Below are 71,079 nucleotides of genomic sequence, written 5' to 3'. Positions count from 1 at the left end.
ACCGATTCGGATATGTCGGCTGATGCAGATACCAGCTGGTCCACATCAGGGTATGTGATGACGTATGCAGGGGGAGCTGTTTCGTGGCAGTCGAGGCTGCAGAAGACGGTTGCGTTGTCAACCACGGAGGCGGAGTACATGGCGGCTGTTGAAGCCGGCAAGGAAATAATATGGATGAAGGACTTCATTAGAGAGCTCGGCATCCGGCAGGAGGAGTACCGACTCTACTGCGACAGTCAGAGTGCCATCCACCTTGCGAAGAATGCGGCCTATCACTCCCGGACGAAGCACATCCAGCGAAGATATCACTGGATCCGGGATAGAAGACCAGGAGTTCGTGCTGACGAAGATCCACACGGACGAGAACGGGTCAGATATGCTGACCAAAGTGCTCACACCCGACAAGCTGGAAGCGTGCCGGAAGAGGGTCGGACTGGAAAGACATCCCATGCCGAAGTGAAGGGGGAGTTTGTTGGGATTACGGTCCCTCCGGATGGGATGGTCAGATGTCCGGGAATCGGGAATGAAGACCCGAATGAGGAGTACCCGGTATCGGAACCGGATGATGAAGACCCGGTTTCGGATCCGGATGATGAAGACCCCGGCTACGGAGCCGGATGACGAATGTACCCGGAGAGAGATCCGGATGCGGGGACATATTTGTGAATATGTTTGCCAAGGGCCCTCTAGGCTATATTTGTAAATAGCCCGAAAGTCATATGTGTATAAATATGACTTAGGGCAAACAGTTTTGTTGTTGTTGCTCATTTTTCTGTTTTCCACTTAGAGGGAGCGAAGTGAGAGCAGCCGAGAGAGAGAGTGAGAGAGAGAGAAAGGAAGAGGTCGACGCCTCTGTGTAATACCGCCGCCTGTGGCGAGGACAACGAGCTCAAGGTCGTCGCCTTGCAGCTCGCCATTGTACATTCCCTGCGTATAGTGATAGTTGGAGTCTTGCACTCCCGTGGTTTTTCCCGTCTAGGGTTTTCCACGCTAAACCCTGTGCATTCGAGTCTCTCTCTGTGTTTTCGATTTACTGCTGCATTGACTCGTGTTTCCTCGGTTGTGGCCGAGAGGTGAAGGTTTTGAAAGCGTCAATTTCTAACACGTATGGGTCAAAGTATAAATTATAACTCATTTTATTAGTATGGATACAAGTACACCTGATATTTTTGTAAAACTTACCTAATTAATATAAGTCTTTAAGTTAGTGTTTCCCTTGTCGCACAGTAGTGACATATTGAGCCATTGTTGAACTTTATTATGCCTACATTAACTTATCAACGCGTCTAAACTTGCATGATTTCTAATGATCTCCACTCGTAGACCTATCATGTATTTTTATATTTGCAAATTCTCATCAAGTTGAGGAACAAGTGATACTAGTGCATCCAATTTTTGTAGAGAGGGTGTATTTGCTTCGTTTTAAGAAGATTCTACAAGTGGAATGCACAATCCTTCCACTTGTGAACGCGAACGTGTTAAAATATCTTTTGGAAAGTTTGCTCTCCAAGCTCTCAAACCGGCATGGATTACAGCAAGACAAATAGAAGCGGGAAGAAGGGCAATAATGAGTGTGTAATAAACTTCACTAAAGCAAGGCATTATTGCTTGTCGCGAGCTTACTTATCTTAGGAACCACCTAATCATAAGATAAAGAACATTGGTTATTTTCATAGTCTCTTTATGGAGGGTTTGAACCTTTGACCTTATGGTCAACAATGCAAGATGTAATAAGGAAACACCTTGTTAATAATTAGGTAATTAAGCAAGGGTTAATTAGTACCTAATTATATGATTAAGTTAAGTAGAAGATTAAGTGATATGTGTGTATGTGTGAGAGGAAGAGAGAGAAGAAGTTAACAATTATGAACAACGAGACAAGATGGTGGATGATTAACTATATTAAAAAGCATCATCAAATACAAAAATACCCACAATGAGGTATACATACATCTCATGTGCAAAGGTGCACATGTGTGAGTAGAATATAGGTACAAAGGTGTAAGTCCTATATTAAATGATCATGGGAGTGGAGGATCTACAATGTATCCCACTCAAGTACAAAATCCTATTTAAGGCTTTAAGGTCAACACACAAACTAGAGTCTATCTAGGTAACTACTAAGTTACATGGTTGACTAACTACCTAAATCTAGTTGAGCTTGATATCTCAACACGCCCCCTCAAGCTCAAGTGTGAGGCGTTCGACGTTCGCTTTGGCTTTCATCGGCATCGTCGGCTTCTGTCCGGCCTTTGGCTTTCTTCGGCCTTTTCGAGGCGTTTCGGTTCCTCCCCCTCAAGCCGATGACGAAGGCTTGTAGTGTGAAGTGGGCGAAGGCCGATTGCTTCCACCCATCGTGAGTCACGAGCCGAAGTTTTTCGCTTGCCGATGAGCGTCAAAGTTTTTCGCTCGCCGATGTGAGTGCCTTCTTTACTCCGGGTGACTATGTTCATAATTAGGTAATTAACTAGGGTTAATTAGTGACTAATTATGTGAGTAGTTAAGCAGTGGAAGATTATGTGATATGTGTGTGTATGTGTGTGAGAGGAAGAGAGAGAGAGAGGCAGTTACACTTATGAACAATAATGTAAATGGGGGATGATTAACAAGAGTGTAGCTAAAGACCTTTCCTCTATATTAATTAGCATCATCAAATACAAAAATACCCACAATGAGGTATATATACATCTCATATGCAAAGGTGCACATGTGTGAGTAGAATATAGGTACAAAGGTGTAAGTCCTATATTAAATATACTTGGTAGTAGAGGATCTACAATGTATCCCACTCAAGTACAAAATCCTATTTAAGGCTTTAAGGTCAACACACTAACTAGATTATATCTAGGTAACTATTAAGTTACGTGAGTTGACTAACTAACTAAATTAAGTTGAGCTTGATATCTCCCATTTACATTATTGTTAATCATCCCCCATTTACATTATTGTTCGTAAGTGTAACTTCCTCTCTCTCTCTCTCTCTCTCTCTTCCTCTCACACACATACACACACATATCACATAATCTTCCGCTGCTTAACTACTCACATAATTAGTCATTAATTAACCCTAGTTAATACCTAATTATTAACATGGTATCAGAGCGCGTGGTTTAACACATCCACTAAGCCCACCAACTTTGTGATTGTGTGTTCGAGATGCCGACGACAAATCTGGCTATCGACTACCATAGTGCCACTATGTAGCACGTGTACGTGATCGAAGAAAGAAAAACCAAAGAAGAAAAAGAAGAGAAGACACTAATCAACATGAACACACAAATGGGTAGCTCGCTCCCTATTGAAAAGCTAGATCGGAGCAATTATTCATCTTGGGGGTACAAGATGAATCAATACCTTGTTGGCCAAGGGTATTGGAGCTACATCAACGACACACTAAAAAACAAACCTGACATAACAAACGCCAACTACCCAACGTGGGAGCAAGGAGCGAGTCGGGTAATGTATTGCTTCACAACATGTGTCCACAACCACATGCTTAGCCACATTCGAGACATTAAGATGGATAAAGAGGCTTGGGAAAATCTCAAGAAGATTTTCGCCGCCAATACGACGACACACAAGCTTCAACTCCTGAAAGAGTTGAACAACATATGACAAAAAGATATGTCTGTGTCGAACTACACTGCCAAGATTGAGAGCATTTGCGACTCCCTTGGCTCCATCAACATAAACGTCGACAAAGACGACGTGGTTCAAGTATGCTTGGACGGCCTCGCACAACGATTCGGCTCGTTAAGGATGGCAATCTTGGCGAGGGAAAACCCTCCTTCATTCTTCGACCTTCAATCAATGCTAATGGTTGAAGAGAACCACGTCCGAACCAAGACCAAGACATTGGAAGGACAAATGTTCTTCTCGAATTCGGATGGTGGCGAAGGACGAGGTCGAGGCGGTAGAAGAGGTTGATTCATCCCATCACATGAAGGGAATTCAAACCTTCGACAACAAGACAGAAGCCATCGAGGAAGCTTTGGAAGAAGGGGGAGCTTCCATGCCAAAAAAGGTCTGGAAATGAGGCCCGCAACATGCAACTATTGCGGAAAAATCGACCACCATGAAGAGGAGTGTCGGAAGGAGAGAAATGAGTCAACTTCGACAAGCCGAAAATTTAGAAATTACGCCACCAACTCTAAATATGACAATTATGGTGGGTTATTCGTAATGAGACATAGAGCGAACTATATAACGGCCTCCAACTCCACAAGCACCTCCTAATTAGAAGACGTGTGGTTCGTCGACTCCAGTGTCTCACATCATATGACATCACACCCAGAGTGGTTTCGTGACCTTAGAACACGGGAGATGATACCACACATCCCATTCGGCACATCGGCAATGTCCCATTTGGGAAAGAAGGTGAACAAACTTGCATCAAGAATGTCTTGTACGTGCCCACAATAACAAGGATTTGGTCTTGGTTGGCCAAATCGTGGAGCAAGGCATGCAAGTTCGTTTCAACAAGGAAGGTTGTTTCATCGAGGAAGATGGCCGACTCATAGCTAAGGGACAAAGAGACGGTCGAATGTTCATCCTCGATTCGAACGAGGTGAAATCAGCCATACATGCCAAAGACCTCAAATTCGACACCGACAACGAGTTGTGGCGTGACAAGAGAATCAACCACATCAACCTCGAACGGCTCCGAACTATGCAATCGAAGGGAGCCGTCATCGGACTTTCGGCATTCGAGTCGAAACGAGTCGATTGAGTGTGCGAAGCATGCCAACTCAACAAACAACATCAACTCCCATTCCCGAAGGAGAGCTATGCACGCAAAGGCTTCCTTGACATCATACATTCGGATGTATGGGGACCGGCTCAAAAACCGATGATTGGCGAATGCCGATACTACGTCACCTTCATCGGTGACTACTCCCGCTATCGCGTTGTTACCCACGTGCATGGAGAACGAGGCAGGACCACGGGGGCCTCGGACCGAGGAATAACCGAATGAGGAGAGGGGAAGGAACTACTTATGTAATTCACACGCACATAGACACACACAGACAGACAGAACGCGAGATGGAGACAGAACGAATGTTTATGTATATATAAATCAAGGTGTTACAACCGGCAAGCCGGTGAGTGGTAGGCTCTGGCTCTTGCACGCACACACACAAACACACACACACACACACACACACACACACACACAAAAAACGAAAGATGGAGACTCTGTCGGAAGCACTCGGGCGTTCCGCGGAGTAGAGTCAGCCTCCCGAAACCTGCACAGAACAACTATGGAGAAGACAGAGGAGAAGAGCTCAGTTCCTGTCCGGCAACACTCGTCCTCCCAAAAACGCAATCCCTTTTTACATTACCTCTCCCTCTCTTTTATAGTCCAAGGAGGGAGGCCGTTATCACCCATTACATCATGTTTATTCCATGTCCTTTCGGACAGGGATACACCTCGATCTTCTCCCTAACAAATGCGCGCTACCTAGGATTCCCCCTCCGCCGATTTGTACCTACCTATGCAATATACAACAAAACTTGTGCCCACGTGTAAGGGCCGATTTACGCACGTTATACCCAATTTCCGCTTAGGGACGGTTTTCTCCACGACACCGCAACACGTGGATCTTTCCGATGAAGAAGTAGCTCGAAGTGCTCTCCCACTTTCAAAAGCTCAACGACCAAGTCGAAAAAAAAACGGTCGGCACATTTGATACCTACGATCGGATGGAGGCAAGGAGTACTTCTCCGACGAATTCATCTCTTACCTCCAAGGTGAAGGCATTCGGAGAGAATTCTCATGCTGACACACACCCCAACAAAATGGAGTCGCCGAAAGGAAGAATCGGCACATACTCGAGGTAGCACGCGCCATGATGCATGAGAAGCACATGCCAAACTTGTCTTGGGCTGAAGCGGCATCCACGACCGTCTATCTCATGAATCGATGTACCACTAATGGAGTGCATGAGCCAACTCCATACGAGCTCCTTGTCAGAAGGAAGCCGATCCTGTCGCACCTCAAGGTGTTTGGAAGCTCCAACGCGAAGTCGGAGAAATGTATCCTTGTAGGATACTCGTCCGAGAAAAAGGCATACAAGTGCTTCAACCCGAGTGGTTCGGGTAAGTTGGGACGTAGTCTTCAACGAATCATCATCTTGGTATAAGCCCGATTCGGCTCCACCCGACCCGATTGAGGAAGAGTTGAACGATAACTCGAAGAACGATATTCGTCCAAGTCCTTCACCCAAGGACCGTCCAAGCTCTACCGAGCTAAGTGAACCACCCGAGCCTTCAAGCCTTCCAAGCACGTCGCGGCCAAGTCCGAACTTGGACAAAGGCAAAGGTAAGATGCCCGAATACGAAGTCGACCACCCCCACGACAATGATTCGGATGTGTCGGCTCGCTCACTAGATAGAGAGTTTGGTATACCCATCATGTGGACACTTGGAGTAAAAAAGGCGCCTACTTCGGCAAGTGAAAAACTTCGATGCTCATCTTGAGAGAATAACCTTGTCACTCGGCTCGACTATAATGAGTACATGGCCCATCATTATGCCTTCATGATGAAGGTAGTGGCTGAACAAGAGCCTGAGAGCTCGTGACCCACAATGGGTGGTAGCAATCGGCCTTCACCCATTTCACATTACAAGCCTTCGTCACCGGGTTGAGGGGGAAGAGCCGAAACTGCCTCGGAAAGGCCGAACAACGCCAAAACCGAAACTGGATGTCGGAAAGCCGAACATATGCCGACGTCGAAAGTCGAACATATGTCGACATCGAATGTCGAAAGCAAAACCGGAGTTCGGATGCCTCACACTTGAGCTTGAGGGGGTGTGTTGAGATATCAAGCTCATCTTAATTTATAATTTAGTTAGTTAGTCAACACACGTAACTTAATAGTTACCTAGATATAATCTAATTAGTGTGTTGACCTTAAAGCCTTAAATAGGATTTTGTACTTGAGTGGGATACATTGTAGATCCTCCACTACCAAGTATATTTAATATAGGACTTACACCTTTGTACCTATATTCTACTCACACATGTGTACCTTTGCACATGAGATGTATATATACCTCATTGTGGGTATTTTTGTATTTAATGATGCTAATTAATATAGAGGAAAGGTCTTTAGCCACACTCTTGTTAATCATCCCCCATTTACATTATTGTTCATAAGTGTAACTTCCTCTCTCATATTAATAAATGTGTGTAAAAAACACTACTTGCAATGAGTGTGACAATGGAATATGGTCACCCACTAACTACACTACATGGGTAGTGTAACATGTTGAATTGCCAATAGGCAAGACAAACACTCCACCGAGGAAGGAATTTCCACTTGCTCCAATAAAGAAAATTGCCACGTTAGTACTCCCTTCAACTTTCGTAGATATGCTTTCACTCCATGTCTACCATCGAATACAAAAGCGTTGCGCATATTCCAATTATGACACAATCCCCAATATCTCAAAAATAGAAAAGCAATCTCCATCTCTTATTTTGGGTCAAACTGTGTAAATTGTGCAAACACCCACTGTTTAGGTGTCAAATAACACCATGATAAGACTTGCCAAATTTGAGAAATGTAACTCCAAATCTGGCAAGCAATCAGACATTGTATAAATTGATGAGTACTATCTTCCATTTGAATAGTGCAAAAAAAACAATTACCCGTTGCTAGTCCACGACGTTTTAGAGCTAATCCCAAAGGCAATCCTCCAATCAAAACTCTCCAAATGAAGAACTTTGCTACAAGTGGCAATTTAGAATGCCAACTACATTGTAAGATCTGTCACCACCCATGATAAGATTTGTGTATTCTCCATTCTTCTTCAGCCTTAGATGATAATCATCCAAGAGACTCAATACAGTAATGATACAAAAGATTAGTAGTCACTTGTAACAACAACGTTTGACCCTTTAAACACCAATCAATCCACGCTTGTTCTTCTACTCAACCTTGCATCAATGGAATATTTTGTAGTTGTTGCCAAATAAACCCATAATTAGGCAGAATGCATAATAATTGTCGTGCTTCAACAAACTCCAAAATTCTTTGAGATGGAGCCTCAACTATATCTACCACCTCTTTGACCCCCAAACGAAACAAATGATTAAATTGAGATCACAATCTCTCCTTTCCTGGCCAACATAATAACCGAGAAGACACAAGCAACTCTTTTTGCAAAGAATTACAATGCTCTCTACTAGATGATGGTTTCCATACACATAACAAGAGTGCTTCTTACCATGAGATAACCAAGTGTTGAACATATGTGGAGCCTAGAACCCTAAGTGAAATACATCCATTTAGTAATTGGCACCATGAAGCCTTAATCGTTGTCCTCCCATGTGTTGAACCCTTGTTCTCTATGAAATATTGAACAATAGATATCCATGGTTGTGAGTTTGAACACGTCTCTTGTAATAATGAAAATCTATGAGCCATCATATGCTTAGATACCTTTAATCTCTCTATCTCTATCTCTCTCTCCTCTCACACACATACACACACATATCACATAATCTTCCGCTGCTTAACTACTCATATAATTAGTCACTAATTAACCCTAGTTAATTACCTAATTATTAACTTCAATACATCTCATGTGTAAAGGTGCACATGTGTGAGTAGAATATAGGTACAAAGGTGTAAGTCCTATATTAAATAATCTTCTACTACTTAACTACTCACATAATTAGTCACTAATTAACCCTAGTTAATTACCTAATTATTAACTTCAATACATCTCATGTGTAAAGGTGCACATGTGTGAGTAGAATATAGGTACAAAGGTGTAAGTCCTATATTAAATAATCTTCTACTACTTAACTACTCACATAATTAGTCACTAATTAACCCTAGTTAATTACCTAATTATTAACTTCAATACATCTCATGTGCAAAGGTGCACATGTGTGAGTAGAATATAGGTACAAAGGTGTAAGTCCTATATTAAATGATCATGGGAGTGGAGGATCTACAATGTAAAACCCCCTTAGGAAGGAGTTAGAGTCATTCTAAGCCCCACCCCCCACCCCACATTCCCTATCAATCATGCGATGAACCCCGCAATGATCAACATCTCTATCGCTATCAATCCCACTCATCATCTTCACAATCACCATTTTCATCTTCATTATCATCATCATTGCAACCCTATTCCTATCTTTGTCACTATTATCACTAACCCTAACCTTAAACCTATAACAAGAATCACTCCAATGAGGGCTTGAACCTCTGACTTTATGGTTTACAACCATACGCTCTAATCGACTGAGCTATTGAAGCCATGACTAACATAATAAAATTGGGTTTTTAGAGGAGGGGTTGAACCTTTGATCTCATGGTTAACAACAAACAATGCGACAATCAATATTGTTTTTCATGAGTTTGTTGATCCAGAGAAATACCTAAACTTAAGATGAGCAAAATTGGTATTTTTCAAAGTCGCACCAAGGAGAGCTCCAACCTCCAACCTAATGGTTAACAACCATATGCTCTAAACATATGAAGCCATTGTCCATTATTTTGATATTCAAATATAAGTTACCTACACACTAAGCTTGGTTGAAACAATGCTCCATCCGAATCATTGAGTTTAAAGATCCAAGCACTTAGACATAAAATGAACGACATTGGTAGTTTTCATAGTCATTCTAAGGAGAGGATATGGTTACCTACAATATGCTCTAACCATGTGAGCTATTGAAGTCATTTCTTTACCACAAGGTAGCTAAGTAGTACATTGTTAAAGCAAGATTAATGCTCTATCCAAAACAATGTGGCAAGAAATAGTGGTCATCATAAGTTTACATATATAAGGAAACACCTAAACATAAGATGAACAAAACCTCTGACCTAATGGTTAATAACGATATGCTCTAACAAGATAAGATATTGAAGGCATTATTTTTACTTCACACTACTAGATATGTAAAGACCATAGGGAACTTGAACTAAGGAGTGTGAGATGTTATGCAAGAAAACTTTTAAACCCCTTCATGTGTTGCCCAAGTAAATTTCCCTTTTTGCGAAATAAGGCTGCCAAGATCGATGATTTGATTCAAGTAGAGGTAAGACTAAATTTGAGAAAAGCCTAAACTTGAATTGAGGAAAGCTTAAGACTAAACTGAGGAAGGGAAGAAACTTAGGCTCAAGTAGAGGAAAGCTTTAATAGGCTCGAGTTGAGGAAAGCTTAGATTTGAGTCGAGGGAATCTGTCTCCTTTCAGTGACACTATAATTCAGCCTCTCTCTTTCTCTCTCACCACAAAAGTCCTCAAGTAGTCAACCTAACATTAGGGATAAGTACACTTGTATGTGATAATAAGACCAAGATTAAGGCCCAAAACTCTAGTTTTACTAGAAAAATCCCTTTTACAAGATAAGGTTACATCACACGTACAAATTAATTATAATAGTGGTTATGAAAGCGTTTATAATAATGATTACAATAGAACAAGGATTATAATAGGAGGAAGGACTCCCATTATTATAGTGGTTTCATGGCCCAAGCTCACGAACAATGGTGTCGTGATGTGGTGTGTCCGAATGTAGAGAACAAGGAAAATGGCAAAAGGAGGACAACCACAAAACATAAATATATATAAGTAAATGGCGTTGACTTATGTATATAAGTAAATGGCGTTGACTTATGTATAAGAGGTGTAGAGTTCAAATCTTTACCAATGCGTATTTCCCTTTTTTGCATTTTCGAAGCCAAAAGGGATGAACTACATTTAATTCCCAAAATAGGTGCCTCCTCTATACAAAGAGGAGAAAAGGAATTTTATAGGATTTCTTCTTCTTCTACACTTAATTAGGATTTTAGGGGTTTTTTCCCCTCATCTTCATGAGAGTTTAGGTTTTTGCTTCTGCTTCTTACTTTCCTACTTTACCATTGTTGTGCGTAATCACTTGATTATTTTGCAAACCCTAATTTATAAAGGGATTTCTTGTATAGACTAGCATCTACTTCTGAATATGAGGTCATTTTGGTATTAATATTGTGTAGAAAGCTTTTTTGGGAAAATTTATTATAAGAGGCTTGTTGCTAGGTGGGGAGCCATGGAAAAAAAATCTTAAGGTAGAGAATGGTTAAGGTTATGCCTTCTATAGATGGCAATTGGAAAGATAATATTAGATGGTGGTTTTTAAGAGATTTTAATCATTCCATTGATATTTTCATGAGGACAAGTTTTTTAGGGGTATCATGAAGGCATTGTAGGATTTGAAACATAACTTGGTCTAATCTCAACCATCATGTACAGAGGAATGGTTGCGCCAAAACTTTAATGAACCCACTATTTCTATAAGAGGAGGGGGTAATGTTAGGGAAGAGAATTAGGTTGAAGTGGGCTGATTTTGATAGAGGAGAAGTTGGGTCAGTAAAGAATTGGATGCCTTTTTATTCTTCAATGATGGAAAACAAAACTCGTGTTTGTAGACCAGTTTGGGGGACGGAACATTATGTATGCAAAAATGGGTAGAGTGTTTATTTTGGTATGGTATATTTTCATCTTTACATGTCTTGTTGGGGGTCATGGTTATAAAAACTCTCATGAATGTCTTTATTTTGATGTTTTGCCTTTTGGACGTCTTCATTCTCTCTTTATGGAACACGAAGTTGTAACTCAAGGGAGTATGTTGCCTATGTGTATATTGTGGAAGAACGATAAAAAATGGATGTTGAATCCACATCCAAATGATATAAACAATTTATCTAAATTGTGGGTCTATGAGAATAAGCCCATTGATCACCTTTTGTGGGATCCCAGTGAGTGGAAATGGAAAATCATATTAGTGTAAGGAATTATAGGTAAGCAAATCCCATTTTTTCAGTGCTCGGTAAAAATGGGTAGAGAATTGCTAAGGAGGGGTGTGGCTTTTATGCCAACACCTTGTAAATTTTGGAGATTTGGTAATGTACAAGAATCTTGGTCGGAGGCTTATTAGAAATGTCTATGAGCCATGCAAATTCCTAAAAAAGTTGTATTGTTTAGATGGTTGTTGCTACATAATGGCATTCTTGTGAAATCATGGATGCAAGGTCATTGCCATGATTTAAAATGTGATAGTTGAATTGGTTCACCATTGAATTGGTTCACCATTGAATTGGTTCACCATGTTTTATGGGTATGTCCTATTGCTAGAGCAGTTTGGATAATGATGTTGAGAATTTTGTATCCTATTTATGGCCCATTTATGGTAAACAAGTGTATACATGGGTTTTGTAAGATGGGGACAATTGGTTGAAGAAATACAAAATTATGAAAAGGAGTATGTTGATTTTCTACTCCTCTCTATGGAAGACATGTATTGGAGGTCTCTTATCCATCAACAATCCGTTGTTTGGAAGAGGACAAGGTTTGGTCTACGATATCTTCTTTAGTAGTTTGGGTATTGTGGAAGGCAAGATGTAAATGTGTACTTCAAAAAGTCAAACAAAATTCTATTGAATTAGTCAAGGACATATGCTTGATGCTCCCACATACTCAAAGAGGTCAATATGAGGCAATAACTGGTGAGCCCGAGGTTGTGATTCGTAAGCAACAACATTTTCGAGAAATTTGGAAAAAGGCAAAGGTCTTCACCTCTTTTGGGGAGAGAATAAAGTGGAGATATGCTCCATCAAGTTGGCCTTTTCCAATAATACCAAGGTGAATCTTTATTAAAAAAGAAGAAGAAGTGTACAAAGCATAACCCAACATGGTAATCAGTTCCAAACCATTGCATGAGAGAGAAGGTCAAAAGCGTAACACAACGGTCGGTGGACAAGGTTCACCTCCTCAAGCATTTGCCTCCCGAAAGAATACGCCTCTTCGAGCATTCGCCTCCTCAACCTCTTAACACTAAATACATAAAAGTGGATTCACCCAAGGTGATAAAAAGGGGTCTTCTTGTCATGATATGGCAAGACTCGAACCCATAACCTTATGTTATATAGGTCAAGATCTTGACCATTATACCATCTACTGTAATACATAAAATATTATTTTCATTTAAGTTTTATTATAGGAAATTAATGTATATTCCAGATTTCTCTAGAACATTCTAAAAGCTTCAGGACTCCTCCTGATAACACTTTAAAAGGAGGCACAAGGCATTATGTTGAACCAAATTGGTTCAACGCCAGTCTTAAGCCTCATAGCCATTTTGTACTTACTGTTATCATCATCATCATCATCATCTCTCTCTCTCTCTCTCTCTCTCTGGAGTCTTACATAGTCCCGTCCTCTTAGTACTAATTGTACTTCCCTTCTCCAGTACTAAATCTCTCTCTGTTTTAGTACTATTCTCGACAGTTTGAACCAATTTTCCTCTAGTCTTCTTTTCGGTTTCCCTCATCCTCTTACCCCTTTTTTCCAATACTATGGCTATTGTTAGCGCCCAAGAATATCAATCCGTTTTCTACGAGCTACAGGGTCTAAAAGAAAAATTTGTTGCCTTGGAACAAGAAAACCAACGATTGTTAGGGGATCTTCAACAAATCTCTCTAGAAAAATAGCAAACGCAGCAACAACATGGGGAGTTGCAACAACAACATGGGGAGTTAGCGTTACGTGTACAACAACTCGAAGCAATCATCGTAGCGTTGCAACAACAAGGATCGAGTCCCCAAGGCTTTCATAAAGAGCCCAAGATTGGACTTCTTGTGAAATTCAATGGAACGTGATCGCAATTCAGGGGATTTCTTAATCAAGTACGCTTAGTCATTCAAATGCATCCTTCCCGATACCCCACTGATGCATCCCGAATCGGCCTAATATGCACGTTGCTTAGCGACTTAGCCTTGGCATGGTTCGCTCCGCTTCTAGAAAAACAATCGCCCTTTCTTAATAACTTTGAAGACTTTATTAGTGAGTTTAAAGCCTGCTTTGGAGATACCGACAACATCAGGACGACGATCAACAAAATCCGACGATTGTGTCAAGGTGATCATCCAGCCTTTGCCTATGCGGTGGATTTCCATCTACTCGCCTGAGATATCCCCTAGGATGATCAGGCACTAATCGAGCAGTTTCGCTATGGCCTGCGAAACGATGTCAAAGATTTACTCTTAACCTTCCCCGAAGAACCAAAGTCTCTTACAGAGGCAATCAGTCGAGCGGTCCAATGCGACAACCGCCTTTTCGAATGGCGTTCTGAACGTCAATTACAAATACCACGCCCTAGGCCAGAGCCCACATACGCCTCAGTCGTGGCTAAACCGTTTGCGCGAGACGTATCTCAAGCAAATACTCTAACACCGATGGAGATCAACACCATGCACCGACGTGGCCCGTTATCAGAAGAAGAAAAGCAATGACGACGTGCAAATCGATTATATCTTTATTGCGGTGGACCAAGGCATATCGCAATCAACTGTCCCATAGGCCAAGAAGACAGGTAAATCAAATCGTAGCCTGTACTAAACCCGAATCAATTCTTCCCTTAGGAGTGTTTGATAGTATTAATAGTACTAATAGACCAAGTATCTCAAACAAATTTTAAATCCTTAGTAAATTAGAAGAAGAGTTAAACAACTGAGTCAAGCCAAAATAGGAGTCGTTTGGTTGGACAACCCTAGATCTGTACAACCCATTAGTGGTTCCATTCCCTCCAAGCAAGTCATGGTTAGTACTAAAAGTACACCTCCAATACACGTCCTAACACTTTTAGATTCTGGAGCCAATTCCTGTTTCATGGATCGAAATTTTGCCCAAGCTTCTCAGATATCCTTAAGAAAACTTCCTTGCCCCTCATCTGTAGTAGTCATTGATGGTCGTCCCATTGATTCCAGGAATATTGTAGAAGAGTCAGAACCCATTCAGGTTGTCCTAGGTAGTTTTGTGTGTGTGGTATCATTTAATATAATTAGTAGTCCAGAGCATCCCATTGTCCTGGGATTATCTTGGTTTGAATTACATAATCCAGACATAGATTGGAGAACAAGAGAAGTCCGATATCGACAACCCCAAGAATCTACTCATCGAGTTTCGACCATTTCACTCCATCAATTACGCTAAGGACACAAGGAGGCAATGTTTCTATTTGCAATATCAGTACATCCTTCCAGCAATATTAAGAAGGAATCCTTACTGCAACTTCTGGCGAAATATCATCCTTATGCTGATGTATTTGACAAGGTAAAAGTCGGTACTCTTCCTCATCATCATCCCTCTGATTGTCCCATTGATTTACAACCAGGAACAGAGCCACCATGGGACCAATTTACAACTTGTCACCAACCGAGTTAGAAGTCCTTCGAGCCTACGTAGAGGAGAACTTGGCAAGTGGGTTTATTCGTCATTCAAAATCTCCGGCCGATGCACCCATCGACTTTGTCAATAAGAAAGATCGATCCCTTCATCTCGTCATTGATTACCGCGGCTTGAATAAGGTCACCATCAAGAATAGGTACGCACTTCCTCTTATATCAAGTCTTTTAGAGCGAGTAAATGGTGCCAAGTTTTTTACAAAAATTGATCTACGAGGAGCATATAACCTCGTGCGAATCCGATCGGGAGACGAATGGAAGACCGCCTTTCGCACGCGGTATGGGCATTTTGAGTATTTACCGTTATGCCGTTCGGTCTAATCAATGCGCCCGCAGTCTTCCAGCACATGGAAAATGATATATTCAGAGACCTGTTGGATATCTGTTTGATCATCTATCTGGATTATCTATTGATTTATTTGAAGACCCAGGAAAAGCATGATTCTCATGTAGTATTAGTACTAAAATGACTCTGAGAGAATGGTCTTTATGCCGAACTAGAAAAATGTAGCTTTGACTGCAAGCAAGTGGAATTTCTAGGCTACGTCATCTCCTCAAAGGGCATCTCCATGGATCCGGCTAAAGTCAAAATTGTGCTAGAGTGGCAAACTCCATGTTCGTTACGAGATGTACAATGTTTCCTAGGTTTTGCTAACTTCTACCACAAGTTTACAAGATTACTCGAAGATTATTTTACCTCTCACACAACTTACGAAGAAGGAACAAGCATTTCTTTGGTCCAATGAAGCGGACATGGCTTTTAGGCATCTTAAGAAAGCCTTTACATCAACTCATATTCTAGCTCATGTGGATTAAAAAAAACCATTCATCATGGAGGCCGACGCATCAGATTTCGCCCTCAGTAGCATCCTTTCTCAACAAGGAGATAAAGAAGAGTTACATCTTGTGGCTTTCCATTCGCGCAAATTTGATGTTGCGGAAATCAACTATGAGATACATGACAAGGATTTATTAGCCATCGTGGATTCATTTGTGCAATGGCGGCACTTCTTAGAGGGCTCTCCACATCAAGTCATCGTCTTCAGTGATCACAAAAATGATGCTTATTTCCAGAACGCTCGTGTACTAAATCGACGGCAAGCTCAGTGGGCCCAATTCCTCACGCGTTTTGACTTCAAAATCACATATCGACTAGGGAAGCAGCAAGGAAAAACAGATGCATTATCGCGGCGTTCATATCTTGCACCTCGTCCTGGTGATCCAGCATTTGATAATCAAAAGCAAGTAATCTTGGGACCAACACGTTTGCACACAACGCGGTTTTTTCACACTCCACTAGATTCCCGTATTATCGATGCCATATGTGCTAACTTGAAGATGGACAGTTTTGCTCAAACCAATCTAGCGCAGATTGATACCTCTCGGGGATCCTGTTCCCAGTCTCAACAACTAGGTATGGACTACCGACAATTCGAATATCATGATGGTTTATTGTTCTTTAAAAAGCTCGCATATGTTCCCGATTGCTCCTGTCGCCTTCAAATCGTCCAAAATTGTCACGACACCCATACAACGGGACATTTCGGTAGTACGAAGACGTTGGATCTAGTTCAACGATCTTTTTGGTGGCCCCATATGCGACGTTTTGTCGACGACTACGTTCGGACTTGTGATGCTTGCTACCGAGCAAAGATGCCACGACATCATCCATATGGCTTGTTGGAACCCTTATCGATTCCAAGTAAGCCATGACAGTCTATTTGTCTTGATTTTATCACAGATCTGCCAGTCTCGAAGGGTTTCGATGTTATCTTAACCATCGTTGATCGATATACTAAGATGGCACATTTTGTGTCGTGTACTAAGGTCATCACTAGTGAGGAAACTGCCGCCCTTGTCATGCGTGAGGTATTTCGACATCATGGCCTCCTAGACAGTATCATCAATGACCGAGGACCTCAATTCGTCTCCAAATTTTGGTAGCATCTCTTCAAGATGCTCAAGGTCTCTTGTAACCTCTCCTCCGGCTACCATCCCCAGATTGATGGGCAGGCGGAACAAACAAATCAAACACTAGAACAATACCTATGATGTTTTCTGAGTTATCAATAGGACGATTGGGCTGATATTCTCCACTTTGCAGAGTTTTCTTATAATAACGTTATTCACTCCTCAACTCGGGTCTCCCCATTTTATGCTTATACTGGTTCTCATCCTCCTTGGTCTGTGATCGACGCCCCTGAGCTACCTACCAATCCTCGTGTTGAGGATCATTTGTGAGAGGCTACGCAAGATCCAGATGGATCTCTCTACTCATCTTCGTCATGCTCAACACACACAAAAGACTTATGCGAATCTTCATCAACTTCCCTCTTCTTTTGCCATTGGAGATCGAGTATGGCTCTTACGTCGTCACATCAAGACTACTCGATCGTGCGACAAGTTGGATTATCGACGTCTCAATCCTTTCCGTATTCCCGGTAAGGTTAATGATGTCACATTCCACCTTGATCTTCCTCCGTATCTTCAGATACATATGGTCTTCCATAGTTCTCTTCTTGAACCTTATAAAGCAAACACTATTATCGATCGTGTTACACCACCGCCGCTTCAGTTAGACGCCGACACGGAGTATGAAGTTGTTGCCGTCCTCGACTCCAAATTTGTTCGCAACAAACTTTATTATTTGGTCAATTGGCTTGGCTATAGTCTGAGCAAACGTACTTGGGAACCCGTCGAGCATGTCGCCAATGCTCGGGATCTTCTTGCTGATTTCCACCGATAGTATCCGAACAAACCCAGTCCTCAATCAACGTCGACTCGTTACACTCGTCGTCTTAAGGGGGGGATAGTGTCATGATATGGCAAGACTCGAACCCATGACCTTATGTTATATGGGTCGAGCTCTTGATCATTATACCTAATCAAAAGATGTGCAACATTAGTAGTTCTCATTAGTCTCTCCAATGACTTCCAATAATGGCTTGAGCCTTTGACCTTATGGTTAACTCCCAATATACACTCTAACAATAAGGGTTATTGAAGCCATTTTTTAAACATTTAACATGACTACCTCAGAAAAAATCTTGGTTGAAGTAAAGATATAATGCTCTGTCCAAAACAATATGGCTATCCATATTCATTGGCTTGAGTTTACCAATCCAAGGAAATGCCTGAAAATAAGACGAACGCCATAATTTGGTAGTTCTCGAACAATTGCTACAAGGAGAGCGTCAACCTCCTAAGCTATTGAAACTATTGTTTCCACCTTCAACATGAGGTTGAAGTCACCCCAAGGAGGGGCCAAATCTCCATCCTTATGGTTAACAACCATATGATCTAACCATTTGAGGTATTGAAGACATCGTTGAAGCAAGATATGATGCTCCGCCCAAAACAATGCAACAATTAATATTGGTCTCATGAGTTTACATATCCAAGGAAACACCTAAACATAAGATGAACAAAATTGGTGGTTTCCATAGTCACTCCATATAGGGCTTGAATATCTAACCTTATGATTAAAAACCATACACTCTAATCATTTGAGTTATTGAAGCCATAGTTTTGACATTCGAGCATAAGCTATCTAAGTACTAAACTTGTTGTTCCATCTATATGATAATCAACGTTGGTTGTCTTGAGTTTACAAATCCAAGGAAACACCTAATCATTGTCGCTACAATGAGGGCTTGAACCTCCGACTAACATTAATGTGCTTTAACCATTTGAGTTTTGATATAATTTGTGGTCCAAAACAATGCGATCAATATTAGTTAATGTGCTTTAACCATTTGAGTTTTTGATATAATTCTTGAGTTTATAGATCCATGGAAACACATAGACATAAGATGAACAACATTGGTAGTTCTCATAGTCGTGCCAAGGAGGGCTTGAATCTCTGACCTTAGGTTCAAAACAAGGCGATCAATCTTCATTATCTTGAGTTGCTAGATCCATGGAAACATGTAGATTGTCATAAGATGAACACTATTGGTCTCTCTCAAAGTCGCACCGAGGAGGGTTTGAACCTCCAACCTTGTGTGAGCCATATCTAATTCGACATGAGATATATATAAGTAAAACTTTCATTGAATGAAAGATATAGTGCTCTACTCGAAACAACCAACATAGACATTGTCAATATTGGTTATCATGAATTTAACAAATACAATAAGGTGATCGTAGGTTCTAGTAATTAAGCAAGTAGGACAGATGGAGTAGCTCCATATAGGCGGTGATGAAAGAGTGTCACAACTTCGAGAATACGAAGGGAGAGAGGGGTATGCCAAGGATTTTCGAAATAATGGACGTCCAACATTCAATGACAAAAAATGGTATGCGAGTCATTGTTTGATATGATTCAAAGCTTGAGAAGAGCTACACGGAGCTAAGGCTCAAAAGAAAGGCTCTCTAGGAGGAGGGGCTATTTTTGTAAATTCGCTCCTCAAAACCTGAGCTTTGGCCATGAACCATACATACCATACGCGCATTCGCATTCGAGAATGTTCCAATCATTTCGAGTATGGTAAACACCCTCCAAGTATGCTAAATACCAATATTTTTGTATTCATTATTTATTTATTGTAAGGTAAAAAAAACATTTCAGGTAAGAATGTAAGGTAAAAAGTGTAAATAAAAAAAAACATAAGAATGTTTGATAACATACGCATTCGGCTTCATTCGTATGGAACTAATGTTTGCCAATGCATTCGAGTATATTACGTACTATGGCCAGTTTTATAAATTCCGATAATTCCAGGTTCTTTTGGCTGCTGCAGCTGCAGAAGCAGAAGACATGATTTATTTATTGAGAAGAAGCAGGCAGCATTTCTTCTTCTTCTTCTTCTTCTTCTTCTTCTGCCGCTGCTCACTCCTGGTAAGCTTCCATTACTTCATCTCCTTCTCCTTTACATTCTTCCATTCGTTCGTTTTTTGTTCAATGTACATATGTGTAATCTTGCTTCTTTATTGAGTAATTTCATGCCTTTTCTTTTCTTCCCCTTCTAAACCATGTATGATTCTCTCTCTCTCTCCCTCCCTCTCTCTGTGTCCAAAGTATGTGTATATGCAGAGCACGTGATTTTTTATGTTATCCTTTTCTGATATCATTATTTTTATGCTGTAAAGTTTCTCTGATTTTTATCCCTCTGCAATCCTTATAATTTATATACAAATCCAAGCTTCTCTCGATGGCAACTTAATGTCCATCTACAGGATTTAGTATTATGTTTTCCTGTAAAAAAAGGATATTTTTATTTGCCGGAATTTGAATATCCGGTAGAGAGGCATTGGGAATCTGTGTTGTGTATAGTAAAAGAAATTTTAACTGTTTCATGTCTTCTATACATAACACTTGTGATAATGTGAAATTGGAAGATAGAGTTTTAATCGCTAGTTTTTAAATGTCTGGTAAAGATCCATGTGAGAAACACAGAGATTTTCTTTGTGTGGATAGCAAAATATAATTTTTTATTTGTTTAATATCACCATAGGGTTGTGAGCATGTAAAGCCCTTATGGGTTTTAGTTGCTAGAATTTGGTTATCTGGTAGAGATTAGTAGAAAGCAACAGGTTATTATGTTTATTTCTTGTAAGAGTTTAATTTGTGAAAGTTGCATGCAATAAGGTTCAAGAAGAAAGTCACTTGTGTTAACCTTGTGGATATTATAGCAATTTAGCTGACAAAAAGGCACAATAGCCTAGCGACTCGGGGCAAAAAGTAACCTCCATCAGAGCTGGAAAGTCTCAATAAGTATGTAAATTATGTTATTGTATCAATATGTACAAACAGGAAACGTCATCATGATTATAGGATTACAAACAGTGGTTTTTTCATCTTATATTGAAAGTTAGAAGCTTGGTTTATCATGCAGAGAACTGTTACCATTCCCTAAAACTTGAATAGGAGCTTCCTTCATGTTCATTGTTTATTCATTCGTTATCTTTTCATTCAAAGTCTCCTCCCTTCTCCCATTTCTTTACAATTCAAGTCTGTAAATGGAGAAGTGTTAATGAATCATGCATTTTTACAGAGGATAAGAAACGTTTTATTGCCAGTAGGGTGGCAAACATTTCAAGTGCAACCAAACAAACTTTCTATTATTTGACCTGTTGAACTCAAAAAGTTTGTTTTCAAAAGCATGGACAGAAGATGAGGGAGGAATTTCGTTTCTGATTTTTGTTCTTCTCTTTACAAAGTATTCGATGAGCTTATTTTATGGCTGAGGAAAACTCCATACATTATTTGGTTAGCTGTGGAATTTGATTATGTACTTTTCCATGTTATGTATGCCTCAAATCTTAACTTTGAATTGATGATGAAGGATAGATTTGGATATATTTGATCTAGGAAAGCCTTTTTGTATACAATACACATGTTTTGGACATTCAATTTCCTTCAGAATAATAATCGGTATTGGTTGTTTCCTTGTAGAAATTAATATTAGCTTGATGCGATATAGAAAGATATCTTAGGGCACAAGATTTTTATATTATGTTCTGCTATCTAATATTCTTGGTCAAGTATGATATGCAATCTCTTGTCACAAAAAAGGATGATACCATGTAGGATTTCATGGCAATTATTCCCCAATCATTTAGATATTTATGTTTCCAATGGCTTATTTTCATTATTAAAATCATCTCTCTATAGTAGCAGCCAGACCTAGATCTTAGTTAGCAGATGTTTAGCCTTTGCCACACAAGCCATGGGTGTTCTACAATTCTTTTTACTCTCCATAGCCATCCACTCTTCAAGAGGTAGAGGTATCCTAATAGGCTTCTCATGTTGATGTAAAATTACTGTTATTTGAGTTTTATCCTTGTTAGATTCAGCATCATCCCATCTCTATTGAGGTAGAGGCCTCCTTATAGGCTTTTCATGTCAACATGAGATCCCTGTTATTCTAATTTTTCTTTTAGCTAGATTCAGCATCATGCCCATTGTCAAATTTTCCCATGAATGCTCTATTGCTAGTTGCAAAACGTCTTGTGCAAGTCAAGGTTGAAGGCTTCTCATATTTAGTATTCTAATTTTTCTTTCAGCTAGATTCAGCATCATGCCGATTGTCAAATTTTCCCATGAATGTGCTCTATTTCTAGTTGCAAAAAGTCTTGTGCAAGTCAAGGTTGAAGGCTTTTGATATTTAGATGACTTTGTACGTAACAATCTCCTAAAAGTTTCTTAATATGCACAGTATGGTAAATCAATACAGAAATAATTAAGCTTAATTAAACAAAGAAAGAGAGAAATGCTGTGTGTTACAGTGCAGAGAGCTATGGCTAAGTCTTGCAAAGGTGTGGCTATGGAGCTCGTAAAGTGCCTGAGTGAATCAGATTGCATGAAGGTACTATTTGAAGCAATAAAATATACCAGCTCATTATAAAAGTCTCTTAACAGTAAAGTCCGGCCATAACTAATGTAGGATCTGTCTAACCTTCATAATTCAACATAAAAAGATTTCTAAAAGCTTTGCTATTTGAGTTTTTATCTATACTGAGAAATGAACTGGCAAGATCAACCAAAATAGTAAGTTGGGAAATTGAGGTTAATAATTATCCTTCATTGTGGGCTTTATTATGCATTCTGTAAGATATGTATTGAGAAATATTTGGCAACCTAAACATTTAACTGTAAGAGGGCATTCTTAAGCATACGTTATTGGGAAAATGAAGCTAAATGGCAACACTGCTAGTTTATCAGGTTATTGAAATATTAATATTTATGACGACTTCATGGGACTTACTAGAAATAGCCTGGGTAATTATTTTGCTAATATACTCATTGAATTTATATATAATTTCAATTGATGTCAGATTGAAAAGAGAAGTTATAGAGACTGTGCAAAGGAAACAAGTCCTAAAATACCAAATGAGTGTGTGGGTCTACGTGACACGTACTTCCAGTGCAAGCGTAGTCAGGTGCAATTGCTCCTCTCTCCCTCCCTATCAAGTTTTATAAATATTTTCCATCGTGAAATATGTACTTCAATAATCAAAATATCAATCTAACTTTCCTTTGTGTCTCAGCGAGTGGTTGCAATTGACACCGAAAAGAAACAAAATCGTGTATAATTTTTTTTATTTTCTTTCTTAAATCCTCATCAAAATTGCCATATGATGGATATGTTATTCGGAGATCTTTGTAGAGAAGATTCACTGAAGGTCTTGAAGATCCTTCTATATTTAAACTGATTACGATCAAAGAAATTCATCAAAGTTAGGGTTACAAATTTCGTTATGCAAAAAGCTATACTTCACATGCACATTAATTGATTACACACTGAGCATGGCTGCATTTGCTTTAATATATATCACAGACAAACCTGGGAGAGAAATGCTTGAAATGTTTCAGGCTATGAGTGATTCTTTTTTCTGCTGCTTGAAATGCCTGAAATGTTTTTTATTCCTCATATTGCCCACTTCTTACTCCTATTGCGTTTTCTCCTAGTTGGGGTGATATTTGTTGAGATTGATCGAAGATCAATAGAAATACAATTAGCTCTATTTGTGTAACGAGAAGAGACAGTGTAGATAGTTCGGCTGGAATTATGAGATTACATTGTAGAGTAAACGCATAGTACTAATGAGAGTACAAATGTCAGAGAAAGCTGGAGAAAATTATTGAGTTGAGAGATATAATGTCAAGGGTTGGTTTTGCTGTGTTCACAAGGGAGAAAAGCTTAAAGTAAAAAGTGTCCATGTGGTATAGTATTCACAATAAAGCTACTGAAAGGGATAAAATACTGTGTAACAATTTGTATTCTTGTTGCTCCGTCCTACCTCTTCATCCGTTCTTGCTTCCTCTTGTGTTTTTTGTAATGTTTGCATAGTCTTTGTGTTCCTATTCTCTACATTTTCTATAATGTCTGCCTAATCTCTATGTTCCTGTCCTCAATTGTTTTATGCAATGTTTGCCTAATCTCTCAGTTTCCCTCATGTTTCTTGAAATGTCGGCATAATCTTTGCGTTCCTCTCTTTGTGTTTGTCGAACCTAATTCTTCTACTCATTGTTCTGAACCATCAATTCGAATAGTCAATGAATGAAGATATGGATCTGAACATCCATGAAGATGGTTCAGCTCAATGGAAAACCCCAAGACGATACTATAGAAAGAAAAGGACATCGGTAGTGCACCAAGGGCACATAAGGAACCCAAAAGGCAAGTTCCATTAGATGTTGAAGAAGGGAAACGTGATCTCTTATGTCATTTGATTATACTAGACGTCAATCATATCAGAGATGACATAGAAAGAGCCTTAAAAGAGGAAATGCAACAAGAGATAGAGAAACAAAACAAGAGTTGCATGCCTTTTTCAAGATAGAGTTATGAAAAGGTATCACAAGTCTTGTAAAGAAATCGAACTGAGAGCCGAATGATGATATAGCGAAGTACCTAAAGGATGAAATAATCTCAAATAAGGTTGAAGTAGTAGGGGGCATAAGACATCTTAAAAGCCTTGGTCATATGCTTCATGGATATGGAAAAGAAAAAGAGACGGAAATATAAAGATTAGGCAGACACTGCAGAAAGTGCAGGGCTGGAACATGGAGATTACGCAGACATTGCAAAAAACACAAAAGATAAGAATTTCAGAGTAAATAGAAAATGCATTTAATTAATGGTGGGTAAGCCATGATGTGGTTTTTCAGTCCCCTCACTGTTAGTATGTAATCTCTTGTTCTTTTCTCTCTAAGGGCTTGTTAGAGGCGGTGGCTAGCACAATTGGTGTGAAGCAAGGATGCCCACTATCCCCCACACTCTTCGGTCTCTATATAGATGAGGTATCACAGTACATAGAGAGATTTGGGGGTTCCAGAGCACACCTAGCAGGTATAGCTATACAAATATTACTATATGCTGATGATATTGTGCTGATTTCTGACTCTCTGAAGGGACTACAAAGACATCCAAATGCCTTAAAACTATTTTGTACGGACAAAGGTTTGTCAATCAACATGAATAAAACTAAAGTGATGGTGTTTAACACCACCCAAGCATGGGTAACAAGATCAGAACCAGAATTCTTCTTGGGAGAGGAAAAGGTGGAATACACATGCTCCTACACATACCTAGGAGTAACATTTACAGGACCTAGGTTCTCCTTACAGGAGGCTGCTTGTGCCCAACTTTCTCATGCATATGCAGCCCTTGGTGCTCTCGAGAGACAATGTGCACATTTGCAATTCCAAGAGCCATGGACTAAGCTATGGTTATTTGATACACTTGTCACACCAACTCTTCTCTATGGAGTAGAGACATGGGGACCGAGTCTTAACAAGGCAAATCATTGGAAAGATTTAGAGAGACCTTTAGTGTCAATGATTGCTCGCATGATAAGGAGCAAAGCATCGATGCCCCACGATATAATCCGGGTAGAGATGGGAGCAGCACCTATAATAACCGAGGCGTTGTTCCGATCAGTGACATTTATCCAACGTCTTGGGGAGCTCCCTAAACGAAGGTACCCAAGGTTGGCACTTATGTCATCAAAACAACTGGCTGAAAATGGAGACACTCATTGTTGGTATGCTGAAATGCAGCAATGGTTCGAGTCACATGGCATGAGTATAAATGCCCTACCCTTGTTCCAATATAGCTTGGACTGTCCCCATCTAAATATGACCAAAGTGGAAAAGAATAGAGTGATCCAAACTGATATTATTAACTTGGAAAACAAGATAACATGGATCAGCCCCAAAATACCACTTGGTACAAAGATGACCCACTATAAGACATACTTCTTACATACATCGGAGGATGGATTTGTCATCAGGCCACCTTATATGGACATACATCTATCCTATGCGCTACGTAGTGTGATAGGGCAGCTGTGAACTTCATCACATCAGCTACAGATTGAGGTAGGTAGATATACACGACTACCTCTAGAAGAGAGAATTTGTCAATTGTGTCATCAAGGAGTGGAATTTGAAGAACACCATGTTTGTCATTGTAGTGTCTTTTATTAAATGAGAGGGAGATACCATTGCCTCTTTAAACAAGGCTTTGGCCCACTACGCAAGGTAATGGAATATGAGGACCAACGATGCCTAGGACTTTTCTTGCTAGAGCTCAAGAGACATTGTGAAAAGTTGTTGAAGAATACAGCCACACAAGCTCATCCACAAAGAACAATCACAACTTTCTTTAGCCCCATCACTCCTAATGCTAGAAGTCAACCCCGGGATACACAAATGGGCTTTAGACTAAGACATAACAAAGGGGTTACAATTGATCGGGCAATGAAAATTTTCTGTGCACGTAGGCCTCGGCCCCATGGACCATGACCTCGACACCCTTGTCATCGATAGATAAACGCCATTATCTCCCGCCATTGTAGGTGCTTCCCTCGCTTCGGAGACATTTCCATTTTGGATCGACCTATGCTAGAGATCTTTCGAAGACAAAAGCTACAATATACCTAACTTGAGGATCTCACATGTGCCAAAAACCAGATTCCCTCATTTCTTTTCTTTTCATGTTATTTACTTTTATATTTACTTTGTAATATTTATTTTATTTTAATTTGTTCTCAAAGACGAGACAACACTTAAGATGTAATCTCTTATTTGGTCTTATAGGCCATTTTGGCCTCCTAAAAGACATTAATATATCTTTCTTTCTTTCTCTAACCATTGCAACTGCTTATCACTTATTCATTAATCAAACATTAATATCGAATATTAGCCTCTTCTTGAGTAGGTGATCCATCGTTAATCTCCTTAAGGAAGTGAGGGTATAAGGTGAGTGTATGGATTACACTTAACTCCTAACTGAGCAAAGATGCTCCTTAGCCCTCCATTAGGTGAGTTATTGGTGGATCCTTAATAGTGGAGACTTAATCGAGCTAATTTTTATTTTGAAGATTTAGTTGTTGTTCTTCCACGGTGATGAAAAAGAAAGCAATACCCATGTAGAAATTTCTCGCCTTTGGACAGTTTTTGTGCAATTCTTTGAATTTTGTTATAGAATATACACCGTAAAGTGGTTTATTTTGCATGGTGCTTTCAAGGCCAAGATTCTTGGCTATGCAGTATTGCTATTACTATTTGTACAGATTATATTTGTTAAAAATACCTTTCTAGGAAAAGCAATATACACCATACAGTGGTTTATTTTGCATGGTGCTTTCATGGCCAAGATTCTTGTAATTATTATACCTTGATATTTATTACATTTGTTTATACAAAGACTCTTTTTGTGTGCATCCATGCACACCCCCGTTCACACGCCCAACGAGCACTAAAGCTCGTAACGCCAAATAAGCGCCAACCTTCTCACTCCCTCCAATTCCCTAGTCTGAGATCCCCGTGGTTCCGCCCTGTGTCGTGAAGATGTACAGCAACAGTGAGAAATCAGGAAAGAAAAGGGGCCAAATGGTTATGTGCAATTTGTGCACATATGAGGATATTTGTTGCACATGCACACGAATGAAAATGAAAAGGGGAAAGGGTAAATAAAATGTAAAATGAATGGTGAAAGGAGAGCAAACGGAATGAAAAAGAAGGGTTTGATGTGCACTAAGGTGCATATGCACATGTGGGAGGAGCAAAGGAAGAGTACAAAGGGGAATGAGTAGAGAGTGGTAAGGCATATGTGTGAAAGTGTGGGAATAAAAGTGCGTGAGAGGAAGTGTTAGTGACAGTAAAAGAGCATTAAATGTGGCACAGGACTCCATGTGCTACATCAAGTGAAGCCTAATTTAAAGCCTAAAATCCCTCTTTGAAAAGAGGGAAATATTTGGCCTCATTTATTGTAATGAGCCCACCCCCCTTTTAGCACTATAAAAGGGGGTGAGGGGTGCACAAAAACCTCTCTTCTTCTTTCTTTTGGCTACCCTTGGTGCTCTTTCTCCCACTCTCTCTCACCCTCCCTTCCTAGAGACGTATTTGTGAACACGAAGCCTGTTTGTCCTCTCCTCTTGTAGGTATGTTTGTGAACACGAGAGGCGTTCGCGCTCTCCTCTTCCAAGGGTGATTGTGAAAACGAGGGAGGTTCGTGTTTGGGCTGATTGAGTGGTTGGGATCGCCTTCATCGTTGTTTGGAGCTCGCGCTCTTCTTTCCGCATTCGCCATCATGAGCCTGTGTGCTCATTGTTCACGTGGATTGAGGTTCATGGTGTTGGTGCGGTTGACTTTCATGGTCGTGGTTCATTGGGCTCATTACAATAAATGACGCCAAATATTCCCCTCTTTTTAGAGAGGGATTTTTGGGCTTTAAATCAGCCTTTACTTGATGTAGCACATGGAGCCCTGCGCCACATTTAATTCTCTTTTACTCTCACTCACACTTTCTCTCTCCCAACATGTTCAAGCCTAGCTCTCCTCTCTTGATCCTTCCCTGCCTTTAGACGACCTCACAACAGAACTCACACACATCCTTCACTCAGCAGCAATCAATAGCTTCCCATACACAAAACACTCCAATCATAGTAGAATAGGTTCTATGCCACAAAACAAGTGGTATGATGAGGATTGTAGAGACTTGTATAAACAACTTAAAGTGTTGCGATTTAGTTGTACTATTTCCTCAGTACAAGCTCGCAAAGAGATGCACAAGATGACACGTCGTAAAAGACGAGCCTGGGAAGCGTCTCAATATTGGGAGCTCTACCACATGCTCATGAGTAGGGATTGCACCCTTGCATGGAAGAGGCTACGGGAACCGAGACCACAAACACCCATCGAAGATCCCAACACTTGGCACACATATACAAAGAGACTCTACCATGTCCTGAACCAACCACCCATCGCCATGCCCTCCACACCTTGGCCTACCATGGGGACACTTTCCACGATCTCTAGGGTCACAAAGGTCATAAAAAATCTACAACATAGGAAATCCATGGACCACACAGGTTTACGAGCTGAGCACATCATATATGCTCGAGAGTGCCTAGCCCCTTTACTCACACTAATCTTTGACCGTGCCCTCGCCGAGGGTTTTCCACCACAATGGACCATGAACACAGTGGCCCCTATACATAAAGGAGGGGACCTAATGGACCCAAATACATATAGGACCATTATGATAGGTCATACACTCGCGAAACTATATGTTGCAGTAATGGAAGTAGAGCTCAACGATTATATGGAAGCCATAAGTCTTCGAGCACCTGAGCAAGCTGGTTTTAGACGAGCCTTCTCCACTATTGACCATATCTTCACATTTAGATGCTTAATTGACCAGACGAAGGGTCGCAAGAAGAAACTATATTGTTGCTTCGTGGACTTCCGCAAAGCTTTTGACACAGATTCTAGGGAGCGGTTGTTTGATAGGCTCAAATGCTTTGAGATACCAACTGACATGATCTGGGCCATCTATGCTCTATGTGAGCAAGTCTCTGGGTGCGTATGATGCCCAGGTGGCCTATCTGATTGCTTCACGAGCACCATTGGTGTAAACAAGGTTTCCCCCTATCACCGAGGACTTTTGCACACAACGAGGATGTGAGAAAAGCTGTTAATAGCAGCAGCGGAAGACTTAAAACAAAATAGGCACAGCCAAGCTGTGAGAAGGCTGTTAGACAGCAGTAGAAAAAATGGTTGCAAAGAGTAGAGACACAGCCAAGGAATAGAGCTTGTTTTAAGTAGCAAAAAAGAAAATGAAAACTTATACAAAAGAGGCTGGTATAGCCCATTTATACAAATTTGGGGAATGTGGGTGAAATGGCTGTTTGGTAGTTAAGTGACTCTTGTACTACCAAACAGGTACAAAAAACTAGGAATATCTTGGAAAAGGTAGAAGAGAGAAAAGGCATTTAAAGCATTGTAGATTCTAGAGAGAGAAGAATCTAAGAAAAGAGAGAATGTAGTACAAAGATAATAAATATGAAAGAGAGTGCAGGGATGGAGCTGCCACCCTCCAACAGAGGACTGGTAGTGAATCTAGCGAAAACTAAAGTTCTTACCTTTCATACATCGTCTCAAGTTAGAAGTAAATGTCACCTAATCCTCTCTGATAAACCAGTTGAGGTAGTTGCATCATATGTGTACTTGGGAGTCACCTTTAGTGCTCGTTCAAGTAAATTCTCGATGACCCAAGCAGCCAAAGATAGACTAACGAGAGGGTATGCATCCCTCTCTCTTAGAGATACAATGCCACCAAACATACTTTCAAGAGCCACAGACTAAGGGATGGCTCTTTGACTCATTAGTGTCCCCTTCCCTCATGTATGCAGCAGTAATATGGGCTCCAGGTCTACCATCCTTTATGTGGACACAGTTAGAGAGACCTCTAGTGATGATATTATCATGTCAACTCCGAAGCAAATCGACAGTACCACATGACATTATTAGAGCAAAGTTCAGGTTGCCCCCAATGTTAGTAGAAGCACTCTTCCAAGTGGTAGTTTTTATTCCCCGTATACATAGCCAACCCCAAGATAGGATATCCCATCAATCCTTTGAGGCATCCCGATCCCTATATGCTTCCGGAGACACTAGCTCTTGGTATAGCATTGTAGTGAGTTGGTTACTTGCAAATGGCATAGACATTAATAACTTACCTCCCCTTAAGTACAACCATGGGACTGATCAAACTTTAATCTCTCATGAAGACCACAATAAAGTAATAAGCCAAGAAATATGGAAAATTTACACCCGATATAAATTGGATCACCCCACGAGAGCCACTCCCATATAAAATGTTGTACTATAAGGAACACTTCTTGCACTTCTCTAAGTTAGGTTTTATTACACGACCAAAATACCTAGATACATTCTTATCAAATGCACTAAGGGTAGCCATTGGACAACTTAGGATATCATCTCACCAACTTGAGATTGAGAATGGTCATGCTAATAGAGTCCCTAGAGATGAAAGGCTATGTAGGTTATGTCACATAGAGATAGAGGATGAGCATCAGTTTACATGTAAGTGTCCAACTTATGCCGAGATAAGGGCGAAATACCAAGATATACTAGGACCCTCTCCCACCCTCTCCAAGCTATTAGATACCCCGGATATAAAGAGAGTAGGTAGGTATATCTTAGAGCTAAAACAACATAGGGAGAATAAATTACAAAGTATTAACGATAACCCTTTTAATATCCACCAATATGAAACTAATGTAATTTTTTAGGAACAAGGGGGAGACAATAAATGTGGACACACTTACGCCACTCGGCCTCTCTCTTGATGAAGCAGAAATGCAAAGAATAACCAAACGCCCTCGGATGTTGGGCTTCAAAGCAACTCAACACTCAGTAGAAATGATTAAGAAGATAAGGGAACGTGAGCTACGCCACCTAGAAGCTATGGTTGGGGTACCTCTTACATTTGGACCACAGGCCACATTCACATCGAAACCCTTTGACCTATAGTACTGAGTGAATGGCCCTGACTACTAGGCCATTCACTCTTCCTTGTCATATTTTAAATTTCATAGCTATATGGGCATCAAGGAGTGAAATCCGAAGAACAATATGTTTGTCATTGTAGTGTCTTTTACGAAATCAGAGGGAGATACCATTGCCCCTTAAAACAAGGCTATGGCCCGCCACACAAGGTAATAGAATATGAAGACCAAAAGTGCCTAGGACTTTTCTTGCTAGAACTCAAGAGACACAGGGAAAAGTTGTTGAAGAATACCGCCACACAAGCTCATCCACAAAGAACAATCACAACTTTCTTTAGCCCCATCACTCCTACTAATGTTACAAGTCAATCAAGGGATACACAAATGGTCTCCCGACCAAGACATAACAAAGGGGTTACAATAGATCGGGCAATAGCAATTCGTCGTGCACGTAGGCCCCAGCCCCATGGACGATGACCTCAGCACCCTTGTCATCGACAAATAAAGGCCATCATCTCCCGCCATCAGAGGTGCTTCCCTCGCTTCGGAGACCTCTCCATTTTGGATCGACCTATGCCAGCGATCTTTCAAAGACAAAAGTTACAATATATCTAACCTGAGAATCTCACATGTGCCGAAAACCAGATTCCCTCGTCTCTTTTTATCTTATTTACTTTTATATTTACTGTGTAATATTTATTTTTATTTTTATTTTTATTTGTTGTTCTCAAAGACGAGACAACACTTAAGATGTAATCTCATGTTTGGTCTTATAGGCCATTTTGTCTTCTTAAAAGACATTAATATATCTTTCTTTCTTTCATTGTTCCCACATGTGCTTCTTCCCTCTCTTACTTTTTGTTCCTCGTTCATGCACCCTCCTACTTCTCTTTGTCCTCCTTTTTTCTTCCATGCGTGCACACCCCTCCTTAGCACTTGTTCACCCACTTTTTGCGACAAACGTAGAAAGCCTGTTGCATTAGCCACCCAACATAATATTATTAAGCATGGAATGATAATTTTCTTAACTGGTAAGTAGTTGCTTTCAGTAACAATATAAGTCCATATGCTTATTTGTTTGAGATAAATGATTCCTTAAGTTGTGATTTGTAAGTAAATAATCTTCTTCCCCTTGTCTTCTTAAAAATTGTTTATTCTATCTAGCCTGATTGTCTATGAACATGTTACACAGGTTGACATGCGATCTCGTATTCGAGGGAACAAAGGATATTAGCTTTGAATCTCGATGACAACATAAACATAGTGACACTATCATAAATGCTCTGTAGAATTTTAGGTGTCATTTGAGCTTATGATAACGACCTTTTGCAATCACTTATTAGACATGTCATGGAGGAAGTTGCCCATCCATGCCTATGATCATAGTTGTCTGTACTAATCCTGTACAGAAGTTTTCTATTCCAAGTCACTGCCCATTTTCGATTTTCAATAACTATGACTATCCAGTTATGTGCTACAATTCATGAGAGTCTGAATAATTATTTGGTAAGTGAAAGTGCTTGCTTGTATCACTTCATCTTACTCTCTATGAGTGTACATTTATATTTACTCATATAGTGCAACTATAAACTCTGCATAATGTAACTGCTATAAATAGAGTTGGTGATGTAATTGTATATCAAAGATTTGGGGTCTTTTTACTTTCTTTGGGGTGTATATACAATGGCTGAATTGTATATATTATTCTCTATTATCTGAGATACTATGGAACTAAGCTTCACAATTCTTGCTTTTGAGGATCAATATAGAAATTTGCATGTATTGGTTTGAGTATGATGGTGTGCACTGTGCATGCTAGATTGCATATAGGGTGCTCATTTGTATTATATCTAGTAAATGTTTCATGAACATCGTGGTTATCATTCTACATATAGGATATAAGTACATTGTGGTTATAGGATGTGGTGTGCTCAAGAATTATATATATTTGTTTTTTGCCGGCAATGTGGTATTAGGATGCCTGTTCACATTATATATGTGACATTATTGGTGAACATTTCACCAACAATGAGATTTCTTATATGTATATCACTCTCAGTGTCACCCAATATATCACTACTTTCCATGTTGTATGTTACACATTTATCATACATCTTGAAGATACACCTAATGGATTATTTTATAGGTTGATATATCATATGCAGTGTATGGACATGTGGATAGGTAGGTGTATGATATATGTTGTTTTTCAAAGATTTCACAAGCTAATAATTTCAGTATAGATTAGTTTATCAGTAGAGTTTTGGGAACTTGGTCAGTTCACTAGAGTCTTCAGATTTTCTTGTCTTTCCATAATAATGGAACGAGATGTAATTATTCTTAAGTAGAATACATGTTTAAGTACACATGTTAAGTACATGCATTAATGTATCACCTGTAAATATCTGAATACATAGCATGGTCATGAATTTCAGCAATAATCCATGTGTATACATCCATGTATCCCTAACACAATGTATTCATCCATGTGTCCCTAACACAAATTATTGTTTTCAACCACTGTAGGACAGAATTTATTTTACATGACCCCATGATAAAGATGAAACTTTTTTTTTTATTAACAATAAATTTTCTTAAAACAAAACATATACAATAATAAAGTTCATTCCTTATAATGACAAACCGAACCATTTATATAAAAGACAAACCGTTTAGGGAAAAGTTCAAGCCAAACTGAACCATTTAATAAAAAAATTTAACCTAACCATTTAAGTCAAAATAATTAAAAATCTAAATAAACAAAAATACATTACATTAAATTAAATCACAAGCTATCTATATTTGAGTATATTGGAAAACAAATGTCTGCCAGTTTGCTAGAAACATTTGTTGAAGGCATCAAAAAGACTGATGGAAATACTTCTTGTACACATCAAAGACTATGAATTATGAATTATGAATTATGAATTGGCTAAGTTCTTGCTATTCTATTGTGGTTTCCCTCCTATACACGGAAAGATGCAGCACAAAACTATTGGGCATACTGGCAAGTCCATCATATCCACCAAGAATAAACAAAGAAATTGCGTCTGTATCTCAAACAGAGATTTATCAGATGCTTTCTGTCATGTTTGCCATTTGACATCAAAAGTACTCTTCAGACACAGGTTTGGAGAAATCTAACAGAATATTACAGACAAGTCTAGGACCATCCTGGGACAATTCCGAGAACTTTTAATTTCAGTTAATCCAAATTGTTATTTCCATTAAAAATTGGATCTCTCTACAAGGCTACCTGTGAACCATCTAGTCATGATAACATGGTGGCTATCTCACATTAAATGCTCAATATCTTCTACCAATCAAGATGAAGTAAGGATATAGCGATACACATCTAAAACCGTCGAATATCTTTGGGTGGCTTGAAATGAAGAGGGTGTGTTTCAGGCGTAGCAGTATCATCCTCCTTCCACATCTTTATTGTTTTATCAGCCTCACATGTAACAAGCCTAGTTCCAGTAATGTCATAAGATACCGCATATATTCCTGCTTCACTATCAAGAGATCCTGCATATATTATATACATATGAAGTATAGATCAGAAAGGCACATATTAAGGTAGATATATAAGAAAGGCACAGATTATAGTAGATAAATAAGAAAAGGCACATATTAAGTATCATCCACTTTCTACTGTTAAGAGCTGATTAACAAAATACAAAATATTTGGAAAGAAGATTTGTACTGTACCTGGTTGAACGATCGTTTGCGTCTGCTGGAAGTTATGCCCACTTTTCCAATCCCAGAACCATATGCTTCCATTATCACCTGAAGTGCGAGCATGTACATTGCTCATTAATATACAACAACAAAAAAATGAAATTGATGGCTAAGTAATAATTTCCTTACCCCCTGATACCATAACATTTTCTTCATTCACTGCCATACAATTTACAATAGTTCTTTGCTGCGAGCTGAATTCACCGATAAAAATGTCCTCAACATCACCAGCTTAAAATTTTCATTCCACTACACTTTATGAATTACGTAACATATACAATTTACCATTATCTGAAACTACTCACAGCATATTATGCAGAAAATCACCCTTGGGAAGCCGGAACTTCTTTATGTTATCAGCAGAGGCCGAAGCAAAAGAATGTCTGCAATACATACTCTTGAAATTACAAACTATACAACTTGGCAACCAGCCACAGAAATTGCAGAGAAAGCTTACTCAAAGGGATGCATTGCTAGGGCACGAACCGACTTCTTGTGAAAAGTCAGCGTTGACATCGACTTGCCTGGCATACATTCATGAATGTCAAACATAACAAAAAATACCTTCCAGATCATTTTAGACCACAGGAACATATAGAATCCCATTATACCTGCAGCGAGATCCCAGAGCTTGATAGTAGTGTCATGAGAACCAGTAACAACTTGAGGATCCTATAACAAGAAGCGTATCATATATGACGAGAAGCTAAAAATCTCACAGAAATAAGCATAAAATAGAGTTAATAACTGCCAATAAATGGGTGATAATAATTTACCGTAGCTTGAGTGATGATAGAGCAGACAGTATTCTCATGTCCTGATAGAGCAAAAATCTGTGCTTTTGTTCGCATATCCCAAACCTAGGACAGAATATTCCAGGAATAAAAGAGAATTAGACACATTTGCATAGAGGATACATCTACACTGAGCAAAGGTGCTTAGAACTATGCAATGGATCAACTAAACATTTTTATATAAACCAAATTTAACGTAACACATTGGTACTAGATGATTGCTTAAGACTTTGATAGGATCTCTTTGTATCACAACATTCGTAACTCAGCATTTGTGTGGCTCAGCATTTGTGATTGCAAAATGCATTTTGTGTGGATCAGCATTTGTGATTGCAAAATGCATTAACGTTGACAACCCTTGTATGACTTAATCTAGGGATGCAAAGGATGTAAATCAAGCGTGCCATATATGCTACAAGTATACACATCAACTATCTCAGGAGCAAATTGGTATTTAACATCCTAATCCCGTTCTTAGCACGTGCATTTTTATGGCATTTATCTTTCACCTTATAGCATAGATATGCATGATCTTCTGCCGAACCAATATGTCAACTAGAGGTAGTGAATTCTCTTATCATGGTTAGAAGGCATAGAGATTCCATCAAATAATAGACTGTGTTTGCATCTCCTATGGGGTTACAACACATCAAAGAATCTGATCTCGGCCATTTTATCACTAATACATGTCGCTACCCAATGTTAGTAAGTGTTAATATTCTGTGAGTTACTTCATATCTTGAGCTTGTCACCGTAGTCCAACTTCTGCTACCACTTCTCCATACATGGAATTGCTTGTGTCAAACAAAGCTGTTAGTTCATCCCCAATACGCACATTGAGTCCCCTAGTAGTGCATTGTAAAACAAAGCTGTTAGTTCATCCCCAAAATGTGTCTTGAGTTACTTCATATCTTGAGCTTGTCACCGTAGTCTAACTTCTGCTACCATTTCTCCATACATGGAATCGCGTGTGTCCAACAAAGTTGTTAGTTTATCTCCAATATATACATTGAGTCCCCTCGTAATGCATTAAATTCATATAATAGAAAATAGAAAAACAGAATATTCATAGAGCACCCTCGATTAGACAGTAACATCCATTAAAAAAGTAAAGAGTATTACAAACTACTTCATAAATAACGAGAATCTAAACCATTCATTTAAGTTCAAGCTTAGATTGGCTAAATGCATCAACATACTGAGTGTCAAGGAAGTCACAATATGACTCAGCCAAGAAGACATATAGCAAAGGATTAAATAGCAAAGGCTCCATAAACATTATATATCTGAAAGCATATGCAGAGAACAAAAAGTGTTTACTCTTGGAAATAATATCACTAGTAATAAACTTGCTCCATACGATCCTTCACTCATTTTCTGGGGAAATATTTGTCTACTCATCTTATAACCTACTCTTACCTTAAAAGGCGACTAGCTCTGTAGAGCCTACACATTGTGCATAAAAACGGATCTTAAAGTTAGTATTAGGCAATCCTTTTTTACTGTTCGTTCTCAGATATCCAGCATTGATGTCTTAAGTGAAACAGAACATTAAATATTCATATATATTTCTCTCTCTACATTACTAGATTGATTGCAATACACTTACCCGGCAAACAGAATCCCGACCTCCTGTCAAAAGGATGTCCAAAGTTGGATGCAGTGTTAAGCAATATACTCCACTCAGGTGTCCATGATAGGACCGTATTACCTGAATCACAAAATCAATGACCATTCAACATCAGCATGACCAGATTACTAAATTTTATTTACCAAAAGAAAAAATGACCGACACCCAACACATGATTGGCTGTGTGGCAATACAATATTAATACAACATTCTTTAGAAAACGGAAAGAAAAAAGAAAAAGTTGAATATCTGAGCTGGAGGTGGCATCAACCAATACAGCCAAATATTATCAATATATTCCAATTTGGAAGTGCTGCAAAGACATTCTACAGTAACACAAAGCAAAAGGGAGATGATGATGAGAGGACAGAAAAAGAAAGAAACAAAGATTAGTTGTATATAATATGATACCTTTTTTAATTTCACAGAGGAAAAAAGTGTTGTGTGCAAGCTAGGGACTGAACCTCACTTCTCTAGAACTACAGTCTTCCTAAGGAGGGGGGCTGAATGTGTCTATTCCAATATCAAAGAAACTATTCCAAGAAACCTTTACATGTACGTAGCAAACTAAACTATCCAAAAGAGTTAGATGCATGGACATAGAAAAAGTAAAACCTTGTTATATTCAAGATCCCAGCATTTCACTTGTTTATCATCACCAGCAGAGAACAAGTAAGGAAACCTTGGACTGACAGCAAGACCTGTTTAAATAACATGACATAATAATACTATTAGAAACATTCATGAGATTGTAAAGAGTTGCTTACACATATGGCCTCAACTACACAGATGGGATACTTTCACATGTTTAAGAAACACAAATTACAATAGTTTGATATCAAGAATAAACAAGTGAATTCAAACAATACTAAGGAATTATGCCCAGACAAACCTCTGACTTGTTCAATATGCCCTGTCAATGTGAGCTTCAATTGGCCAGTGCCAAGATCCCATATCTGCAATAAAGGAGGATAAACATAATTCACATCATTAGTATGCAACAGAATTACATGAGTCTGCAGCTAAAAATAGCAATTATCTGGCAAGTTGCATACTTTTATGGTTCGATCAGCAGAACCAGTGCAGAACCATTCATTTCCAGGATCAAAAGCTACTGATCTGACCCATCCAAGATGACCACTTATAACCTGCAGAACAAAGAAAGGTAGCAGTTCCACAGTTTTATAAGATGATTCAGATAGAGAAAACAGAGAAATTCTGAGTGATGTCTAATAAATTCAACGAGTTATGTACTGCAATCACATTATCAGATTCATCTCAATTGGTGACATGGAATGGGCACCATTGCTTCCAAGGGTGAAGATGCTCAACAAGATTTTTTCAAAGAACGAAACCAAGAGTGCCTGTACATGATTACCAACAGGAAAGCCTAGACTGAAAATTTTATTTTTGACCATCTATCCTAAGGGTGAGGATTCTAAGAGTAAGACCCCTAAAAAGTAGCTCTATCAAATTTGTGATTTACAAGTGTCAAACCATGGGAGTATAAAAGCCAATTTTTAAAGTACATTGGGAACCTTTTGGGAATTTTCACATTGAACACAACCCCCTCTCCTTGCAATTCAGCATGGAATACTACTTGAGTAATAGATCAAAGATGGCATTGACAACTTCGAATATGCCAATTACTTAATCATGTTTCTATGCTCCTGAGGAATTTATTATGTAATTATGGAGTGTGGACAGTTGTGATGTCAACTAAAAGAGAAGAAGTAAAATTACAAGGCATAGTGGGAAACTTTCAACATAATTGCTTAGTGAAAGCACTAAATTCTCTCCTTGTACTTCCATGTCGCATTACACTCATGGGTGCTACTTTCAATCTAGTTTTATTAGCACATATAATGTAGTTTCTGCAGATCCTTTTTTATGATATGTATTATGGTGTGTCCCTCACTTTGAAAACTTCTCCATCTTGGATCATCTCATATTGGAGATCTTTGGAAGGCAGAAATTCAGTCCATCTAAGCTCAAAATGTCAAGTGCTTAGTTAAATAGATTACCTGGTAGTTTAGGCAGTTTTACTAATTTAATTATATTTTCTTTGGTTTCTTCTTCTCACATATGAGACAACATCATACGATGTAATTTATTATCCATGTCTCATAAACCATTTTGGCCTCTTAAGAGAATCCTTCTTTCATTCTTTACACAGCCTGCCAACGTAGCCAACAATCCAAACATGGATCATTTTCTCAAATCTCAGCTTAGCTGCCATCATTAACATACTTGAGACACTTCAAATCCTGAGTGGTCCAGGTCCCACTCTGTTCTCATAAACTAGTCTCAACCTGCAAGAGCTCAGCTTTCAAAATTAACATGCTTGCAAAGCTGCCAAAACTTAGTGCCACGCCTCACTCTGATTCCAAATTTGAAGAAGGTTTTTCAAGTACATAAACATCCACCCAAACCTAACATTCCTTATCGCTTTTGCCAAAAAAAGCTAGCTTCTTCATTATTATACTTGAGATGCTCCACACCTTAAGTCAGCCAAGCTGCACTCTATACACTTTATCATGGAAGTGCTAATGATAAGAGCATCTAGATGATTTTGCATCTCTGGTATAGCGATGTACAAGATTTTTTTGTTCATCGGCACTCAGAGATGACTATCTTGCTTGGTAACTAAACCCACAGAAGAAATATATAATTGAGAATTAAATATTTGCAGAAATTTTATCTCGTGTGCTACCACTGGATAGAAAGAAAGAGACATTACTCTGTAATTTTTCCAAGGGGGATGCCACACAGGACGTGGCCATTTACTTGGAAGCCTTCGCAAGACAGCAGCACTTGGTGGATGCCTACAACGTATATATAACAGCAAGAATCTTAAGACATAAAAAATGCAGTTTATATATTATTTGCCTCACTATAAAATAAAAACAAAATGTATATTTTTACGTTACATAACAAGTTTATTTCTAGACTTTTCCATGCATTACCTTTCTGGGGGCTTGTACTCTGAGATTGTCGTTGTTGGAGGCAAAGATACCCCTCCGCCTTCGGTTCTGTCAAAAAGAATGATCTGAGGTTGGGAGATAGCACTAGGATTTAACACTATGAATGACATCCAAATTGATGGATGTATAGAATATAACTAACCTTCCTGAAGGCTGTGCAGTAACTATGGCCAAGGCAGATTCTGCAACCTTGTTTACTTGTTGACCTACAACTGTTTCATAAAAATAGAAGCTGAATTTCCAAAACATTTGATTCCATGTTTTACAATTTAATGCATTAATATGTAATAAGCTGCCCACTGGGGTAAATAATAATTTCCGATAATGGAAATTCACTCCTCATCTGTAGGAATAATGCTCCAAAAAGCATTTCAAATTATTTTGAATAAATTAACAGAAATTTGTATCAACACATTGATTTTCTCTCTGGCCTTGCACTATGTACAGCTATGAATTACCCACATTTTCGTGGCTTACTAATTTGAGTATAGAAACAAACAAGGCTTGTACATTATCTCTATTTATTGAATCATCAACTTCAGAAGAACACTAGCTGAGGTTGATAATTCAAAATCAGCATTTCATAGGTGACCACATTCTTCTCATACAGTTTTGAGCTTACAAACTTAGGTGGCTTATACACTACCTCTATTTTTTGAATTGTTAACTTCAGGTAGAGCAATGGGTGTACCACCCGCTGCATTTGTGTGGATTACACTGGTTTCCTCCCGACCAGACCCAGGGAGCAAGTCTTTTACAGATCTATATTCCTCGAGAATCTGAAGAAAGGGAGCCAAGATTCATATGCACATATAAAGACCAAAAAAACGTAATAATCAGTGTAGCACCAACAATGAAATATTGCACCTTGCAAGCTTTTCGAATCCTCACACTGCATAACAACAAAGATACACAAGAAGTTAGCCATATACTTCCTTTTTGTCACAGAAAACTCTTTCCTCATCAAAATATAAACAGTTCTCTACACATATAAACAAAGTTTAAACACATTCACACACATACATAAACACATGAGAAGATAGCTACATCCCTATTTTCTGACTTACTCTACCCTCCCTATGCAAAATACAACATTAGTTAGCAAAACAGCTGTAATATACATTGGCAAGAATGTTTTAGATGCAAATTTTCGTGTTACAATGATCATACCTTGTACATGTTAGCTCGCAAAGATGTTTGTGATGATATTCTAAGCCAGAAATAAGTAGGGGTAAAAAAAAAACTGTTCTCTACAGCAGAATATAGTGTGGTTATATGGTTGAACAAGGGTCTAAAAGCTTCTTGCGAATTCCGAAGATCTACTGATGAGTGAAGAAAAAACTAACCCTTCTTTTTCAACAAAAAGAAAACAAATAACAACGGTGGGAAATTAAAAACCCTATCCACAGAAACATGTCCTGTAAAAAAAACAAAACGGGGGGAGCTTGTTAGTTTCGTACGGCTTACCTCTCAGGATTGGGAGGGGGTCTTTCAGCGTGACAGGAAGCGAAGAAATCATAGCCTCTCTTGAGAGATTTTAGGGTTAGCTTCTTCACGGACTGTGGCTCCACGGGCTGGGCGTGCTCCACGGAGACTGACATGCCGCTTGCGCCTCTCTCTCTCTCTCTCTCTCTCTCTCTCCTCCCTGACCGACCCTCCACAGAAAGAGAAAGAGAAAGAGAAATGAAGAAAAAGGAAGAAAACCAACACAGTGCAGACTGAGTGAGCTCTGAAATGAATATCTTAAGATTTAGGTAAAAGCAGGAAAAAGCAAAAAAACTAGAAAAGCAGGAAAAAGCAAAAGTGTAGAAGGATAGAAAGCAGGGAGGAGGAGGAAAAGCAAAAAGCAAAAAGCAAGAGAAGCACGAAGAGCAAAAAACTAGAAAAGCAGGAAAAGCAAAACAGAAGAAGCGAAAGGCGAGAAAGAAAGGCGGGAGGAAAAGCGAAAAAGAGCAGAAGGAAAACACGCGGTTTGTTTGGCCGGGGCAGGGAACCACGAGGCTTCCTTGCAAAAAGCAAAAAGCAAGAGAGGCAGGAGGAAAAGCAAAAGAGTAGAAGGAAAACACACAGTTTGTTTGCCCGGGCTGCGAACCACGAGGTTTCCTGCGAAAACAAAAAACAAAAAGCAAGAGAGGCAGGAGGAAAAGCAAAAGAGCAAAAGGAAAACACACGGTTTGTTTGGCCGAGGCAAGGAACCACGAGGGACTTTTTCTCTGCCTTTGATTCCGCCTCGAGATCCGACCTTCTTGGCTTCTTTTTTTTGTCCGTGTTGATCAATTAACTTTGGTGATCCCCCCCAACCTTTGCTTGTTATGTGTCCTCCCGAGTCTTTGAAAAACTCTCATTTCCCACAACAAAACTAAACCAAAGCGGTAGTTTGCGGGCCAGGTTTTTCCTTACCTTGGATGATTTATGACATTGATCCACAACTCTTCATGGATTTCTTGTTTGTTAGCAACTCCTTCGTGTATTCTCTTCATTCAAAAGGCCATCTCGTTATTTGAATGTTCTAGACACTAGAATCCATGATGCTTTTTATGTTCAGACCTAGATATCAATGGTAAACAAACCTCCGGCTCTTAAGTGGCAAACATGCCACCTTTCTGTTTTGATGTGTCAGCATCATCCTTGAGATGGTGGTATTGCTCTTTTCAGGCATCATTAATAGATCTGTCTAAAATCATCTAACGCGCGTATAACATCAAGGATTCTACAATGTGCGTGTGAAATGCCAAAAAACAATGTCCACACCTATAAAATGGCAAGAATGATTGGTTTTTATGTTGGTCTAAGTGATATATGCAATTATACCAAGTGAAAACTAAAATGCTATGTTTGTACATTAGAGGAAGATATAGTGTTCCACCATCTTTTTCATCAATGCACATCATAGTACTCGCACTATATAGTTATGCAATGACAACAATCAATTCCTCTAACATACATTTGTGATGTAAATACCAACAAGATGACCGATTGGCAAGTAAGTACTGTTGTCTAAAATTATGGCAAGTATGATAATATTGCTCATCGTTTGTATAAAACATTGTATTTGAGTAATATGGAGGGAACTTATGAAAGTAATGTGCAAGAGGCCAGTGGAAGACATTGTTTTATTATTTGAACTAAGTTGTCGATAATATGCATAAAACCTCTCAAAGTATCATCTATTGTACAATTCATTATTGGGTGAAAATACAATTTCCATTGCCTTCTAGTGATCATTCAAAACTTTCAAATATTCGAGGACAAACTAAACATAACATCCTTCAACATTTCTAGCAATATAGGTCATATCCCTCTGAAAGATGAACGGAAGTACCTAAATAAATAACCATTGTGGCCTCATTGACCAATTTCGTTGACATTGAATTATTGTTTATTCAATGACGCTTGCACTCCTTAGTTATAATTGGAGCATTATTCATTTATGAAGACTAATCTAATGTTATTAAGCCATCAATTCAAATTGTATATTGTTTCAAGCGTAGTAGTAATATACTCGAATGCATTGGCAAACTTTTTTTTTTCATACGAAATCATTCTTATGTTTTTTATTTACACTTGTTACATTTAAAAATATTACCTTATAATAAATAATGAATACAAAAGTATAATATTTACCATACTTCGAGGGCGTTTACCATACTCGAATGATTGAAACATTCTCGAATGCCATTGCACGTATGGTATGTATGGTTCATACTATGGTTTCAAGCATGTTGGGCTAAATAAATATCCATTTGTCCCAGGTGTCACATCACCAACACACATGCACATAAATGTTATTGTAAGGTTTATCATAATGTTTAGTGGAAGATTTTAGAGAATTGACGAGTGTATCGCATGCAAAATCACATATCATTTTGGTGAATATAGAGAATAGTCCTCATCCATCACTTAGGTGAATCATTGAATGTAGGCCTTCTACTTCCACATGACATCGCTTTATAAAGTTACACATATTGAGGAAGATTCCCCCTTGCTAACTCGGTAAGAATTTGGATTTCACTTATTCCTAGTTTGCATTTTGATAGATTACCATGATTCATTTATTTTTACAAATGAACCTATGTTTTTTGAATAGGATCATTATATTTCATAGTTGTATCATTAAATTGGTAAGTTGAATTGTGGGTCTAAACTTCTCAAATTCATTGTCCAGTATTGCTAATATACATTGCATCTAAGCTATATTCCATTGTTTCATGTCACAACAAGATCTAGTGATTATTATTCCAAATAATCTTGCTAAAAATCTTGCTTTTTATTTATTCCATCGTTTCATGGCACAACAAGATCTAGTGATTATTATTCCAAATAATCTTGCTAAAAATCTTGCTTTTTATTTATTCCATTGTTTCATGTCACAACAAGATCTAGTGATTATTATTCAAAATAATATCACTAAAAATCTTGCTTTTTATCAAGTAATAAAGCGTTTAAATAAAGGTTAGCTAACAATCAAATGAGATTTGATTGTAAGAACCATCTTACGAGTGAACTGCCCCAAGGTATGCGCACATAGAGAGAATATGATCCATGGGAAATTGTTAAATGGGGACACATTATTAGGTAATACATGATCCTCATGAGACAAGGTTAATGCTGAACTTTATGCAATATGCAGATTCTCAACTTTCACACCACAATTTGTTCCAAGCATGTAAACACATGTATCCAACTCTGATTATTGTAACCAATAGCTGATCGGCTATGAGAATTATCTTTACTATATCAAAATTCAGCAAGTATCCCGAAGCACCAAATAGACCATATGCATCCAATTCTAACTATTGCAACCTTAAAATTCATGGTGCAACCTTTAGATTGAGATCAACATTGCCACCCACATGTAAAGATCATAAAACTTTCAATAGAAGTTGCTACATTGAGAATGAAATCAACATCACACAATACACCACTGCCAAATTGTGCACAATATGCATACATGCAAGTGAACACTCAACATGGAAACTGGAACAGAGAGGGCAAACGAAAGAAATGGAATCAATTCATCATCACTATTTCTAGGTCGTTGTAATAACTATTTCTTATTACCTTTTGTCATTGTCCTTGCAATAACTACTTGGCATTTGTTTATGGACCTTAGTAGGTGAAGGATTTTACAAATATAAGCCACATCCCTCCCTCTTCATTCCCACCAATTCAAATTTCACACATTCCTCATGCCTTCGTCTTCTTGACAGTAGGCAAATAAACCCCCTCAGCAGCCATCCATATATTGTCTGCAGACTTCTTAGCAAGGCCACAAACCTACACATTCAGCCATACCTATGTCACTACAAATGAAACATATATAATCATATTATTATATCATTATCGATGACAATTCTTCTTTGCATATTGTCAAGAGCACTAGATTCACAAGAATGGATTCTCTTCGATATGAGTTGCACAAGCCACATTATACCGCAAAATGATGAAACATGATATGTTTAAACATCAATTGAGTTGCATTATTATGATCATACCTCTTGTTGACCTGATGCTATCCGTTGATATTTTCTGTCATGACTATGGAGGTAAACTCCTGTATCTCCATGTCGAAATCGAACCTTTTGGTCTCTCATCCAGGCTTTACCTTTCCCTTCAATTTCTAATCTGTGTGAAAGAAATTTGATCTTAAAACTCAACAGACATGTTAAACAAAAAATCAAAATATACATGCATAAACACACAGCATTAAGCATTAATTACACAATTCCTACCACTTCCAGTTTGTACAGAAATGATTTGAGCTAAAAGCTCATCCCACAGAACAAAATAGACATGCATTAGCAACAGTCTATCTATCGGGTTATATTTCCGAATTTCTAAATAAAAAAAGTCTTGTGATTTGAGCTAGAAGCTCATTCTATGAAAGTATTTTGAGCTCAACCTCATCAACAAGTTAATCACAAAAGAAAACAAACATTTCCAAATTTCCAAATGAAGAAAAGTCTCGTGATATGAGCTAAATGCTCATCCTATGAAAGTATTTTGAGCTTAATCTCATCAACATATTAATCACAAAACAAAACAAAACAAATATGTGTATATTAAACTATAAAAGATATTTATTTATGGAATTCTAATATGTGGAAAGACATATTGACCTAATAGATATCAAGAGAAAAACGTATTAGCAAAGCATTAAGCATCAAGGAAGTAAGAAATTTACATCCACAAATCTCCAGTATCAGATTGATCCTCTCCTCCAAAACAGCTCACCTAGTAAAAATTCAAACCACAAGCTGAGGTTAAATTACTACGTTTATCCAACAAGATCATTCATACAACAAATTTCTTCATGACGAGGTCTTACCTCAACATTACCTGAGATGGGAGACTGGTGCAGATGACTATGTAACCATTTGCGTGTTCTCATGTGTTGCAATCTTATGACCGAACCATTAGGGATTGTTTCACCTTGCTCAACTTGAGACTCTGCTGGTGGTTTTACGATCTACCAAAGCAAGATTTCTCATATGATGTCATGAACAGAGTTTTAAGATTTAATAATTACTGTTAAAAACATTATTAATTTTACTGAAACACAACCTAACACCTTCCATGTGCTAAAAAAGATGAGAGATTTGATAAATTGATAATAGAATTAAAATTTATCATTCCATATCACGTTTTCTTCCATTTTAAATCAATCAAGATGGTTTACTCTCTGTAATGCTACTATATTTCGACAAACTTTGGTTTTCATGTATTAGGGATTTTAAGATCATTTAACCAATCAGAATTCTCTAATTTTTCAGATACAAACCAAGGGTTGCTATATTAAATCATTTCCCTCTTAATATAAAGAATTTTTTAGAACATCTAACCACACAATTCTCTCTATTTTAAGTAAAATTGGAAGCTCCTATTAATCCGAAGTTAATTAATCCTTTTCATATCCTACCTTCATGAGATATGAGAGTCAGACCAGAATTCCAAAAGATTTTAGTAATTTTCTATCCTAATGGTATTAAATCTTAGGGAAACATTTCTCAGCATACTTAACGTTCATTTAAAAATAATATATCAGCTAGATGTGAAAATACACAATTATCTTGAAACATACCCAATAACTATTAGAATCCTCCACTCCTCCAAAACCTGTTACTGATTGTTGTCCACTTCCTGATCCATATGGAACATCATGTGAATGCAACCTATATTTAGTACGTTCATGCATGAGTTTTAATACTGTCCCATAGGTCACCTGAAAAATAACATATCAAAATTAATTTTGTGATGTAACAGAAAATTAAGCAATAGGTCTACATAGCAAACATCATTGGCCTCCAATGTACAACAGTAATCATCATCTCTTGAATCTCTCAAAAACCTAGGAAAGACTAACGCCATGATCTTCCACAAGTCTGCACAGATTCAACAACACTTCACCCAATTAGGAGTGTAAGTTCAAGGAGGTTATAATATCTATCTAGCAATGGCATTTACAAGCATGCCTCAGCAGTTCTCTATGACCCGAGCCATGAAGGATCAACTTAGTTGAGACTATGAAACTCTAGCAATGTTAGTAGTCATACTTCATGATGTGAAACTATGGAACCTCTTTATCAAGAAGCAGCAAGAACAAAACAAGAAGAATGGATTATGTGCGCGTAAGTGGTGAAGTGGTTCCATGACAATGGCCTTAACATTGACAATTTGCCACCCTTCCAACACCCAACACCTGTCCAACATGATCAATTGAGCGAGGTATTGTGGCAAGAAATATGACGTCTGTTTATCTGAGACTTGGATCACGACAAGGAAGCCCTTAACACAAAGATGGATTACAACGAAGATTATTTGAGAAACTTTACATAGTATGGGTTCATTTAGAACCTAAGGTATATGAATGTCTGCATGCCCTTAAGTGCTCCTAAGCAATAGGCAAACTCAGAGTTTCCTTCCAACAGCTAGCGAAATAGGATGAGCACTTCACACGTATAGAGCTGATACATTCCACAAGTTATGTGAAAGAGAGGTAAAAAAGTAACAAAACTTTATGTGGAAGTACCCTAATTACACGCACGATGGAGATGGAGAAAGGTGCGACACTCTTCCTGGAGTTGACCTCCATTCAATGAACGATGGAGATGGCTGACACATCTGATTTTGCGTATGGCTTTGTTGAGATCCATAAGCATAGAAAAATCAATCTTACATCAACACACGGGGTGCACAACACTGACTGCTTCCATAGGTCTGCACCACCACTGACAGCATGCCAAGGAGTCAGCATTGAGTGAGCAGAGGTATACCAACAACACGAAGACTGCTGAGTACCGAGGCACATGGTCCATACCAACACTAGATGATGGATGGACTGTCATTGCTCACTGCATTTGATCCACATGAGCAGTCGAACTTCACCACACCAAGCAACAATGGATACCATGTCCCCTCACCACACACTCCTCCCTTACATAGTAATCATGCACTTCATGCTCATAAAATCGTTTCAAGAATCACTTCCAATTGTAAGGCCGCCTCCACGTATTAAGAACAGTATCATGAATCTTTATGAAATCCAGAACTTTTATGTTTCGTGTGCGCATGGATAAACTCCAAAGTGGCCCAAATTTGCAACCACAATATGTCTCAGAGGCGGACTCCATCCACTAGAAGTGATTCTCTCTCTCTCTCTCTCTCTCTCCAATTTTGGTCTTAGAAGATGTTAATATATCTTTCTTCTTTCTTTCTCTCTCTCTCTCTCTCTCTCTCTCTCTCTCTCTCCGTCTCAAAAAAGCCGGGATTCATACCACACAAACGTCTGGAATGAGCAACAAGAGATGATGAAGTAACAAAAAACTGCAGGGAAACTTACTAGTTTGCCTTCATCGGGGGTCTCCGCAGATGTACCATGGAAATCCAAAAGAAGGAGAAGGAGAAGGAGAAGGAGTGGGAAAGGGGAGTAGGGAGAAGAAGAAGAAGAAGAAGCCATTGGACGGCAACTGTCACCAGAGATGACCAGATAGGGGTGCAGACAAAAGACCTTTTCTTTCTTTCTTGAAGAAGAAGAAGAAGAAGAAGAAGAAGAAGAAGAAGAAGGAGCAGCAGCAGAGAAGGAAGCAGGAACTGTAGACATACATACATACCTATGTGTATGGTTTGTTCAAACCGGCATACTTCTAGAAGCTTCCATTCCTTCTTTCCCGGAGAAGCTTCCATTCGTCTTCTACTACTATAGTCTATTACTATGTACTACCATACTACGTAACATACTCGAATGCATGGGAAAACATTCTTTTCATACGAATTCAAACGAATGCGTATGCTATCACAACATTCTTTATGTTTTTGTTTTTGTTTTTTTCTTTTACACTTTTTACCTTTAACTTTCTTACCTTATAAATTAATAAATAATGAATACAAAAAAGTATGGTATTTACCATTATACCATACTTCGAAGGGTGTTTACCATACTCGAATGATTGAAACGTTCTCGAATGCGAATGCACGTATAGTTCATACTCTACTCTACGCATCATATATTTCAACGGAAATGTTTTTGAAGGTGAAGAAGGAACAACACCCCCATTGCCTCTCATCCCTACTCCTTCTTGAAAACAAAGATCCGATCCAATCCGATTGATTCGATTCTTTCGTTTCGTTACAACGGCTATCGATTGATTGCTCATGATCAAGTACCGCTTTTCTTTTCGTTTGGTTATGACGATAATCGATTGATCATGATCAAGTGTCGCTTTTTCTTTTTTCCGTTTCGTTATGATGGCAATCGATCAATCATGATCAAGTGCCGTAGATTTTTTCGTTTCATTACAATGACAATTGATCGATCATGATGAAGTGACCCATTTTTTCCCCGTTTCGTTACAATGCCAATGGATTGATCATGATCAGATGCCACATTTTTTTGTTTCATTACCATGACAATCAATTTGGTCATGATCAAGAGCCCCTTCTCTCTTTTCTCTTCCCTGGATCCCCAATCCAATCATAGATGTTGGCATTGAATGGTCCACTTCATTGACCATACACATTAGGTACATACGATGCATCCCATGCCATCTCGAAATTACTAACACCCCAATGAGGAATGGGAAGGCAAGTGTAATCCCACCACAAACTATACATTTATGCATGCAACACCCTCAGTCACTTACTTCCTCGTGATGTATTGACAACTCAAACGCTAGCAAAATAGCGGCTGCGACAAGTAATGTAACGGTTATTTTGATCACGATTTTCGCTTGGATTGTGAATTAATGGGTTGTAAGACTACTAGCATACGTTAAGATATCTCACAATTTCCTCCTATTATGCTATTGAATGTTGGGGGCAATCTAGATTCCTGTTAAAAACTAAAAAAAGGGAAAGAAGTATCGTTGAGTGGGAGTGGAGTGCCCAAGTAGCTATCCAAAAACATTCTTGATTATGAACCAATATTTCACACTTTCCTAGCTTATTTGATCTCCACCATATTTTTGTCCACATTCAAAAACTCATACGAGAGAACTTACACTTTTGCCACCATTGATTTTTTCGAGAACCTACATTCCCTGCACACATAAGCCCTATATTGCTATTACTACATCTTCGAGTATGTTTACGCTTGAGAAGCATAGCTTGAAATCCACAAACTTTTAGATGAAAAATAATTGTACTTTTTATTATGAACAACCGATGGTTTGTCTTGTAAAATTAATAAAGCTTTTTCAATAAGATTCAACAAAAAGGCAACCCACTAGCATAACACCAACATTCAAGATCATATAACCCAAGTCTCAATGTGTCAAAATTTCTACTCAACATCATTGACATTTTTCAGTGATTTGATGAGAATTAAACTCCAATTAATGCTAGAATGCATTGTCATATGATTGATTAATCCTCGATTTCTAACTTTGAAGCTCTACATCAACATTCTGCGCTGCCTTTTTCTGAAATTTAGAAGATGTTGGCTACCACCCTCCCGTCTTTACAGGCTTTACAGGCTTTACAATGTTTGCTATTGCTAAAACGTGTGTTCTGCCTGTTTTCTGGTAGTAAAACTAAAAGTACCAGATTTTCTTATGAGTGAGTGAAATTAAATGCAGTGTGATGATATCTACAAATGCTTTTATGTGAGGAAAACAAGCCTTCATCAGCAATAAAACTTGTTCACTGAATTATGATTTATTTTATTGCAGAAACTACAGACATGACTTGTGTAATCTCAAAGCAAATGAACACCGGCAACGACAATATATTGCTACCCACCAAAAATATGTACTAGGACTAGATCTCCAGTTTACTAGTTCATCCCAAATTTGACAACAAAAACAATAAAAATACAATCAGTTTGTATAGCATAACAATTTTCTTCCAAGAGAATAGTTTACTTTACAACAGCAATGTCAAATTAAGACGGAGAATACAAAGAACTTCAATAGTCTGCATGCATGATAGAAACTCTTTCCTTAAGACTCCTTTCGATTACTACACTTACATTATTGTTCTTATTGTAGACTCCAATGCAGTCAAAAGTTCGAATACCACCTAAATATAAGGTTGTAGGAGTTTGTTCAAGACTTTAAAATTTCATATTATTATACCACAAAATGGAACCCCGAATAAAACTATTCTCTTAAGAAGAACTTCAATGGGAACCCTCCGTTTTCTCTTTCCACCAATCCAGGAACTTCAGATTCGTTTCCATACAATCAAATTTGTGAAGCCCATAAGCCACAGTTGCACCTTCTTGTGCAATGCACCATCCAACCACTGAACCCGCCAAAAGTGAGAGCAATAGTCCTACATAAAGTCATTAAGAAAACAAGAGTTAATTTATAGCACATATATCACACTTGCAATATAACATTCCACCAAATGCTTTCCTCGGAAGCTTTTCACTATTGTTTCCAATGAAGGTTTGGCTTTTAATTTCACAAAATTTCACAGAACAATTACGAAACTTCTAGTAACAATTCGATGAAAATAAAGCTAAATGTTACGAAAAGTTGAAAGATTAGACCAATGTTTCTATGCTTTCTGGGGTCTCATAAGATATGTATAAAGTCACCCAAATATTCATACTTTGCTGAGACCATAGGATTCACTGCTTTTCACAACAAACTCAAAACTTCTCCATTGTAACTATTTACTTTAAACTGTCTCTTAGAAAACAGATAAAAAGACCAGCATATGTATGGCTACAATTAATGCATATGGAGGAAAAGAATGTCATAGAAGAGCTTGAGGACTAAGGAAACAAAAGGTTTCTGCAATTAAAAGAGATCAAAGAACAATAATACACACGTTGGCAGATTAAAGGACTTAATTAGAGAGAGGTTAACAAAGCATTCAAAAGTAAATGCTGCAAGATTTGCAATCTAGCACATTTTCCTGTCATATATCAAAGATAGAAAGCATGATAGCTTTTTATCCCATACACAACTAAATCTGAGGAACCACTCTTAAATGTTCGTACTAAGCAAGATCAGTCTTGCCTCTTATATATAGATGTTGGTACTATTTAGGATCTATTTGAGGTAAAGATTGTAATTTTAGTATCAGATTCAAGAGAAGGAGAATTAAAAGGAAAATGATGATACGACTGGACTATGATTGGGAGCAAAGGGAAAAAAAGAAAGAGAAACTAACTTTTCGAATGTCATAGAGACCAAATTCTGTACTCCAGGCTTTTGTTTCATAATAACCCGCACAATCAATAGTCGACAATCACACTCTGTTTAGGGTCTACCACCCTACCTTATGCGCTTTTCAACTTTGAATACAGTAGAGAGTTTCTTAGCTTCATGAATGCATCTATATTCATATAAGGGTTTATAATTGACATTCTGACACTTCTCATTGGAACTGCTGCATTCTTAGCTAGAAATCAAACCATTTTTGGATGAATAATGACTATAATCTCATGCTGTTCAACAATCATAATATAAATACGAGCAATGCAATCCTACAATCCTGTGTTGGTATTCAGCACTTTTGAGTAGAAAATTGTGTTAGCAATTCTAGCATCAATTTGTGGATTCATTCTTAGGATAGAGTCTAGAAAGTAGATCCAGAGCTGAGAGATGCTGAACTCCTAGTTGAAATAGGGCAAAACATGGGTAAAACGAGAATGTTGTAATAGATTTCTTTGAAGGAGATGTCACAAATGTGGGAGAAGTGATATTTAGTCACCATTGAAGCAGCCATTTAATGAAACATATTTAACAGAAACTTTGCTATATGTAAGGGAAGTTAGTGGATCCACAGAACGGAACACACATACACATCGATATAGAAAGAGAGGCTTAACACATTGATATAAAAATAAGGAAATAAGCCTAAATAATGAGGAGCTAACATACAATATGCCATAGCTCACATGGTGGGGTGGACCAACTAACAATGAAATATGAGGGCTCAATCATTAAGCAAGAAAGAAAATCAACAATCAGCTAGATTACGATATGTTCATGACCTCCAAAAAAAAGTCGGCCTAATGGTACATTTATAAACTAAGGATGTTCTCTTTCACTTCCTCATCTCTAATTTTCTTTTTAATTACTCTGGATGATGTTTGATTAAACAACTTCAACGTCTAACTAGGATCAATACAAACTTTTCAATCATTCTTTCAATGAACAAAAGCATAAGAGAAACTACCATGAGGAGTCTTGCCATACTTCCACACAACAGCTGTTGTTGTGAGACCTCCAACAACAGCTCCTCCTGCTGAGACTTTTGCAGCTTGCCTAACTAACTTCAACTGTCACAAAATAATAACAAACAACCGAACAGAAAAACTAAATAAACTTAAGGAAGTAAGGCTGCACTATCAGCCTTGCATTGGCAGCAAGAAATTAGCAACATGAAAGACCAGATCATGCTATAAAATATAAATAATAAATTAGATGGATATGTAGATGATGCCACAGAAAAGCAGATCAAGCCCCTCCCCCTCTCCCCCAAAATAAAAAGATCATTGCATAAAATAATGCAATTAGCTTAAGACAGATTTTCCCATAACTTATAAATAACATAATTAGTTTAAACAGATTTTCTATAAAATATAAATAAAATAATTAGCTAAATGGATATGTAGATGATGCCACAGAAAAGCAGATCAAGCCCCTCCCCCTCTCCCCCAAAATAAAAAGATCATTGCATAAAATAATGCAATTAGCTTAAGACAGATTTTCCCATAACTTATAAATAACATAATTAGTTTAAACAGATTTTCTATAAAATATAAATAAAATAATTAGCTAAAACACGGATGATGCCATAAAAATATAAATAAAATAATTAGTTAAAACACGGATGATGCCATAAAAATAAATAAAATAATTAGTTAAAACACGGATGATGCCATAAAATATAAATAGAATAATTAGCTAAATAAATTATTCCATATATTTTAAATAAAAATAAAAATAGTTGTACAGATTATGCAATAAAAAAAAGGAAAGAAAAGAAAAAAACAGATCATGCCATAACAACCAGAGGCTACTGCTTCCCAAAAATGGGTTTTTATCTGAAGCAGCGATGAAAGCAAGAAAAAGAGAGAAAGGAAAAGAAGAGGGGGGATGACCTGAGGTCCATAGACAGGATCTGTGTTCACGAATTCTTCAACATCTGCATCAGACCATCGTCGCAAAGGCGCGTCTCTGCCATCAGCGATGCTAGCGAGTCGGTAGAAGCCAGAGAGTCGCTCCTTCCAAGCGGCTTTGTCGATGGCCCACCAAGGCTTGGATTCTCCCTGCTCTGCTACTTCTTCTTTCGCCATAGTTACACTTAATAATCACTAAAACTACTGCTGGGACTTCATGAACAAACCAAAAACAGAGGAAATCAATCAGCTATATATACCTACACATACATACATACATACATACATACATACATACATACATACATACATACATACATATACATATACATAAAAAGAAAAACAAAAAAATAGAGTAATTTTAAAAACAACAAAGAGTAATTGAAAAAATACATAGTGTAATTAACTATTAGGAAGGAAAACAATGCAAAGCTAATGGGACATCATGGAGGGGAGGGTATCATAAAAGGTCAATGCCGAGAGTATGTAGGTTCACGAAAGGCATCCTCTCTTGCCTTCGTCAATCGTGAGGCCCCCAGTTGCGTCTCCATTCTGTCCATGCCCATCCGATCTTGATCCCGACCTCTAAAAGAGCGTGAAAGGGGTTGAATTAAGCAGACCATACCATAGGAAAACAGTCGGTAGATTACTACTCTTGTTATCTCCTCCGACTAAGTTTTCATTGTTTCCTCGACTCCCATAAAATTTGACTCTACATGTATAAGTGCTCCAGAATGAATCGCACAAAGGGTGCTTGGGGAAATACGTTGCTTGTATTGGGCGAAACAGAGAAAAACTCTTGGGCACTTCCAACTTTGCTTCTTGTATACTCCTAATAAAGAAGTAAGAGCTAGATATTCCAATCATGAATGAAATCTACACTTTGCTTTACCTCGTTGGAGTTTGATGAAGTGGAGTCAATGAGCATATAGGTAGGTAATGATGTCCATAGTGTGTTCTCAAGAGAGAGGTCAAATGCAATGATTACGTTTACGAGAAATGTGGGTCCGAAATTTCCACATTAGAGAACAACATTGGTATATGTGCTTAAACTCTGTTGAGGCTTGAAAAATATCATTGTCCATGTATATTTATTTGGCAAGAAAGTTTGATGTTAGCTTAAGACTTGTTTTGGCAAGCATCTGAGCTACAACCTTTGTGGTTGGGAAACATCCATGACCCACTTTCTATATACATCCATGGCTATGACCATTGGAAGTTCAATTTGAGACTACCACCAAATGCCATGTGTAGACGCGAATCGATATCTTGATTTGACATGAATTGGTATCAACTTGCCATTCATTTGAGGTATCACGACAATTCCTTGTCATTTACTTCTAAGATGGGTCATAAATATAGTTTGAATATATGAACGTAAAGTCATTCACTGTCTATTAGTTTGTATTCTTAGATATGAAAAATGTTTCCCCTTAGGTGATTTGTAATATTCCTTTTCTTTTTCTTTTAATTCCTTCAATCTAGATTCAGTGCTAGAAAGATCCAATTGATGTAATACTTTTTCTTTCCAACATGAAAGATGTAAACAAAAAAATTGGCATAATATTCATTTAATATAGAGCAATTATGGTTTTTGTTTAACATTAATTGATATAATCTAGTTGGATAGAAGCTTTTACATGGAACAATTAATATAGTATCAATGATCTCAACTAGGGAAGAGTGGGGATAAAGTAGACAACCTTCCTTTGGACTATTAATGCTAGTGATAACCTTGAATTGACTTCATCATTACCTTATTTCTCCCACCACTGAATAATTTAGATCGGTCATGCTATATGGTAGGTTGCCAAGTGGATGGAGTTTATAAAAGACAATTCTCTCTATTTACAATGCCAAATGATACAAAGGTGTCCTCTATCAGATATGCCATGTTCGTCAAAAGTTTATTTCGATGATTGCAAAAGAAGAAGAAACTTTTACTACAATTGTAGAAGGCTAGGATGGTGGTGGCTAATCTGAGGAGTTGTATCAGGTTGATATTGCCCTAAACAAGTTCAAGAGTTTGAGTATCACTATTTGATACAATGCTCTCTGCCTTTGATCAATTTGCCCATGCTTTCCACACATCTTCAACCAAACCCAATCCTTGCACAAATTCCTCTCACCACCACAATGTGCACTCTCAATTGCAACATTCATTGGTAAAGTTCTTGAATATCGAGAGTCACTACTCACTTTCACATGTATCACATGACATTTAATATTTTTGGTCTCATAGGTCATATTTGACCTCTGAAGACAATAATAGAATCTATCTATTTTGATGTTCATCTCTTCATTTAACAATGACATTATCACTTCTTGTATGGGAGGTTTTGAATTACTTGTATCATTTGACACAAAATTTTGAAATACATACCCTTGCTCAATTCTTTTGAGAGTGCTTTGACTCGTTGCCCTTGGTGCAATCTCAATAGCCTATCAAAAATCTCTTCTAATAAAAGGAAATGGAAGACATGTGACAAAATAGAGCATGATAGATGAAAAATTTCATGTTTCGAATTGCATTGGGTTATCAACAACTGCAACAAAAATAAATACTTATCCAAGAATTGAGGTGCAAGCTTGCTAGAGAGAGAGAGAGAGAGAGAGAAATAAAGATGTATTAACGTCTACTAGCCGTCAAAATTGGATTATGAGACAAATTGTGATTCCAAATACGAATGAATTCGTACATCCATATTGAAACAAAAATAAAAGTTGTAGGTTTTCTAAAGGTTCGTGGTCATGACTTAAATGCATGATGTGGAATGATCTTGGAGATGTATGAGAGTAGTGTCGATAGAACTTCGTCGTCGAGGTTGGTGTGGTGTGGTGAAACAAGGCTATGACAAAGTTTAAAAAGTGCGGATCGGACATGACAAGCAATGGTTCTAGTATTGTCCACAATAGTAAAATATGGGGCTGATTTGTGTTGCGCACCTCTTCCAGCTGAAAAGAGCTAGGGGCCAAAAACTTCGCATGTTTTACTAGCCAACCCCTCGAGTGTGCAAATGCAATAGACAAGTGCCAGATGCAAGCAAAAGGTTGACGGACCGAGGCAGGAGCAAGATGTGAACTTCTCGTGTGTGCCAGATGCAAGAAAATATTGAGAGATTGAGTCAAGAGCAAGGTCAACTTCTCATGTGTGCCATATGCATGTAGAGGTCGACGGACCGAGTCAGGAGCTAGAGGTGAACTTCTCGTGTGTGCCAAGATGCACGTAGAGGTCGACGGACGGGGTGAGGGGCTAGGTCAGCTTCTTGTGCGCAACTACTATAATAAACATGTCAATGCAGGAAGTGTGCGACGCCAAAGGCCAAAGGCAATATATATGAGAGATGTCCGGCGGGCCCAGAGGGTTTCGTGAGTGTGATGGCCGGCTGCGTGTGCGTGACGTGGTGTGTGTGTGTGTGTGGTTATATGGGGGTGTCACGCCTCATGTCAAGTTCCCTCTTTCATCTTGGCAATAGAAGAAGAAGAAGAAGAAGAAGAAGAAGAAGAAAAGAACACACATACATAAATACATACATACACATAGTTTGTGCGGAGAAAAAATCTGAAACAGAGGATTTAACGACCCCACCCCCCCCCCCAAAAAAAGAAAAGATTGATTCGTTCATTCACTGTTCAGCTGAATTTGGTCGTTGATCAACTGCCCACATGCCTCCTTTCCTCACTCTCTGCCTCTGTATGCCGCCGTACACACATTCCATTTAAAGCATTTAAAGCTTGTATTGATGGGTACCTCCTCACACATAGTTTATCATTCTGTGCCTAGCAAACATCATGGCTACCACCAGATCCTCTACTCCCTGTCTCAATGATCAATCAGTCATCCTCAGAAATAACGCAGAGAATGGTTTACATGAGATCCATCTCGTGTTGCCGTCACAATCGCCGCCCCTGCTTCATCATTACCCTACCTCTCCTGCCTCATTCACAGAACAGGTACTTACTTCCTTTAATTATCTGCTTCTCCATTAGTTTACCCAAAAATTACCATGCACATCATCATCATCATCACCATCACCATCACTCTTATCATTGACATCACCAATGATATGTAGATGTCCACGTTCATGACCATGACCATAACCATCACTCTTATCATTGACATCACCAATGATATGTAGATGTCCATGTCCATGACCATGACCATGACCATCACTCTTATCATTGACATCACCAATGATATGTAGATGTCCGTGTCCATGACCATGACCATGACCATAACCATCACTCTTATCATTGACATCACCAATGATATGTAGATGTCCATGTCCATGACCATGACCATGACCATAACCATCACTCTTATCATTGACATAACCAATGATATGTAGATGTCCATGTCCATGACCATGACCATAACCATGACCTCGCCCTCACCAACAATGACACTGCCACACATCACATTTCTTTTATCTTCTGCCCCAAAATGTGCTGAATTTTCATGTGCAATATACAGGCTAGAAAAACAGATCATTTATGCATCTTAAAATATATGCTATTTCGTGATCTGGCGTGCTTCTATTGCTATCTAATTCTTAGCTAGGGTGTCAATAGTAAGAATGAATCATACACGTAAAGAGGGTTCTCTTTGCAATTCAATAAGGTCACAAATCGTCATACACTTCTAATAATGTTTTCTTCTCTCTGCTCAAGGGCAGGAAGATGAGTTCCTAAAAGAGCTTGTAAAACGGTATGGAACAAAAAGGTATTAAACAATTTCTTTATTCCCTCTCAGGTAACAATTAGTATCCAAATTGATATTTCTTTAACAAAACTCTACATACTTGTACTTATAGATGGCATATTATTGCGGCAAAAATGCAAAACAAGATTCCTCATGAATGCCGGAAAAGGTTCTCACAACTCACTTATGCCAAAAACATAATATTATTGGATGAAATGAACCTTAGAAGTGTTAACTAATTAATTAACATTTGTTTTAAGAATGAATTGTAGATGGCAGACATATCTTCACATGTGCATGAACAAAAGCAGTTGGAGTACAGATGAAGATCGCATCCTTCTCGAGGTTTGTAAAGTGTTATTAACATAGTAATAAAATTCAGTAGAACATAGCATATCTGGACAAAATTTACATGTATATTTGAGTTACGCATGAAAATTACATGTAGATTTTTGATAATTCAATGAATATTTTGGTAGGGTCATAGTACCTTTGGAAACCGATGGACTGAAATAGCCAAACTAGTTCCTGGCAGGTATATCTCACATATTTGGCCAAGAAAATGCAGTACATGAAAAATAATAAGAGACTTATGTGAATGTGACACATTTCTACCTCGTGTTTGTAAACATAGTGGTGGATTAACGCCTAAAAGATTGGCTTAGTAGTAATCTTTCACTATTGTAAAGAGCTATGAGTATCATGTGACATCCATTTAGGCTTTACAAGAAAATTTTAAATTAAAATTCTCAAAATAATACTGGCTGGGAGGAAATGCTAACAAACCATGGTGAAAATAAAAAATCTGAAAATTTCAGAACAGATAATGCCGTAAAAAACCGATACAACGCTTTGTGCAAAAAGCATTTCCAGAAGTCCAAGCCAGCAACAACAGGGTTGGATATACTCAGCAACATAGAGATTGGTCAGTTCACTAACAGGGAACTCAAAAGAATCAAAACATATCCTGAATGGAGGCAAGACAGGTAATGATTACTCATACATCTCTTCTTATCCATACCCTTAGGAGCCATTTGAACTGTTAATTCATGGGCTTATGAGGATTTTAGATGTTTTCTTCAATATTGGCAATGAATTTGGGATCAGGAACACACACAGGCACACATCTCTGCACAATACAAAAGACAATTGGTAATAATATGTGATCCAAAATGCATTCCTTGAAGCCAAAGACAGACAGTCGTGGATTTTGGCCCTTATGGCAATCCATCCAGAGATTCACGTGCTGCCATTGTATTTCATGGGTTAGATTTTGGGTCTTTGTGGAAAATATGGATATATTGTGATCAGCTGCTCCATGGACTGCCTAACTGTGACACATTTTGAACTTTAGGTTTTCACTCGAGGAACTTTAGATTCTTCTCATGTCGCAAAAGGTATAGGATATCATAAAAATGCTCTCTTCTTTGAATCATTCTAGTCTTAAGACAAACATAGTGTCCTGAAGCTTATTTCCTTATCATCTGTGTGGATTTTCATCTCACTGCACATAGGTTTCTCATATTTAATATAATGTATTACTAAAAAACAATGACTGCACAATACTCGAGCAATCTTTACTTGAAGGTACGCACATATTGTGCCATATCTGAAGCTGCACTATTTGCTAATCCTATAAAAATTTCTAGAGAAAGATCATTATAATAAACTGACCCCAAGCTTGGTTAGTTGTTTTCGAGAGGATTCACACAGTTGCAGTTTATGTGATCTTATCCATCGAGAAATTCATATCCTCCCTAGAAATAGAGATTATGTCTGTAAGTTTCATTCAAATTGCTATATTTGAGTTTTCAGGTATTGGGTTCTCCTAATGAAAAATAAATTTCATTATATTACAGGTTTGGAGCCTCAGAGACAGGTTATCACAAGTTATCTACCACAGGTAGTGATTTCTTTTCCTCATAACCCTTATATTTTCTGTATATCTAACAATTTCAAGATCACCTTCAATGTATGAAGTTAACATGTCTTACAAGTTATCTACCACAGGTAGTGATCCCTTCTAACAAGTTCGAGATGTGTCCAATATATATTTTGCCTTGATGTGAAAATGCATACCTAAATAACTTTCGAAAAGATGTCCTAATATAACTACTATGGTAGAAGATTCATGTTCATGATACAGTTTGGTTAGTGGTCCAGATAGCACATGACATGCTAGACCTGTTGAAGATCTAATTTCAGTATTACATCAGCATTTCTGAATGAATGTATTCACATATCCATTTACACATTTTGCGTGTTCGCCTACTTGAATGTGCAAAAAAGTGGTTAACAGAATTCTATGTATGTACATATGCAAGCGTATATTCTATTGGCTCCATAAATTGCTTGGGCTGCAAATAAGAAACTTTGATTAACAAAAAATTGAACTGAAAAGGTCAATGTTTATAATTCTAGGTAAATAGTTGTAATTCCCCAAAGGAAACTCAGACAGATATGGAAGAAGTTATGGGATGGTTAACTGCACGAACCCCAACTCCAGAATGTGAAGAGAAAGATAGATCAAACTTAATAAGTTCTTCCTCATCGATGCAGAAACATAAAGAGTCACGTCAACCAAATCACAATTTTAATTCAGGCTTGAGCATAGATGTTGACATGACACAATATGGTGGTAAATGCGATTTCGGGAGTGATTTGTATAAGAGTTTTCAACATTATGGTGTCAAAGCTACTAAATAATGAACCATATAAATATATAACTATGGTCTAGGCAAATGACAGGTTAATGTTCACCAAGATATATATGGTTTTATGTTTATTCGGATGAGGGACAGAAATTGGCCTTTTTGCATGGTTGCATGCATAAAATTCATGGACCTAATTCCTTTCAAAAAACAAATGATAACACCAAAAAAGCCAGATTATCTGGCTGTGTGATCTTTAACCAAACATTTGCCAGCTGCTTAATGAATATTGTAAAGGCCGTATATGCAAATGAAAGATAACTTCAAACCATAGTCCGGCAAAGCCTAGTAGACTGTTGTATGATTATGAATGATCCAAATCAAAAAACAAATTGATTTTTAGTGTATGATATATATAATATATTCATACCTGATGCCTGAGGGCTCCCAATCTATCAAATGTGATTGTTGATACAATGTGGATATTAACAAGGAGCTTTTAAGTTACCTACAAGATTTTCAAGTTGCCGGAAAAGCAGGGAAATGAACTTCACCTGGTGGTTTCTTCGAATTATAAGAGACATTCGTCGTTACAGTTGCTACTTAAAACAATCAGATGCCAGAATCCCAACAAAACAAGAAGATGTAATATCTTATATTATCACAAATATAAGTATATATACAATGTTGTATTATACAGACATCAGGGCACAATGAATAGTCTTCACTGCTGAAAATGTATGTGGATCTGCACATAGATACAAAAGACTTGTAGGAACTAGGAAACATAGCTTGCATTGTGTTAACAATGTTCTTGATAACAGATACTAAATACTGAGATGATGTTGTGTATATAAGCCCACTGTTCCTTTCAATGCTAAGTAGTATCTTACCCATGTGAACTGAAACAAGTATGGCATTATTCCAGTAAAGACGTTGTGCTTCTCCTGAAAATAGGTGGGCTTTGGAGTTGACGGGCATCCTGCCATCTGTAAAAGCTCCTCAACTGTTGGAACCTTTAATTTGGGTCTTGAATTTAAAGCAATATTGTCAACCTTGTGTTCATAGATTTTTCCTTTCTTATCCAGCTTGTATTCTGATGTTCCATCAAATATACCTTGAGCTTCCCATGGCACTCTTGGTACACCACGTACTTGCCAACGTACCATAATCACATTATCAGATGGTTGCCAAATGCGAAGAATTTGCACCCACATAGACTTGAAGAATATCCGTCCATAGAATCGGAGAGCCTTAAATATTAGCTTATAGTTTTCTACTCCAGAAACTGTGTTCATAGGGTCATAGAATATGATATCCTCCCTGCAAATATCAGTGTGTTAATAACCTTAGGTGAGAAAATTGTACAGGAAAATGAAGCAAGATCAAAAATATTTCTTATATCTTGATCAACAATATTATATACTCGAGTGACAAGACATGTATCAAATCCAGTTATGATTTTGAGTGACGGATGATTCATAAATAGTATGGGCCTAGCCAATCATACAATCTCCCTTCATTTTATCTTGCTTGATAATTTCCAAGGTCTAATAAATGGAAATGATATAGCAAGCCTCTACTCCACCTAAAATCCTCTTGCAAACAGTCTAATATGTGATTCTCTATGAATTTCCTATATCCATCCTGATCTTTCGTCTTGTCCTTATACTTCTCTGTGCACATTTGGCCATCAGAGTGCCTTCACACATGTCTGTTTCCATATGAAACCTCAGTGTTCATGTAGCTTGGTGGAACAATGAAGCCATCATTGAATTGTTGCAACAAGTGGCTCTCCTAAAATGGTAATGTGACACCCTTGTATTTTTGCTTCATCTTCTGTATGTCGAGTTTCAATACATCTGTGGTCAAAACTTATCTGTATGTCGAGTCCATTATATACTTCAGACTCTATTGGATTAAAAAACTTCCAATTGTGTCACCTATCTCTTGGGATGCCAACTGCCTCAAGGATTCTAGTGCAAGTCTGGAGTATATTGCTCCCCTAGTTGATGGAGAAAGGTAACTGATTGGGATAGAGCCAACTTTATGCCAGCTTTGTCAAAGAAAACCTAGACAGAGGAATATTATATCCGTAGATGCACTAATATACACTATATGAAAGGGAGAGATTTGTATATTCCCAGAGTTCGAATTTGAACCTTGAGGACCAGGGCTTGTTCTCGTGGAACTTCTTCACACCTAGCAGATGACTGACATACCTTTGCCAAATGATTTTTCAGTTTACTTAGATCCTTTTGACATCAAATATGTTCCATTCCAGCAAGAAATACAAAGGATTTATATCACTGGAAACCATAGGCTATACTGCCCTCATGTATTCTCACCTGTGTAACATGAGCTATTGATCAGCAAATGGCAAGGGAAATCATACAAAGGTGTAACTTCAAAGGAGAGGATATGTTGACTATAGTACACACACCTTAGTGTTTTAATGTTTTCAGAAGATTGTGGGTTTCATAAGTAGATCTTGGGTCAAAAAAGTTATGACATGCTTGAATATGTTTGTTTGATCAATTATCTTGGGGTTCATTTCAAGCTTTATGGTTGGCTGGTTGTCGCAAAATACCTTCCTTTCTTTTAGTTGGAAGATGTCAAGATCTTCTATCATTGTCTTTATCTAGAGGCCATCTTTTGTGGTAAGGGCTGCAGCGATGTACTCAGCTTCAGTACTTTAGACTGTAACAGAAGATTGCCTTTTGGTTCGCCAGGCAATTGCTAAACCTGCAAAAGTGAAGACCATGCCAGATCGTTTGCAATACTTGTTGGTGTGGAGATGGGCTTGCTATAACTTTGATTAGAGTAGTGTCATCTTGTGAGGTATCTTTTGAAGAAGATCCTAAAGTTTGATTTCAATGGTATAAAAATCTAAGGTTGGGTTGAGGTACTTTGGAAAGTTTGAAATTGAAAGAGTAGAATTTGAAAATTTGGAAAGTGTGACACCAGCATCACCCACCATCTTACCTATAGCTAAGAATATTTGCATAATTACAATCCACTTCACTTCATTACCCACTTGAGGCACACTCTGGAGATAATGGAACCAAGTTATCACTTGGAAAAGGTACCCTTTATCTATCAATTAACAACAAATCCAAAATAGCATCTCAAATGTTTCTTTTGTGTTGGGATTAGCAAAGAACTTATTATTTGTATGTGAAGCTACATCAATTGAGACAATAATAGAATTAGAATTGTGCCATAATCCGTTATGAGTTGCCCAGAGGAGTAATAATCAAAACAACATGCCCAGAGATGGGAAAATTATACCCATTAAAGATAATAGACAATTCATCGATTGAAGCATACATAGTTGCAAGCCATCAAGAAGATCAAACTTTGAAATGGCATCATTGCCTAGGCCACCTACATCTAAAATCAGTGAAGACAATTCAAGCACACCAACTTGTTGAAGGTAAAACAAATAAATCATTTTGATATTTATATATATGTGAAGGATGCATCTATGTGAAACAAAGTAAACAAAAGTTTAATCACAATGTTCGTCAAACTCAAAGGCCACTTCAACTCATACATTTTGACCTACGTAGAAAACTTCAACTACCTTCAATAACTCGTGATTGATACTTTATTACATTTATAGATGATTTCAGAACGTTCACCACCTTTGCTTCATTAAGAGTAAAGCTAGGGCTTTCCGTGTTTTCCCAATTTACAAAGCACTTGTCGAAAGTCAACTTTAATCCAATACCTAAACCATTAGAAAAGACAATACGGGAGAGAATTGTTTAAACAAAGGACGACATTTTCCAAGATACGTGGCATAAGGTGTGAATATAATTCACACAATCCACAACAAAATGATGTTGCAGAACAAAAGAATAGAACATTATTGGATGCAAGTCGAAGCATGCTTCAAGTAATTGGATTACACAACCAATTTTGGCAAGAGGCAATTCTCAACAACATGTCATTGACAAAATCAATCTCCTCATAAGGAATTTGGATGAAGTACTCCATTTTTCTTATAATTGGGAAGAAAACCACATGTTGGTCCATAAATTATATTCAAAGAAATATCTTATAATCAAATTTCCCCTAAAATAAGAAATAAATTAGATCCTCATATCATAAAACGTATATTAATAGTCTATGGAGAATCCAATTAGATAAAAGGATACAAATTATTTAACCCATAAAATAGGAAATTTATATATAGTTGATCCTTTGTAGGTTACATCCCTTTATCCCATTGGATTCTCCATAGCCCATTTTATGCCATGGTGATATAATTTCTTTCTTGATTTGGGGGAAATGTGACTATAACCTACTGCCCTAAATATCTTTAACTCACCAATATGTGATTTCTTCGAAAACATAAGAAAAATGGAGCATTTAATCTAAGTATCTTTTGCGGAGATTGATTTTACAAATAAAAAGTTGTTGAGACTACCTCTTGTCAAATTTGGTTGAGTGATCTGGCCACTCAGAGCACACTTCGACTTGCATCCAATAATATTCTATTCTTTCGCTCTATAACAACACTTTGTTGGGGTTGTATGAAGTCATATATCATGCATTATGCTATGTATCTTGCAAAATGTTATCCATTTGTTTGAACAATACTCTTCCCCATTGTTTGTTCCAATGGTTTCGATTTTGCATTGACATTGATTATTGACAAGTGTTTCGTAGATTGAGAAAGCATGGAAAGGACTAACTTTACTATTGACAAAGCAAAGGATAATGAACCTTATGATCTCATTGATAACTACAATGAAGTATCGATTACCAATTATCAATGGAAGGTGAAATGGCCTGCATATTTCAAAATGTATGATTTGAAGTGGCCTTTGAGTTTGATGAACATAATGAGGAAACTTTTATCTACTTTGTTTCTCGTAGATGCACCTTCACATATAGATAAGTATCAAAATGGTTTATTTGATGACCTAGTCTATGATGTCATATGAACGTTTGATCTTCTTATTGATGGCTTGTAGTTGTGTATGTTTCAATCAGCAAAGTGTCCATCATCTTTACTATGTATAATTTTCCCATCTTCAGCCATGTTGTTTTGATTACTTCTCATGTGGGTAACTTATAACGGATTACGGTACAATAGTAATAGAATTCTATTATTGTCCCATTTGATGTAATTTCACTTACAAATAATAAGTAACTTGTTAATCCTGGCACAAAATAAACATTTGAGATGCTAATTTTGGATTTGTTGTTAAGTGACGGTTATATGATAACTTGGTTCTATTACCTCTAAAGAGTACCTCGAGTGGATGATGAAGTGGATTGTAATCATGCAACCATTCTCAACTAGTGACTCAAATGTCAAAGTACCAGAAGTGTTGAACCATTTACTTTTGTTTCTTTGTTTGTATGTTTCCAACGACATTCTCTTTCCATGTGTCCCAGTTTGTTGCAATATCTACATATGATTGTGGAAACCTTCATTGCTCTTTGCCTTGGTGATTGGTTTGGCTTGTATGACTTTTGAAACCTTTGCTTTGAGAAGTTGTTATTGCAATCGTTGCCATTGATCTATTGTTGTGTTTCATCTTACCCTTTTATTCTTTAGATTTCTTCTCTTTTCATTTTTAGGAACATGTTCTTCACATTTGAAGTGTCATCATTTCCATGTGTGGTGATAAAAGTGTCCCACAAATCTGGTAAGGACAAAGTCAAATCTCATATCTTCATCAATTTTATTACCTACCGATAGTGCTTATTTGAGGGCTAACTATCATTTTCTGATGAATGTGTTGATTGCTTCAAATTCTTGCATTTCCTTTGAGACAAGATGTCTCAAAGAGTTGACCTTGGAATCAAGCATAAGAGTGAGTAAGAGTGAGAAAGATGAAACTCTTACCTATGAAATCAAATAGGAACAGATCACCTCAGAATTGAGATTTCAATAACATTGTATATAAGTACACATTGACCTAGAGCAAATATTCTCCATGACAACTTTGTACATAAGTGGAATTTCTTGCATTTGGTGTCATCAATACCCTGTTGTATATAGTTCCGTAATTTTGGATGAAGTGAGATGGTTAACAGACTACATAACCCTAAGATATTTTGTAAAGTGTGTAAATATGTGAAAACCCAAACAATGGGCACTATGCTTAAGGAAGACCCTCCATATTCGTAAACTCAGCACATCATTTATTGTGCATTGCCATGCAAGCATGGAAAAGATTGCCTTCGAGATTTGGCTACCCATGCATATGGAAAAACTGTTAATCAACATGTGCCACCACATGAATCTCAATTCGTGCTATATAAAGGTATTGTCATAGTCAAGAAAGTTCAACATTAAATGAAGTAAGAACCTATCAAGCCCTTCTCAGTGTTCAAGTACACTACATAGGACAGAAGAAAGGAAAAAGGCTAAGAGACTTGACAGCCTGACCAACATCAGTGGCATATCTTGTTCACGGCAGGGGCACCAGATTTTGGGGTGTAATACAATGTTGATTTGTCGACTTCACAAAATGAATAAAGAGATGAGAGCGCTAGGGCAGCCTGATGACTCCTGCTTACAAGAACGCTATCCAAATAAAGTAACTAGTATTGCCAGCATAAGAACACCTTATAAGCTGTATTGCATGTCATAGAACTGACATTTCTTGCAGAATCAGTTATGTGATTATCCATAACATTAAGGTAATTGATATTTTTGGAATTTTAGTGTGCAAAACCACAAGTGTAGAATGTGAACAGGTTCTAGCTACTCTGAAAGTTTGTGTCACTCGAGCATGACGATTGGATCTAGGGCTTGGGACCAACAAGCATGTTTAGTTCTACATTTTGATTGACACATTTAGAGATTAAACAGACCTGGTGTGAGTGTAGAAATTAATATCAAGAGAGCTCAATAAATGATTAAGTGGTATGTGAAAGGTAGCAAAAACATCTCATGCTACTCCATGTTTGTCATTTGGGGTTTCTAGGGATGGAATAGATTTGGGGCCCAATGGGACTTTGCAAAAGCTATAGCTATCATAACAGACATCCAAAGTGTAAAGAATATAAGTATATGCTACAAATAAGGTCATTATGGACCATTTTGCAATAGATGACAGAAATTACAATGGAAACTCAAAGGGCTAAGAATATATGTGTATGTTGTAACGTTGGCCATTTTGCAAAAATCATAGTAACTACAATGTAAATCCCAAGTGTTAAGGATACACCAATAGGGCATAGGTGCGTTTATTGTGGTTCATCTAGCAAATTTATGGTAATGTATACAGTGAAAACCCCAAGTGCTAAGTATAGATGTTTTGCATACCTGTATATTTCATAGGTAAGCTCTTTGTAAAACATGTTTGGTAGCTCTTCCCTCAATGTTCGGATGGCATAGCCAACATTGACATGAAAATCCTTCTCTTTTTCTGGGTCTCCTTGGCTCTGTTTGGAAGAAGGAAGCAAAGATTGAACTGCCACAGAAGAAGAAGCACTCACGGCATACAAATCTCTGTCACTTGTCACATCTTTTAACACAAAAAGATCGCAGTAGAGTCTATTCCATTGAATCTCATCATTCTCCATATCGTTGATAACCCCATTATCTGATTCATCAAAAGGCGCTCTGTTCCAAAGATCTTCTCCACTGGTGGGGACTAAGGACAGAGAAACCTTAGGAGAAGTGGGGTTAGGTTTACAGAGTGCAGATGAGGTTAGAGGCCGTCCAAGGGCACCATCAATTACAAGAGAGGAAAGCTTCCTACAATCAACAGGAAGGAGGCTAGGATACAGGACACTATCCATAGCCATGGCTGGGCAGGAATCAGAATTGAAAGCTATGGAGCCAGGAAAGGGAGATAAGATGAATGTTAGAGAGAGGCAACAGAGTAGTTCTAAATTCTAATTACCTATTATTTATTTATGTATGCATGGTATGTACATAATAATAATAATAATAATAATGGTTAAAAAGCCCCAACATCTTTTACCATATGCATTTGTGAGAGATATAATAGAGAGGATATTCCATACCTTATGCACAATTAACTGTTTAAACGGTTCGGTTTGAACCGAACCGAGGAACCGCGTCTTACCAGCTTACCGGTTTAAACGGTTCGGTTCAGGTTTAGGTTTTTCAAATGGTTCGGTTCTGTTTCAACAATCAGATATTGCGGTTTAAATGGTTTTAACGTTTTTTTATTTTTTTTAAAAATAAAAAATATGTTTTTAAACTATCATTTTATTCTCACATTTTAGGAACATCTTTAAATTTTAAAAAAATTTAAAATTTAAAAGATATTCATTTTAGGACCATCTTTAAATTTTAAAAAAATTAAAATAATGAAATATTTAAATTTTAAAAAATTTAAAATTTAAAATTTTCACCTAAGTTGAAAACTGAAACCGAACCACAAAAGTGCAGTTTTAACGGTTTGAAAATTTTGTAACGGTTCAATTCCAAACTGGTTTCGTGGTTCGGTTCAGGTTTCAAAAAAATTAAACGGTTCGGTTTTGACCCTCTC

General features: G+C 37.9%; 8 protein-coding genes across 8 annotated transcripts; 4 read left to right on the top strand and 4 right to left on the bottom strand.

The window, feature by feature from the left end:
- The first annotated feature begins 20,037 nt into the window (after positions 1 to 20,037).
- LOC147852109 (cytochrome C oxidase assembly factor) lies at positions 20,038 to 33,254 on the top strand. The gene is made up of 5 exons (XM_087334409.1): positions 20,038 to 20,084; positions 22,475 to 22,554; positions 23,024 to 23,128; positions 32,703 to 33,020; positions 33,089 to 33,254. Exons 2-4 carry the CDS (start codon positions 22,486 to 22,488, stop codon positions 32,742 to 32,744), a joined length of 216 nt encoding a protein of 71 aa, XP_087190535.1. The 5' UTR covers positions 20,038 to 20,084; positions 22,475 to 22,485; the 3' UTR covers positions 32,745 to 33,020; positions 33,089 to 33,254.
- LOC147852110 (uncharacterized) lies at positions 28,288 to 29,568 on the top strand. Its single transcript, XM_087334390.1, has 3 exons — positions 28,288 to 28,322; positions 28,728 to 29,407; positions 29,465 to 29,568. Exons 1-3 carry the CDS (start codon positions 28,288 to 28,290, stop codon positions 29,566 to 29,568), a joined length of 819 nt encoding a protein of 272 aa, XP_087190516.1.
- Positions 33,255 to 34,685: 1,431 nt separating the features above from the next.
- On the bottom strand, positions 34,686 to 42,325 carry LOC147852108 (protein pleiotropic regulatory locus 1-like). The gene is made up of 17 exons (XM_087334049.1): positions 42,127 to 42,325; positions 41,527 to 41,551; positions 41,306 to 41,438; positions 40,802 to 40,871; positions 40,642 to 40,707; positions 40,416 to 40,500; positions 38,731 to 38,823; positions 38,568 to 38,631; positions 38,291 to 38,376; positions 37,655 to 37,756; positions 36,028 to 36,111; positions 35,863 to 35,923; positions 35,709 to 35,775; positions 35,557 to 35,634; positions 35,381 to 35,445; positions 35,222 to 35,299; positions 34,686 to 35,038 (listed from the first exon to the last, which is right to left on the bottom strand). Exons 1-17 carry the CDS (start codon positions 42,258 to 42,260, stop codon positions 34,866 to 34,868), a joined length of 1,464 nt encoding a protein of 487 aa, XP_087190175.1. The 5' UTR covers positions 42,261 to 42,325; the 3' UTR covers positions 34,686 to 34,865.
- A 3,190-nt stretch (positions 42,326 to 45,515) lies between these two features.
- Positions 45,516 to 49,759, bottom strand: LOC147852107 (stromal cell-derived factor 2-like protein). The gene is made up of 6 exons (XM_087334417.1): positions 49,499 to 49,759; positions 47,741 to 47,881; positions 46,988 to 47,128; positions 46,844 to 46,893; positions 46,155 to 46,284; positions 45,516 to 45,936 (listed from the first exon to the last, which is right to left on the bottom strand). Exons 1-6 carry the CDS (start codon positions 49,757 to 49,759, stop codon positions 45,847 to 45,849), a joined length of 813 nt encoding a protein of 270 aa, XP_087190543.1. The 3' UTR covers positions 45,516 to 45,846.
- A 2,216-nt stretch (positions 49,760 to 51,975) lies between these two features.
- SDH6 (succinate dehydrogenase subunit) lies at positions 51,976 to 55,446 on the bottom strand. Its single transcript, XM_087333731.1, has 3 exons — positions 55,217 to 55,446; positions 54,289 to 54,391; positions 51,976 to 52,428 (listed from the first exon to the last, which is right to left on the bottom strand). Exons 1-3 carry the CDS (start codon positions 55,409 to 55,411, stop codon positions 52,274 to 52,276), a joined length of 453 nt encoding a protein of 150 aa, XP_087189857.1. The 5' UTR covers positions 55,412 to 55,446; the 3' UTR covers positions 51,976 to 52,273.
- A 3,554-nt stretch (positions 55,447 to 59,000) lies between these two features.
- LOC147852105 (transcription factor MYB3R-5-like) lies at positions 59,001 to 61,111 on the top strand. Its single transcript, XM_087334198.1, has 7 exons — positions 59,001 to 59,188; positions 59,911 to 59,957; positions 60,049 to 60,105; positions 60,209 to 60,281; positions 60,416 to 60,471; positions 60,755 to 60,922; positions 61,044 to 61,111. Exons 1-7 carry the CDS (start codon positions 59,027 to 59,029, stop codon positions 61,090 to 61,092), a joined length of 612 nt encoding a protein of 203 aa, XP_087190324.1. The 5' UTR covers positions 59,001 to 59,026; the 3' UTR covers positions 61,093 to 61,111.
- Positions 61,112 to 61,575: 464 nt separating this feature from the next.
- On the top strand, positions 61,576 to 62,953 carry LOC147852104 (uncharacterized; the record flags this gene model as incomplete). Its single annotated transcript, XM_087334416.1, has 3 exons — positions 61,576 to 61,714; positions 61,796 to 61,839; positions 62,358 to 62,953. Coding segments are annotated over 3 exons (468 nt in total), but the record flags the coding sequence as incomplete, so codon positions are not given.
- A 267-nt stretch (positions 62,954 to 63,220) lies between these two features.
- Positions 63,221 to 70,455, bottom strand: LOC147852103 (uncharacterized). The gene is made up of 2 exons (XM_087334145.1): positions 69,882 to 70,455; positions 63,221 to 63,910 (listed from the first exon to the last, which is right to left on the bottom strand). Exons 1-2 carry the CDS (start codon positions 70,364 to 70,366, stop codon positions 63,415 to 63,417), a joined length of 981 nt encoding a protein of 326 aa, XP_087190271.1. The 5' UTR covers positions 70,367 to 70,455; the 3' UTR covers positions 63,221 to 63,414.
- Positions 70,456 to 71,079: the final 624 nt, after the last annotated feature.

Source organism: Azolla caroliniana, unplaced genomic scaffold, assembly GCF_043228905.1.
Source record: "Azolla caroliniana isolate FFs.n. ecotype wild unplaced genomic scaffold, voAzoCaro1.0.p SCAF_18, whole genome shotgun sequence".
Taxonomy (NCBI): domain Eukaryota; kingdom Viridiplantae; phylum Streptophyta; class Polypodiopsida; order Salviniales; family Salviniaceae; genus Azolla; species Azolla caroliniana.
Note: the sequence above shows the minus strand (reverse complement) of the source record. Positions and strands in the feature narration are given on the sequence as shown.

What these genes read in the sequence shown, in the direction of transcription:
- LOC147852103 (XM_087334145.1), bottom strand. Translation starts at nt 70,366, where the DNA reads ATGGCTATGGATAGTGTCCTGTATCCTAGCCTCCTTCCTGTTGATTGT. An exon ending in CTTACCTATGAAATATACAG is followed by an intron (nt 63,911 to 69,881) that starts GTATGCAAAACA and finishes TGATATTTGCAG; the next exon opens with GGAGGATATCATATTCTATG.
- LOC147852110 (XM_087334390.1), top strand. Translation starts at nt 28,288, where the DNA reads ATGAGCCTGTGTGCTCATTGTTCACGTGGATTGAG. An exon ending in CATTGTTCACGTGGATTGAG is followed by an intron (nt 28,323 to 28,727) that starts GTTCATGGTGTT and finishes GTTGCGATTTAG; the next exon opens with TTGTACTATTTCCTCAGTAC. An exon ending in CTTAATTGACCAGACGAAGG is followed by an intron (nt 29,408 to 29,464) that starts GTCGCAAGAAGA and finishes CTTTTGACACAG; the next exon opens with ATTCTAGGGAGCGGTTGTTT.
- LOC147852108 (XM_087334049.1), bottom strand. Translation starts at nt 42,260, where the DNA reads ATGTCAGTCTCCGTGGAGCACGCCCAGCCCGTGGAGCCACAGTCCGTG. An exon ending in GATTTTCTGCATAATATGCT is followed by an intron (nt 35,446 to 35,556) that starts GTGAGTAGTTTC and finishes CGGTGAATTCAG; the next exon opens with CTCGCAGCAAAGAACTATTG. An exon ending in AAATGTTATGGTATCAGGGG is followed by an intron (nt 35,300 to 35,380) that starts GTAAGGAAATTA and finishes CTCGCACTTCAG; the next exon opens with GTGATAATGGAAGCATATGG.
- LOC147852107 (XM_087334417.1), bottom strand. Translation starts at nt 49,759, where the DNA reads ATGTCTACAGTTCCTGCTTCCTTCTCTGCTGCTGCTCCTTCTTCTTCT. An exon ending in CCCCCGATGAAGGCAAACTA is followed by an intron (nt 47,882 to 49,498) that starts GTAAGTTTCCCT and finishes GTTATTTTTCAG; the next exon opens with GTGACCTATGGGACAGTATT. An exon ending in CCATCTCAGGTAATGTTGAG is followed by an intron (nt 46,894 to 46,987) that starts GTAAGACCTCGT and finishes AATTTTTACTAG; the next exon opens with GTGAGCTGTTTTGGAGGAGA.
- LOC147852109 (XM_087334409.1), top strand. Translation starts at nt 22,486, where the DNA reads ATGGCTAAGTCTTGCAAAGGTGTGGCTATGGAGCTCGTAAAGTGCCTG. An exon ending in GTGAATCAGATTGCATGAAG is followed by an intron (nt 22,555 to 23,023) that starts GTACTATTTGAA and finishes AATTGATGTCAG; the next exon opens with ATTGAAAAGAGAAGTTATAG. An exon ending in TCCAGTGCAAGCGTAGTCAG is followed by an intron (nt 23,129 to 32,702) that starts GTGCAATTGCTC and finishes CATGTTACACAG; the next exon opens with GTTGACATGCGATCTCGTAT.
- LOC147852105 (XM_087334198.1), top strand. Translation starts at nt 59,027, where the DNA reads ATGGCTACCACCAGATCCTCTACTCCCTGTCTCAATGATCAATCAGTC. An exon ending in AAACGGTATGGAACAAAAAG is followed by an intron (nt 59,958 to 60,048) that starts GTATTAAACAAT and finishes TTGTACTTATAG; the next exon opens with ATGGCATATTATTGCGGCAA. An exon ending in CCTGAATGGAGGCAAGACAG is followed by an intron (nt 60,923 to 61,043) that starts GTAATGATTACT and finishes ATTTGGGATCAG; the next exon opens with GAACACACACAGGCACACAT.
- SDH6 (XM_087333731.1), bottom strand. Translation starts at nt 55,411, where the DNA reads ATGGCGAAAGAAGAAGTAGCAGAGCAGGGAGAATCCAAGCCTTGGTGG. An exon ending in ATCCTGTCTATGGACCTCAG is followed by an intron (nt 54,392 to 55,216) that starts GTCATCCCCCCT and finishes ATTTTGTGACAG; the next exon opens with TTGAAGTTAGTTAGGCAAGC. An exon ending in GTATGGCAAGACTCCTCATG is followed by an intron (nt 52,429 to 54,288) that starts GTAGTTTCTCTT and finishes GACTTTATGTAG; the next exon opens with GACTATTGCTCTCACTTTTG.